At 34.2% G+C, this 72,089-nt stretch overlaps 3 protein-coding genes and 1 long non-coding RNA gene across 12 annotated transcripts; 3 read left to right on the forward strand and 1 right to left on the reverse strand.

Annotated features, from left to right (window-relative positions):
• Window positions 1–22,644: 22,644 nt before the first annotated feature.
• On the forward strand, window positions 22,645–28,673 carry LOC107925440 (shaggy-related protein kinase kappa). 2 transcript variants are annotated; one of them, XR_005927107.1, is made up of 14 exons: window positions 22,695–22,967; window positions 23,881–24,120; window positions 24,357–24,449; window positions 24,566–24,625; window positions 24,718–24,990; window positions 25,320–25,394; window positions 25,720–25,776; window positions 25,856–25,996; window positions 26,089–26,139; window positions 26,621–26,716; window positions 26,807–26,890; window positions 26,992–27,094; window positions 27,290–27,390; window positions 27,689–28,673. XR_005927107.1 is itself a non-coding variant. In XM_016856116.2 (13 exons), the coding sequence occupies exons 2-13, from the start codon at window positions 23,974–23,976 to the stop codon at window positions 27,316–27,318; spliced, it is 1,209 nt and encodes a 402-aa protein (XP_016711605.2). In that variant the 5' UTR covers window positions 22,645–22,967; window positions 23,881–23,973; the 3' UTR covers window positions 27,319–27,636. The 2 variants fall into 2 exon arrangements, 1 of the variants encoding a protein (XP_016711605.2); XM_016856116.2 differs by lacking the exon at window positions 27,689–28,673 and having other exon boundaries at window positions 22,645–22,967; window positions 27,290–27,636.
• A 697-nt stretch (window positions 28,674–29,370) lies between these two features.
• Window positions 29,371–32,027, forward strand: LOC107925438 (phosphoribosylamine--glycine ligase). Of its 6 annotated transcripts, none has more exons than XM_016856109.2 (5): window positions 29,371–29,558; window positions 29,854–30,154; window positions 30,407–30,759; window positions 30,839–31,369; window positions 31,452–32,027. In XM_016856109.2, the coding sequence occupies exons 2-5, from the start codon at window positions 29,902–29,904 to the stop codon at window positions 31,866–31,868; spliced, it is 1,554 nt and encodes a 517-aa protein (XP_016711598.2). In that variant the 5' UTR covers window positions 29,371–29,558; window positions 29,854–29,901; the 3' UTR covers window positions 31,869–32,027. The 6 variants fall into 6 exon arrangements, with proteins under 6 accessions (XP_016711598.2, XP_016711603.2, XP_016711594.2 ...); XM_016856114.2 differs by having other exon boundaries at window positions 29,394–29,558; window positions 29,878–30,154; XM_016856105.2 differs by having other exon boundaries at window positions 29,394–29,553; window positions 29,848–30,154.
• Window positions 32,028–32,240: 213 nt separating this feature from the next.
• LOC107925441 (uncharacterized) lies at window positions 32,241–34,852 on the reverse strand. 2 transcript variants are annotated; one of them, XM_016856119.2, is made up of 4 exons: window positions 34,681–34,852; window positions 34,448–34,510; window positions 33,831–34,082; window positions 32,241–33,429 (listed from the first exon to the last, which is right to left on the reverse strand). In XM_016856119.2, the coding sequence occupies exons 3-4, from the start codon at window positions 34,006–34,008 to the stop codon at window positions 32,576–32,578; spliced, it is 1,032 nt and encodes a 343-aa protein (XP_016711608.2). In that variant the 5' UTR covers window positions 34,009–34,082; window positions 34,448–34,510; window positions 34,681–34,852; the 3' UTR covers window positions 32,241–32,575. The 2 variants fall into 2 exon arrangements, with proteins under 2 accessions (XP_016711608.2, XP_040969467.1); XM_041113533.1 differs by lacking the exon at window positions 34,448–34,510.
• A 21,669-nt stretch (window positions 34,853–56,521) lies between these two features.
• Window positions 56,522–60,852, forward strand: LOC107925344 (uncharacterized). Of its 2 annotated transcripts, none has more exons than XR_001691947.2 (8): window positions 56,522–56,706; window positions 57,061–57,087; window positions 57,170–57,231; window positions 58,862–59,160; window positions 59,612–59,645; window positions 59,753–59,769; window positions 60,188–60,266; window positions 60,593–60,852. It is a non-coding gene; the product is annotated as an uncharacterized lncRNA (long non-coding RNA). The 2 variants fall into 2 exon arrangements; XR_001691946.2 differs by having other exon boundaries at window positions 56,524–56,706; window positions 57,176–57,231.
• Window positions 60,853–72,089: the final 11,237 nt, after the last annotated feature.

Below are 72,089 nucleotides of genomic sequence, written 5' to 3' on the forward strand. Positions count from 1 at the left end.
ACGGATATATTTTTTGCCACGTAAGCTTGATTCAACACCTTTAACAAGGCGTTCCGGTGCGGTTTTGAATTTAACAGCAGGAATAATACCGAAATTCGTGCTGGCTGCTTACTCAATTGTTCCACCACGTTGTACTCACTGTGCTTAATAAATTTTAAGAATTCCCGTGCTTCCTCCTCGTCCAAAGGCTTTTTATCTTCTTGCTCAGGCACAGTTTCATGCTCATCTTCGGTCACACACATTGGTGCTTTTCCTTTCTGTTTCAAGTCACTGTTCTTCTTTACTGGTTCAACCTCTTTCGAATAACATCTTCCACTACGAGTGAAATGACCTACTTCCCCAACGCTTCCAGTCATGACTTTGGTTTTTTCATCTTCAGGTGTGACGATATTGACATCATATTTCCATGGTACTACTTTATCGTCCTTGTAGGGAAAATGAGATGGTACCTCGATTATCACTTTTGGTTTCACCGGCTCTTTCTTTGCGTCATAATAAATTATTAACGGTCGGTCGGTGCTATACGGGAAACCTGACGATTGATGGTCAGAGGCGCATATTTCTCCTCTATCGGCCTCTTCGTCTTTATAAAAAATCCCAATCTCCTTATTGTTCATCATATTTTACAGTAATCTCCTGAACTCTTCGCAGGATTGAATGTCGTGCCCCTCAATACATGGGATTCGTAAAAACTTTGATCTTTTGTATTCCTTCCATCGAATACTTCGTTAAGATGACAGAGCAACTCCTTTTCAAGTAGCACCTCTCAGATTTTCTGCAGAGGTGTTCTTATTTCAGAAACTCATCTTCTACTTTGTCGTTTGTCCTCCTCTCCCACTGTGCTCACATTCCCTTCGGTGTGGTTTGGGAATGGGCTCCCGGATGTACTGTCAGTGCCATCAAATCACAGAATACCCGCATCAATGAGTCCTTGAACTCTCCTTTTGAAGGCCAGGCAGTTTTTCGTAGAGTGCCCCTGGTTCCAGGCATGGTATGCACAACTAGCATTTGGATCGTACCATTTCGGGTATGGAGGTTTAAGGGGTGCCATGTAATGGGGAGATATTAATTGCTTCTCTGGGAGTTTTGGGTACAGTTCCCCATACGACACAGGAATATGGGTGAATTGCTATTTCTCGGGATTGGGCCTTGTTGGTCTTAGTTCATTTCTGGGTTGGCTTTGAGTGGGTAGAGTGTTTTGTGGGAATGTAGTGACGGGCCTTTAGTTATTCATGGCGTATACAGGGTAGGAAGGAGGTGGTGTTTGGTAGTAAGGGGTCTGAGGAGGATAATAAAAATTCAGAGGTGGATAATTTTGAGGTCGGGATTGATTTGGATATGGATTAGGGGTATAACGGCTTCCCATTCCCACCATATGGGCTTCTGGTTCTTTCTTCTTCATGGGTACTGCCCTTTTTGAACTTTCTGAACCTTCTATCCTCCCACTTTTGATGGCATTCTCTATAAGCTCGTCGGATATTACAATATCCGCAAAGTTCTTCGTGGCACTTCCCACTAATTTATCATAAAACGACGCTTTCAAAGTGTTGATGAAGAGAACGGTTATCTCCGTTTTTGTTAGTGGGGGTTCCACTTTGGCCGAGACGTCCCTCCATCTCTGCGCATACTGTCTAAAAGTTTCTGACGGCTTTTTCTCCATCATTTGCAAAGTCATCCGGTCTGGCACCATATTCGATACACGCTTGTATTGCTCACAAAATGCTGATGCCAAGTCCTTCCAAGATCGGATCTTTTCCCTACTAAGCTGGTTGTACCACCGAAGAGCCGATCCTACTAGACTATCCTGAAAGCAATGTATGAGTAGCTTATCTTCGTTCACATAACCAATCATTTTCCAGTAAAACATGACAAGATGCGCCTTTGGACATCTCGTGCCATCGTATTTTTTGAAATCAGGTACCTTGAACTTCGGAGGTAGAACCAAATTGGGCACCAAAATGAGCTCTTTGGCACTTACTACAGAGAAGGCTTCAGTACCCTCTATTTCTTTGAGTCTTTCCTCTAAGCTCCTATACTTCTCTTAAGCCTCGTGGTCAATGGTTTTCAACTTGGCTATCTTTGCTGGATTGCCCAAATCTGGAATAAGTGGATCAGTAGGACTAGCCCCCGGGTTTGATACGAATACTCCTTGTCGTATGTGAGCAGGTGGCACTGCTCGTTGCTCTAGGTCTGTGGGTTCCCCTTGCGTGTACCCTTTTTGTGTTGCGTGGGTATGCAGCGGAGTGAATCCTGGGGGATAGAGCGGATCTTGACTGTGATTAACTCTTGACCGAGGTTCCTCGATGTCAGGGCTCTACATGGGTCCCTTTCTTTTAACTAAAGCTGACATCATTTCCATCATTTTGGCCATTTGGTCCCTTTGTTCGAGTGATTCTTCTCGATATCTCACCATTAAGTCTCTTGTCTCTTGCTGTGACTTAGCCAGTTGTTCTTGTAATTCCCTCTAAACTCTTTCCATCCTTTCAATTCTTTCATTGAATTCAGCCTCCATTGCCCTAGCTTGTCGACGCGTTCTATACGAATGACGTGGTTCCAGTCTCGTGGTATTACAACTGCGAATTGTATGTTTTAACCTCAGCGAATGATTATAGGATATGCAATGAATGAATGAATGAATGAATGAATGCATAAATGTCGAATGAATATTAGTCATGAAACAAATGCAAGAATTTGTTGTTGATTTCAAGATAGCCCCCTATTTTAGGCATTTCATTCATCAAAAGAGTTCATTACAAAACATTTTGCCATTTTTGATTCAGCTATTACACAAACTTCCTAGCTATATCACTGTATTTCTTTACTCGCGCTAAGAACTCTGATATGTTTGATCTTTAACTTGGAGGGAATTGGAAAATGAGAATTTCAGCTTCTTTCGATAATTGTACCACGTGCATGGCTACCCTACGAACTTCATTGATCAAATAGCTAAGTTGCATTTCTTTTTCTTGGAGGCCCTCTTCGTAAGCACGAACATCTCTATCATACTGACTATCTTTTTCTTCCAAAACCTTCAAGAGAGTATCTAGTTGTTGTTGACGATCTTGCAGCATATCTTCTAACTCTCGTATCCTTTCTTTTAGTTTTTGATGTTTAGATCGACTAGTCATTACCTCGGCAGACATAGCTTAATATTCGGCGTTCTTCTTCCTCAGTTCTATCATAGCTCGCGCAGCCTTTTCCTCTTATTTCTTCGCTTTTCCTTTCCAAAATTCCATCCCGCCTTTAATGTTGCTTATTTCTTCTTTCCATTCTGCCGACGACTTGCCCAGCCCACTATTTTTTATTGTGCCTCTTAACTTTTTATTTTCCAGATGGAGGTCCCTTAAGTCATTTCTCACGACTTCAACTTCTTTTTGCACTTTCTCGGTTCTGGATCTTTCAATCTAAACGTTGATCTTCAATTGGTAGTTTTCTTTTTGAAGAGCGCTAAGGTCCCGAGACATCTTGGCCTTTTCTCGTTCAAATTCTTGTCTTGCCATTTCTAGCTCAGACAGCATTTCCCCCGAGAAAAGATTCTGGACGGTGTAGTTCGTTGACGAGATTTGCTGACTGTTCACTCGTTGCTTTCTCCATATGTCGTAATCTTGGGTGAGGGTATTAGCATATAGAGCCAATTCCATCAGATGAATTTTCTGCCAAGACTTTGCAGTGTCTCGGACCCTCTTCATATACCCTTCTCTCGTAAAAGCGAACTCGGACTGTGCTAGTCCTCCAGTGGCGGGTATGAATTGTCGTGAAGAAAATTATCTTTGGACTAATAGTGGGGCATATACAACTCCTCCCCATAACCCAAGTAATGGTACCCAATCTTGATTTCCAACCTTGTATAATAGAACCGAAGGGCAGATCCACAATGCTCTCCACGTTATATCCTCGGCGCGAAGATTCTGAAAAACTAAGACCCAATGCTGTTCAGTGACTTCCTTTGGCCATTCTTTCTTGAGATAAGCTTCCAACGGGGCAAATGTTTTTGAAAACATATGGAACGGTGTGCGCTCTACTTTTCAGAAGTGACTCAAAATCCAGACATTTAGTAACTGCGCGCATCCGATAAAGCGTCCATTCCCCATTTTCCTACAACTATTTAAGGATCTGAAGGACTCGGCTAGGATAGTCGGGACAGGGTTGATTCCTTGTTTTAATTTTTCGAAAAACTCCACCACCGTAACCTCTATGTGTCCAAGGACTTTCGGGAAGATGATCAAACCGTAAATGGCCAAAGCGAACAGATTCACTCTTTTCAACATGTCAGGATGGTTCAGAACCAATTCTCGTAGGGAAGACCATGGAATGCAAATGGTTTCATTCTTCTTCTTTATCTGTTTTTCGGCCCATGCGTCAGTCATGTCTGTCAATCTCACTAACTTTTTCTTGAAGGTTATCGGTTTAGGCTCTTTCACATATACTTTATAGAATTGTGCATTTTCAACACGAAGCAAAGCAACGTACTCCTCTATAGTCGGAGTCATGTCTTCCTGATTGAAAGTAAAACATTGGTAGGCCGGATCCCAAAATCTGATCATGGCTTGAATCAATCATTCGTCTACGTTGACAGCAATCAAGTTGGCTATGTCCCCATATCTTTCAGTGAAGATACCCTTAGTGTCTGAGTCCCACTGATTCCAAACCCAAACCAAATCTTCAAGGTTATTCTCACGAACATTCACCGTTACGTGCTCGGGCAGATTGGCAATACATCCCTCTACTAGACTATTCCCTTTTTCTTTCTGAGTTTTTAGAGACCAGCCCCGAACCACGACATTCTTCTCGATTGCTTGTATAATTGACACTTCCATTAGAAACCCGTTTTTTTGGCAACCAATCTCTAGTCAACACCTTCCTAATATGATGCCTATAATGCATTATGTAAAATAAGAATAAAAACAAACAAACTTGGTTGGTAACCATAACAATTATAAATTAAGAAACAAATTAAGCTACCCGATTCAGTTCTTTTGCATAAACAATGTAAATGTAAAGAAAATGAGAGACAAGAGGCACTTTCCCCGTGCACTTATTTTGGTAACTATTAACGGACAGAGGTTCGGCATGGCTCTAATTAGGTGGCTCGTACGATTCACTATATGCGGTTTCGGTTCTAGATAGGTACTCGAATTGTCCTTACTATCATCTATTAAGATTAGTACGAAACCTCGGTCGTAGCCCATCACAGGCTCACGAGTTCAATTCGAGGGATTACATTTACTTATGCCTATGCGGAGGGACAAGTTAACTCACGAAAGAATAAGTCATATGTAACCCGAAAGTATTCACTAGCCTGTGCGGAAGGACGAGTTAACTCACAAAGGCATAGCGTTTACTTTCACTTAAACGGATGGAGCCCGGGTATAGAGCTCATGTTATGCAAAAATGCACGTGCACGGTGTGTGGGGAGAAACTCACAAACCTTTACGTTTTATTAAAATTAAATCAAAACTAAAACCTTAAAAATTTAAAGCTTTAAAACAACCGGACAAAACAAGTTAGAAGAATATATACAACATGATGCAAATGCATGATTTTTCAAAAACACAATTTTAGGATCACGACTAAATATTAATTTGAACAAGGAGTTTTGAAAATTTTGACAACACGCGTTTAATTCGACTCGACTCTCAAAAATGTGGGTCCCCAGTGGAGTCGCCAACTGTAGCGACGTAAAAATTTAGCTTGGTCGCTAATTATGGCGATTTATTGAAAGCTTAAAAATCGAGGTTTCATTTTATAAAAAAGGGGAGTCGCCACCGATCCTTTTTTCTAGGTGTGATCGGACACCTAATAAATCATCTCTTTTGAAAAGACATTCATTTTTTGGAAAAATAAAGGCCGAGTTTAGGTCTACGTCAAAATTCAGAGAAAATGGGGGTTCGGGAGTCAGTTACGCATGAGGAAGGTATTAGCACCCTCGTGACGCCCAAAATTGGTATCTTATTAAACAAGTGTTGTCTTAATTTTCAAAATTGCAAGTTCAAAATAACATTGAATCGCGACCCGATCAAAACACGAGAAATTTTAATTTTTTTGGTTTTTGAGAAGGACATACCGTTTTAACACGAGTCGATTGATGTTCACCCAACATAGCGATGAAATCGATGACTTAATATTAAATCGATATGTTGCCTTGCTTATTGAAATTAATTAGAGAACAAAAATAAGATGTTCGAAACAATGTGAAGCAAATTAATAAATAAAAATAAGCAAAAGGACAGATCTTGAAGCATATTGAAGCAAATATAAGTGTGACAATAATATTACAAACAATAAAGATACATGTAATACTAGAATAAAACATGAAATAGAAATAATGAACGTATACACATGATATTAAGAGTATGTATGTAAACTATATATAATGTTTGAAGTATATACCTAAAATAGTAAAAATATAACTAGTAACGATAAAATATTTACATAATATATACATATATATGTATAAAAAATACAATATTAAAAAAAGTATATATATATACGTATGATAAAATAAATGTATTAATATTAATAATAAATATAATAGGGGTAAAAATAAATATATACATGATATATACGTAATATGGTACTAAGAATATATATATATACAATATAGTATTTAAAAATATATACATAAGATGGTATAAAAATATGTACATGGAAATGTATAAGAAATATATATAACTAGTAATATTAAAAATATATACATAACATATATAGAACATATACAATATATACATACCTTAGAAATGATAATAATAATAATAAAACTATTTTGTACACTACACAAATACATACACACACACATATATATATAAAATAGTATTAGAAATATACAATATAATATTAGAAATATACATATAATAGTATAAAAAATATATAACTAATAATATTAAAATATATATAATAATATATATAAAATATAATATTAAAAACTTATATACATAACATATATGAAAAATATATATAATATAATATTAAAACATTTACATAATATATACATATTAGAAATAAATAACGACTAATAATAATATTAGAAATAATAATGAAATATATAAAAAAGCAAATATAATATAATAGTAATATTAAAATAAAGTAATTAAAATAGTACTATATATAAATATATATACATACATATATAATATACATACACTAATATTAATAATAATAATAAAACTAGAAATAATAATCATTAGTAATAATAATACGTTAAAAATAATTAATATGTTAATAAAAATAATAGTAATAAAAATAATACTAATAGTAATAATAAAGATAATAATAGAAATAAAATAATAGTAATAATATTAATAATATGTAAAAAAAGAAATGAAAATAAACGAAGAAGGACTAAATCGAACTAAGAACAGAATTTTGGGGCAAATTTAAAAGGAAATAAAAGGGGAAAACGGCCAAAATAAACACGCGGGCAACTCTGGGGGACCAAAAGCGCAATATTCCCTCCTCCTAAAACGCAGCGCATGGAAGAGGACTAGATCACAAAGCGCGACAAATTTCGAGGCCTAATTAGGAAATTGTAACGTCCCCTAACCCTATACCGTCACCGGAACAGGCTTACGAGACATTACCAGTCAGTACAGTCCAATTTCGGTCATTAATTAAAATAAATATTCACACACATCCTAGTTTTAAGATGTCGTCCCTTTAATGGGCCCTCTCTGTTCAATATGAACAGTAAATTCAATTCGGGACTAATTTAGAATCACTACGAATTTTTAGTAAATTTCAAAATTCATACTACATACCGTTGCCAACCATAATTTACTCATTTCATCAATACTTTTACAACCTAAATGACTCTCATTAAACATCCTGGGTACATGCTATTATCAATACTCAACATACTTTACCTTAATGAATTCGGGATCGTCTTGGGATGCTGATTAAACGTACTATCTTTACTTAACCTGCGCACGGAAACCGTACGCTGAATATGGTAAACTCAGTGGTATTTCTATAATCCGAACATTTAATAATATAACAAATACTTAAGATCATAATAACAATTACAATTATGCAATTATTTATTCATAGATAAATTTCAACTACTTACCATATAAATTTTATACAGTTCATATAATAAACACAATAACATAATTGTTCAATTCTTAAATAAATCCATTACTATTTACTCCATTCTTTCACTTACTATTCGGTATAGCTTTCCTTAATTTATTCACAATTCAATATCATTAAACTATATTCAACTATACACTTATCAATCATATTCCATTTTAATTCATTTCAATAATAGTCAATTTCATTTATATCATATCAACTTACTATCCCTGATAGCTTTCAGTATATACATACGGTTCATATATCTCAAATCACATTTCAATTCATCAAGTGGCATCATATATTATCAATTCGAACTCCAATCATTTCATGAACCTTTGGTTCATATTTTCAATTTCATATCTAAATTTTCAATTCTCAATTCAATTTCTCGTTTCATTTCAATAGCTTGATCAATCAAATTTATTCGATTTATCTTTCACTTATTTACCCCTATTAACAAACCCAGACTTTGACAGATACACGGATTCCAACCCAAACACACCAGTACAGCACATTGTGCCTAAAACGGTACATAGTACCTGATCAGTATACGACACATAAAGTGCCTAAAACGACACACGAGGTGCCTGATACGACACACGAGGTGCCTGATACGACACACGAGGTGCCTGATACGACACACGAGGTGTCTGAAATACGACACATAAAGTGCCTGATCGATAAAGCAGGCAAATCCCGTACACTTCCAGATCCTATGGCATGCCAATTATATCCGACTCAGCCCGACTAGTTAATAGGGTATTTCATTCACTTTCTCAATTTAATAATTCTTTCATCAATATCTCATTCCGATAATTACACATATTTACCCATTTTCACAATTCATACAATTTCATTCAATTCAACAAATATATTTCAATTATGCACATTAATTCATAATTCAATACAATTCAATTTACTTTTCAATACCAAATATTCAAATATCAAAATCTCATATATTCATATCAATTTCCTCATATTTCCAATCAATATATTTTTAATATAACATTCATTCAATATTCAAATTTCTACATAAGTCATATATATTATATAATTCAATCAATATAAATTCAATCAAAATAATTTCAATCAATATAAATTCAATAAATTCATCGCATACCAAAATCAATCCATTCCAATTGTAAAACATCATAATTCTAACACTAACAATTGCCATATGTATATAAATATAACAAATAATAACTAAGTTCGGATTATAGAAATACAAACCGTAATTTTCGAGCTAACTCCCGTTGACTTTGTCTTGTCCTTTCTTAGCCAACATTTCCGGTACCACATTGACTACGAAATTAATACAATTCATAATCATTAATACATTACTAATTCATATCTTGAGTTACAGAATTCTAAATTAAGATCCGCTAATTTTTCCTGAAACTAGACTCACAAATCTTCTTACAATAAAATTTTCAAAATTTTTGGTTTAGCCATTAAGTACAGTTTATTCTTTAAATTCACCCCTATTCTGCTGTCTGACAGTTTCGTCCCTTCTTCACTAAAAATTAATTATCTCATAGTACAGAACTCGGATAACATTCCCGTTGATTTCTCCTGAAAATAGACTCATTAGGGATTCTAAACATAAAACTTTAAGCCTCTAATTATTTTTCTTCAATTTTTGGTGATTTTCCAAAGTCAGAACAGGGCAACCCGAATTCATCCTGACCTTGTCTCACAAAATTCATTATATCTCCTAATTTACAATTCAGTTGCTTATATCGTTTCTTCTATAAGAAACAAGACTCAATAATATTTAATTCCATATTTTATTCATCCTCTAATTAAATTTCTACAATTTTTAGTGATTTTTCAAACTTAGACTACTGCTGCTGTCCAAAATAGTCTTAGTACAAAATGTTGATTTACTTTAATTTCAATTTAATTCTAACTAAATTCACTTACTTTTCTATCTTAATTCATACTTTATTTCTACTCAATTTTTAACCAAACTTAGACATAATTATCTATTTTTCATCATAAAACCATAATTTCGAAATTCTTTCAATTTAGTCCTTAAAGCATAAAACTTATGAATCACTTTACAATTCAATCCTTGTATCATTTTTAACTTGAATTTCTATCAATTTAGCCCTTAATTCATCATTTTATTTAACATGGACAATATCTAGAAATCTAATAACTATCAAAATATCAACTTAATTTCATCAAAACTTTGTTCTAAAACTTCTAAAACATCAAAATTAAGTAAAAATGGCTTGATTGACTTACCTATTAAAGCTTAAAGCTTCAAACCTTCAATTTTCCCTTTTCTCCCCTGCTCTCTGTTTCGTTTCATTCTGTTTCTATTTCCTTTCATTTGCTTCTTTAGTTTATATATATAATATAATATAATATAATATAATTAAAACATAAAGTATCTTTGTTATATAATAATATAATAATATAATAATATACTAAACATAAAAAAAATCTTAGATTTTCTTCACGATAAACCGCCTCAATTTATACTTTTTGTATAATTGCCCTTTTAGTCCTTTTTATTTTCTTTTAATCTATAATTCAACTTTCACACTTTATTCAATTTGGTCCTTTTACTTAATTACTCTTAATTAAATTAAATTCACTTAATTAAACTCTAATTAACCACTCATTTTACTTCGTAAATATTTTTAATAAATATTTACGAATCCATTTTTCAGAAACGGAGACCCGAAAATACACTTTTTCGATAACGGTAAAATTCGGGTCATTACAGAAATATTAAAAACTCAATTGTGAAAACATGAAAACGCGGAAGGGCCAATCGCACAATTAGACCATCAAACAAAAAACACGCAGATCCTAGGGTAAGACGGGTCGGGTCGGATCGGGTTAGGCCAAAACGACGTCGTTTTGGGGTTAAAGGGCAGCCTCCAAAATGACGTCGTTTTGGAGGGCTATATAAGGCCAATTTTTGACAAAAAAAATCATTTTGAGGAGAGAAAGAAAAAAAAGAAGGGAGAAAGAAGAGAGGAGGGAGGGGGGAAGGAAATCCAGCCAGGGGGGCCAGTCACCGGCCGATCGTCGGCCGCCGTTCGTCGCCGGCGCCAGCCACCGCACACGGTGGCGAGAAAAGGTAAAAATTTTCCTTTTTTTATATATTTTTTATCCTTTTTTATATGTTTTGATATGTATAGGTGAGAAAATAAACTAAAAAAATGAAATTAAAATAAAAAAGAAATCACCTTAGGGTTTTTTAAGCTTTCAATCCTTCGATTTTGGTGTTTTTGTTTGCCTGAATGCTATTTCTATATTTGAACGCTGATTGAATCACTATGTTGACTCTGAAATTGAATGTTTTATTTCTTGTTTTTGTGTTTTTTCTTACTGCCGAATGAAAAGAAAAAAGAAAAAAAACCCTTTTTACATTTTGTTTCATGGCTTTTATAGCCTGTTTTCACTGTCTGTTTTTTTCTAAATTTGCTGTTTGCGTGCTTCCTTTCATCTTGCAGGGGATGGGCACGATGGAGCAGGTGGCCGGTGCTGGTGTCAGAAGGCAGGTAGGGTAGGTTCGGCTCAAGTGGGAATAGGGGTTAGGGTTGTTGGGTGTTTTTCTGATTTGGGTCTTGGGTTGTTTTGGACTTAGGGTTAGGTATTGGGCTGGTAATATTAGGTTAGTGGGTATTAGTTTGTTTTAGGGATTGGGTTTGATTGTTTAGTGGGCTGGTGGGTTTTGGGTTTAAGTTGGTTTGGGTTCAGGTTGGTTTGGGTTCAACTTATAATAGGTTTAGGGGTATTGGGTTAAGGTTGATGTGTATGGGTTTAATTTGTAAATGAAATTGGGCTGAGGGTATTGTAAATGGCCCAAAATTGGCCTATAACAGATTGCTTCATATTCATGGTTGTTCAACTACTGTTAGGTTTTTAATCTTTCCACGTTCTTTCAGCTTCTCCCATAGCCAAGTCTCCACAATCTGTCACGGAAGAAGGTTGAAACCTTGTTTTCTTTAGTTTTTTTTTTCTTGACAAACTTCTCTTGGAAACCCAAATAGCAATTTCAAGTCATTAAATCCAAATCATTGATAAAGAACCTTAAATCAATTTTGAAAATACTTTTTGGATTATTTAGATTGGGGCTTTATTATCGCTGAGAAGAACAACATAAATCATTTAATCATTTAATTAATAAATTTGGTAAAACATAAAAATATTTTTCCAAATAAAATAATTTCACAATCCATAATCATTCAATCTCTCGTGTTTTCCTGCTTTCCAATAATCTAGCATTGATATCTTAAGGTTTTGGTGAGTAACTCAACATGTGGAGTTCCGTTGCTCAACATGAGGTGGCTGGTTTTTGTCTTTTAAACTTTTAATTTCTTTTCCTATTTTAAAATTTTAGATATTTAATTTTAAAGTTAGTTCAAATGGTATATTTATAAATTCTTTTATATTTATTCTTGAATAATTTTTAAGATATATATTTGATAGATTCCAAAAATATTAAAATATCTTCAAATATATATATTTAAAATTATTTTATATTTATTCTTGAATCTATAAAATTATTCTTTTTATCCAAATAACATCATACAAACGCATTGTGGCAAATGAAGAAGGGCCTAATGCATTGCGTTGAATAAAAGAATCTAAAAAAGAAATAACTTTAAAAGATTTTTTTATTTTTTTTGAATAAATTGAGTATATATATGCTAAAACTAAATTCTAGTGTAAATATGTAAATTGTTTTAAATATATCATCTAAAAATAAAATTATTCTCCTTATATATAAAAGTAAAGTAAATAAAATTTAAAAATAATCAAAATTTCTTTAATAAATAAAAGTATATCTTAAAAATGGATTCCAAAATAAATATAATATTAGTTTTTATCCATACAATGCACATATACAAATAACTCATATTATTCACAATTAAAAACTATTAATTAGAATAAAAATAATTTATAAAATAAAAACAAATACAACATATATTTAATATCAATATATCAATGCAATCGCTTAAATATTATTAGTAAATATATTTAATTCTAATAGAACCAAATCCTTTATGAATTAAAATTAAAATTATTTATTTATTTATTTAGGGTATGTAATAATAAAAAGGTAAATTTAAAGAATTGAATTTTTCTATATTATTTTTAGAGTGAAAGTAAATCTGGCAAAATAAGAGAAATAGGCCGATTTAAATGGAAAGTGCGTCTGCACAAGTCTCAAGAAAACGCGCCTACTTGGACACGCTTTCTAAAAAGTTTGTCCAGTTGTTTAAGGGAAAAAAATAATGATTTTTTTAATGTTGTCGCACCAACGGTAAAAAAAATCAAACAATAAGTTTTTTTACCCTATAAATACCCCCCAAATTTCATTTTTTTTTTCATTCACTTCGTTCTCTCAAACTCTCTCAACTCTCTCGTGTTAATTTTTTTTATATATTTTCATTTAAAAATATTATTTTTTAATTATCATATTTTTATTCGTTCAAATTGATTTCTCATGAATGGTTGCCTCTTTAATCTGCTTCGATGACAGGCATATTGTCGCCGCCCAAGCAGTAATGGTAAGGCAAAAATTTAAATTTTGTAATTTTAATAATGTTAAATTTTTTTTATTTGAAATTATTTTTATTATGTAAATAGGCAGATGATGGTGTTTTGGAGGGCTTCATTCATAATATGAGAAAGCCTGCGATCCTTGAAATTCATGGCCACTTGCAAGCGGCTGGATTCTTAATACGTCTCGCATGTCCGGGGGCTGCAAACTCGATTTGGCACTAATCAACGCATTGGTGGAAAGATGGAGGCTCAAAACACACACTTTCCACCTTTCATGCGGCGAATGTACCATCATACTCGAAGACGTAACGTTACAACTTAGTCTGCCGGTGGATAGGCCAATCATCATGCGGTCGGCGATCGTTTTGAGCAAAGTGGGCCTCTGTCAATCACTGTTGGAGAAGGTCTCAGACAAGTTCAAAAGTGATTAGATATCAATGAACTGGTTGAAAGATAATTTCAACGAGCTCCCTAAAGACCTTGAAGACCGAACAGAGGAGGTCATAGAACAATACGCCTGAGTATACATCATGAGATAAATTGGGGGCATTTTAGTGCCCAACAAATCTCGAAATTTGGTACATGTAAGGTAGCTACTACATCTAGTGGACTTCAATAAGTGTGAAAAACTAAGTTTGGGATTTGCAGTATTTTCACGTTATACCGGGAGATGTGTTGGGCCACGATACCGAGTACGGCGTTGATCAATTGTTGCCTACTCCTGCTATAGTCGTGGGTCTGGTGGCAACTACCGTTTCTATGTCCTAAGGTGACTGACCCATACATATTCTTGTTGCTAACGAGGTAAACATTATTTATTAACAAATATGTAGTATGTACAATAAATTTTTTTATTATACGTTTTGATTAACATATCGCTTGTACAGGTGGAACTATGGGCCAAGCTACGTGGGACTTCATTAGGAGCTAAAAAATATTAGGTTGTTGTTAGACCAATGCTTGGAAACCAATGTTAGTTACTTATTCTTTCGAACCTATATTAATTACGTAATGATTCGTAAAATAAAATTCATACATAACGATATTTCCAATTTTACTGTTCAGTTTGAATGGATATCGTATACTGACACCGATGTTATATCTTGCATCTCGCTAGAAGTGTTGGACAATCGACAGATATAGGATGTCAAGATGCCATTGGTAGTGTAGACGACGATGGAAATACACGAATCAGACTGGGTGTTACAGCAGTTTGGGTGGAGGCAATGAATTTCGTTGCCACTGTGAAACCTAAAAGAGTTGTACAAGGTAGACATGCATGGGAAGAACAACAACGACTAGGCAGTATAGCACGAGGAGCACATTAAGGCGTGGAATTCACAAGCCATTTTTCTCAGCGGACACAGTGGCAGCTGATGATTACTTAGCATAGTTTAGAACTATCGGCAAGTTGTATCTGCTACCATCGAAGGTGAGGAGTAGGCAAATTTGGTCGAAGAGGCAATGTCAACCACCACGGTAGCATAAAAAGGGATGCAGTCACTCGACGGGTTCATCATCTGCTTTGGTAGAAGATGCGTCGCCTATGGCTACACAATATCCGAGTCAGTTAGATCCACTTATTCTTGTTCAATTAAGTAGCCTTATGTTTTTTTCACAAGCACCACGACACTACGGACCATTATCCCACACGGTCGGTTCTTCTGTTCCAGCAAGTACATATTTCGTGACATCGACGTCCTCTGTATGCTACATCCTTATGCAGATGTCGATGTCGAACCTCATGTCAAGATAAACTATAACACCTTTAACCCGAATCCGATCACCGGATTGAGGCTAAGAGGTATTACCAAGCTAAACATTTAATTATTTCATTCACATTGTTAACAAGCATAAACAGAGATCGAGCTGAATACATATTGGTATTTAAGTTATACGCCATTTTCATATGGCCAAAATATTTACAGATACAAAACATAATTATCATCAACCTAGCCTATACATGCCATATCGAGTCCAAAATACCACTGTACTAAAAAGATCGATAGTGTGATGAACTGTTGACGATCCCCGAGTCGGTGGCCAAAATCAGCAATCTATAAAACAGATAAATAAAGAACAGAGTAAGCTTTCAAAGCTTAGTAAGGTTTTTTTTTTAACATTACAACAATTAAAGTCTTATAAAAAATCAAAACATGCATTTACATCAAGTAATCTCATATACAAATATACCATGACCGATCAAATCATTTTCATTTCTACAAATATAACCATCGATCATAATCATATATATATGTATATTCTTCTTTGATACTAAAGCTTCACTTCGAAATCAATTCACCGATGAGTAAGTAATACGTACCTGAACATCTTAAATGTATAATACCTACTTGACGATGGATTTCTGCAAACATTCAATTTGTAGTCTTACTTAACTTACCGGCGTTAAGCCTATCAGGTCTTAGGATTTGAAATCAATACCAGCACAAGCCTGCGAGAATTTAAACCCGGTATAATACCAGCTCAAAGCCTGCGGGACTTTAGCCCGGATGTAATTTCAGCATATACCCTGCGGACCTTAAGTCCGGACATAATTCCAGCATATAGTCTGCGGACCTTAAGTCCGGACATAATTCTAGCATATAGCCTGCGGACCTTAAGTCCAGATATAATTCATCACTGAGTGTCATGCATACTTATTTGCAAGAGAATTCAATTCACAAAACATCTCACAATCATAGTTCATTTATTTCATTCAAATAATAACATAACATAGGCACCATTCATATAATCTTTGGTTCAATAACATACATGAGAATATATGTCCATTTTACTTTCCAAACTCATCTTCTAATGTCTATTCGGCTTTAAGCCTTAAACATAAGATATTTGTCACACAACTATATTCGAATAGCATCAGTAGATCTCAGTACAATTATCATACATATGTCAAGATATTATCAGTTACGTACTAAATATGACTATTCAAAACTTACCTTGGATATACTTGAACGGTTGCGGAAAGGCTACTCAATTACTTTCTCTTTTCCCCTATCCAACTTCGACCCTCTTTGCTCTTGAGCTTGGATTCAAAAATTTAAACTAGTCATTATTTGACTATTCAAGCATTACTTCGGAAATATAATATATATTCGACTATCACACATATTGATCATAATAAGTTTATAAGAAAACATTAAGCAACTCATTAACAAAATTTTTTATCAATGTTTACCACATAATTCACAGATTCACGATAAGCTGTCATCCTGAGCAACTGTCACTAAATTATTTATAACTGGAGCTACGAAACTCCAAATCACTTGCTGTAAAATTTCCCTGAAAATAGACTCATATATCTTTTATCCATAAAATTTTAAAAATTTTTAGTTTAGCCAAACAATACCAAATTTTTCTTAAAGTTTCCCTTGTTTCACTGTTTGACTAATCTGACTACTCTTTACTACGAATCCACTTTCTAATTGTACAGAAGTCAAAATATGTTCTCGTTGATTTCAATTGAAACTGGACTCATTAAGCTTTAATTACATAATTTATTCAGCTTCTAACTCCCCTCCCACAATTTATGGTGATTTTTCCAAATTCACGTTATAGATGCTGTCCCAAGCAGATTTACTACAATTTACTCCTTCACAACTCTTTGCATTCATATTATTTAAACATGTATATCACCAATCAATTTCATCATATATATCTATAATTTCACTTAAGCATAATCTCAATACAACACATTGTGCTCAAATCATTATTCAAGTTCAAATTTGGCTAACACACATATAAACACTAGAAACTAAATATTAACATTTGCATTTCACCATAATAGCCAATTGCCATTAAACAATTAAGCCACAATTATTCAATTTTACCAAGCTTCGACTTAATTTATAATTATCTAAATCATTTAAAACATTCAAAAACAAATTCTTCTTTAATTTAGCACATATTTGGCAATGACAATAGTAATTTAGCAAACATTAATTTAACATATAATTGTTCATAACACATTTAAAGCATCCACTCCATTCCATCAATTCAAAGCACATACATTACTCAATATTATCCAAGTTCATATTTAGCCATAGCACACAACATGTTAGCCGATTTTTCCCACTTAGCATCTAATGCACATATATGCTCATTTGTTAGACTCTACTTCACCTATCTACCATTATCATCCAAAATAACATGAAACAACAACCATTTCCTTGAACATCTTCCTTAGCCGAATACTCATGTTACCAACAAATTCAAAATTTTGACATGGGCTAAATAAGGGACTTAGTAACTAGCTTAATATATGCAACAATTTCAAAAACTATCATGAAATACATACCTTATTTCAAGCTCAAAGTGACCGAATGCTATTTCCTCCTTTTTCTTTCTCTAATATTCGGCTACTAAGGAAGAAGATGATACAAGCCTTTTGTTTTTCTTTTGTTTTTCTAATATCTTTTTAATTTACTAATTTTTTTTATTCCATAAATTAAGCCATTACCATTATATAATATTATTACATAATACATATTGCTTATCATCATTATCATGGCCAGCCACTACTACTGAAGTGGGGAATTTGACATGCAAACCCACTAATATACATCATTAATTAATTGGCCACTACTAAAATAACCTATCATATTTTCACAAATTTTCAAATAAGTCCTTTTTAAATAATTTCCCTCACAAATAACAATATTAAAGCATGAAATTTCCACACATACACCTTCACATATAATAAGCACAGAATATAGCATTTATTTATTTTTTTATGACTCGGTTTTGTGGTCCCGAAACCACTTCCTGACTGGGGTCAAATTAGGGTTGTCACATAAACGCTGACGTATGTATCGCCACCAATGAATATACTGATGCAGATGCCCATGCAGCAGTCGATGACGATGTTGATGCCCGATACCTTTTTGACATACCTTAGATTTGGGGCACCTTATGGTTACACGCCTATAGTGACCTAAACACCCCGTGCATTATTGTTTTAAGGGGTAGCTCATCATCGCAACCACTGGACACAGGAATGGCGGATACACGATGGTAAACGAGGAAGATGAAATAATCGATCATGGAGGAAGATGATGACGTTACCAATCCTGAAGATTTGATTGCCTAGGGGGCTGTGCTAGGTACATATTCAGGCGATGATGATGAGAAGGAGGAAATCTATAGGCCCACACCTCTGGATACACCTTCGGATCCACCTCCGGTTGTACACAAAAATCCTCTACGCGACCATCGTCCATTGCCTTGTGGCACACATTCTCCTCGACAACATGATTGAGTGTATTTTTCGTATAATATTGTGATATAAATATAGATATGTCATAAATAAAAAATTGAGGTTATTCATTCAAGCAAAACATCTGTCTTTAGTACTATCTATCATGAGTTATGCGTAAGTTAAGAATAAATAAAAAATATAGAATTTTGTTATCGACATATTGTTTTGAATATGAAATTTAATTTAAATTTAGCTTGTGATTTGAATAAGAAAGAAAATAAATATAAACATGAAATTTTAGAATAAAAAGAAGAAGGTAGACTGTACATCTCGAAGTCATGACATTTCACAACTAAATAAATTGTATATCATTATCACCAATCACAATACGGAACACCAACCTTCATAGTTTATAAGGAATACAACAAACATTATTAGTATGGCATGTTAATGAATATGAAATTTGGTAGACAGTAAGGTTATCGACACTGAGGCTTTAATGCATCCTTGTATAGAGAGCATGTTGGCTTCGTATGCCCTGGGTTTCTACAATACTCGCATAATTTTTGTTGATAATCTCTCTCTTGAATATCCATATTGTTCATTATTTGGGTAGAATTCAAGCGACCTTTCAAGATGCAACGCAGGTTCTTGTTTAACACCAACTCGAACAACGTGCTAGACATAGACGACCATATACTATTATCTGGAACAAGTGGGAATTCAGGACTTCACACACTATGAATGCTTTGTGGTCGGTAGACGTCGTTGATGTAAGGCATGTACTCAATCCGTATGTTCCTACATACGAAAATTACATGCATGCATGAGAACCGAAGTGTTTGGAATCTCCCATAATTGTAGGTCCCTTCCGTTAGGTTCACAGAATAGGATGCACTTGACATTTCCTGGTCGAGTCTAGCGTACTTTGTAACTAAAAAATCGAGGTTCCAACGCGAGTGACACACTACATACATCATGTTCACTTTCGCTATACTACGTTGAATCTCTTTCATCACGTCATCGCGGAATGTACATTCGCTCGTTATTTGTCCAACATACACTAACTCCCTCTTAGAAAGCAAAACAGGTAGTCGAAAGTATATCTCTTTAACAACCGATGTTACCAAAAAATAACGCGCCCCCTTCAATGCGAAATTGATACACTTGACAAAGCTTGACGTTATGTGCTCGTATCATAGACTCCCGTCGTACGATTGCGTCCATTATTTGAACGGTATATTCAATACATACGCTGCATCGTAGGTGTTAATGGTTCTCAAATTGTTCAACATTTGATGGAATTGATGTTGGACGAGCTTGTAACCTATCGATAAATAGCTATCGGTTAGTGCAATGAAATAACTCTGTATTTGAATATTCGATGTGCAATGAATACATAGTTGCAACTACAAACCCATGTCGATTACTAGATTTCGCTCAGTCGTTGAAGGATATTTTTGGTAGTGGTTGGATCTGACATGTTGTATGTAGTACCGATGATGAGTGCAATCCTAAAGGGATCCATGACAATCAATCGCTGAGAGTATTCTGGGTGTCTTGTTTGATATGACACATATACCGGTCTGAGCGCAAATGAAGCAACAAAATCGATTTAGGAAGAAATATTAGTCATCTGTCGTTTCTCTAAGAGTTATTGCGAACGCTATAGGCAAAATCTTTTGATTATCATACTAAGCAACGACAAGCAAAAAACACTGCTGTACCTTTCGTACAGCCAGGTGTCATCAATTTGGACCATAGGCTTGTAGTTCTGAAATGCCTCTCTACATTGTTCAAAGGTCCAAACGAACTGATTGTCTTTATTACAACTGCTACTATGCCAACCCGAGTTTGACCTCTATTATGCCGGAACATATGTTCTCCACCTAAGAGTCCTCTTGTGTCCACCTCGATGTTAGCCGTCGAACAAGAATGAAGGGTTAAAATACAACTTCTTAGAAATAAAGAAAAATTACGTTGATTACACTTGAAGTTCCTAGAGTTTCTTCATACGACTATGGCATCAATCTTATGTATGGTATATATAGGGCATTGTTTGTGGGTATCCAAAAAGCTTGAACTCCTAACCGCGTAACAACCGTCACTGGGCCCCTAGTTATACTCGAACCTGTGATCGCATCACAGTCGCTGACTGGGACCTCTACCTGGACTATGACCCCTGATCGTATCAAGTACGATCTCCTCCAAAACCTAATTTCCTCAGGATGGGTTTCTTAAGTAATAGTCATATCCCGCCATGACATATGAAATGTATGTGTGCTGAGGCGCATTATCACATCCTTGACCCCTTAAAACTACCTAAGAACTTTTATTGTTTCAGTCGAAAACCCTGAACACTTTCAAAATACCTTAAACCCTAAAAAACCATAAACCATAAACCTTAACCCTAATAAAATAAAAATCCTAACCCTAAAAAAAAAGCCGCAACCCTAGAGAGAGAAATGGAAAGCGCGTCCAACTGGGTGTGCTTTCTTGTTATCTGTGCAGATTACTCTCCCAGCTAGACACGCTTTCCATTTTTCTCTCCTAAAATCAACCTATTTCCTTAATTAATTTTAAAACTAGCCTAAAGGCCTAATTAATTAAAAAAAAAGCCTGTTGGCCTTATTTTGCTAATAAATCCAATAAAATAAATTATATCTTTTCAAAGAATACATGATAAAATTTTCACAACATTTGAAAAAAAAATGTAAATTAATTTTAAAAAGTATGATATATGAAAATAAAATCAAAGCTATTCAAAATGTCAAAATAAATGTAGATTGAGTCTTAGTTCGATTGACATTGATAATGATGCAAGTGCAAGGGGTTGTGAGTTCGAGTGCGCTGAATTGTATTGTCTTCCTCTTTAAGGGTTGGGAAGGGATTATGGGTAGTTCTGAGCATAAATATCAGAATAAATAAATTAAAAAATAATTATATAAAATACTTTGTATAACATAATCTACTTTATCTGTTTTTATAGTCAAAGTTTTGAAATCTTAATTTTAGTTGCTACTAACAAAACATTCTCTGGCTTGACTAAAATTTACAAAATTTTTAAAATTTTTAATAACTGAAATAAATTTTGTTGAATCTTTTATATTTAGGATAAAATTGATGGAATGTGTAAATTTTAGAGGGCTAAATTTTTTTATTAAACCAATAAAAATTCCCACGCTAGCATTTCCGTCAATTTTCAAATGGTGTTAACATTCAGTGACAAAAAAATTGATTTCGAATAGTTTAATGACTAGATTAAAAAAATTAAAAGTTCAATAACCAAAATAGAATGCGAGCAATAGTTTAATGACCATTTCTGTACCTTGGACTTATTTTTTTACCCATGAAGCGCTCAAGTAAAGTTTGGAATTTTTTGGGTTAAAATATATTATAAGTTCTTATACTCTTTAAGAATTTGAAATTTAGTTCCTATATTTTTTAGGGATTTAGTCCATTTGCTTTTCAAATTTCAAAATTTAAGTCTAATTGTCAATATTGTTAAATTTGTGTTAAATTCAAGTTCACTACAACATCATTTTTAATTGCATGGCTACTAAGTGAGTTTTTTTTTCGAAATGTCACACCAACAATTTTGACAAAAGAGATTTAACAGTGTTAACAATTAGACTTGAATTTTGAAATATGTAAAATAAAGGGACTAAATTCTGAGAAGTAAAAATACAAGAACTAAATTCTAAATTTTTGAAAAATACAGGGACTTACAGTGCACTTTAACCTTTTCTTTTTTGGCTTGAAGAGCTTTGAATTTGGAATTTTAGAAAATAAAAAAAATATAATTCCCTAAAAGAATTTAATGATAAGGTGAAAAAAAATATATGTTTATTAAAAAACCAAGACGTAAAGATAGGTAATTTTCATTTCGTATATAATATATTCCAAAAAAATCCATAAACTCCAACACTCTCTTCCTCTCACCGTCTCTCTCTCTCTCTCCAGTCTCCACTCAAAATATATGGAAAAAAAAGTACCAACACATATCGGAATATCTATTTGATCGGATCAGACACAGTTCATAGCTGCCTACCGTTATTTTTTTAAATCCGATTCGAGTTTTGCAATCCAACTCCGAGGATAACATAAAATGCGCTTGATCTGTTTTCGGTTTCGTTCCACACACTTCCCAGTAAGTATTCGAAACACTGAACGACAATCTCTCTCTCTCTCTCTCTCTTTTCCTTTTTGAAGTGCAATAGTTTGAGTTTAATTGTTGACAAAAAGTGCTGCTCTTTTTTTTTTTTTCTAATGTTATGAAAAAGGTTTATCTTTTAGGGTTCTTTTCATTAATTCATCTCTTGAATGGAAAATTATGTGGTTTCTGTTGTTTTGATTGGTTAGATTAGGGTTAGATCTGATCAATGCTCTGTGTAAAAATACATAATTTCACGCTGTGAATTACTGTGCATTTTTTAATAAATAATTTTAGTTCTATTTTGTTCCTTTTTTTAAAAAAATTTAATAGATCGCACTGATAATTTTAGCAATGAAAAACCCGACGTTTTATGGAAACAAGTACGAAGAAATAAGCTTTAATTTAATAGAAAGAAAACTCATTTATAAAGATATAATAACTGACATAAGATTGAACAAACAATGAATTAGGACATTTTTTCGGAGAATCTGACATTGGATAACTGATCTCACTAGTTTGAACTTGAAGTTAAGCCGTGGACTATTTGTCTTATCAGGGTTGTTTCTTAACTGAAAATCTCATTTTTGTTTCCTTATTTCATTGCATATTTTGACACCCATATTCCGGGAAACTATATTTCTGTATGCTACATGAAGAAGTAATGCTTAACATTTGATTCCCATATATGTTCTGTATCCCAGTAAATTCATGTCCTAGAAGCATGAAATTATTTTTATTCGAGGAGTTTATTCTCGTGATGTTGTAATGTAGGCATCTTTTTTGTTTCTGGTCTCTCACCTGGGCAGTAGGTCATATATTTTATATTTGCATGGAAACTATGATATTAATCATTCAACGTTTCTCTTCTTTAATGATTTCTGTCTTCTTAATTTTGGAAATCTATCAGGAAGATAGGTGCTTGGATGGGATGGTCAGCTTCAGCACAGAGTTTTTAGTGGATAACAAATACTAGTTTCTATAAGATTTACCTGGCTGAATTATGGCATCTGCAAGTCTAGGAAATGGAGGAGTGGGTAGTTCCAGGTCTGTTAATGGTTTCAAAAGTTCTTCTAGTTCTGTTGATTGGCTCGGGAGAGAAATGCTTGAAATGAGACTGAGAGACAAGGTGGACCATGATGAAGACAGAGTAAGCAGCTAAACCTAATAGTTCATTTTTTTCTTCTTTTTTTTTTGGTGGGGGGGGGGGGGAGGAGGGTTGGTGGGGATTTAACTTGTCAAAATTTCTTCTCAAATGGCTTTACAATGGCAGTCATGCTTATTGAAAAGATATTGGCCTGACTGCTGAGACCTTAAACATGATTTTACAATCCTAGCAAGATGCTTATCTATTTGTAGATGATCCTTTATGCGTTATCTATGCAGGATAGTGAACCAGAAGTAGTTGATGGAGTGGGTGCTGAAACAGGGCATGTGATAAGAACCACCATTGGTGGTCGAAATGGTCAATCAAAACAGGTTGAAAGAAAATAAATTAGTTTGTAAATTTTCCATGTGGGATTCTATAGTTGATGTTTTTTTTTTACCAACCTGCATTATTCTTAACATATATCTATTATTGTTTTGATTGACAGAATGTTAGTTATATTGCTGAGCATGCAGTTGGAACTGGTTCTTTTGGTGTTGTTTTCCAAGTATGTAGTTCTATAAGATTCTTGATCATTAATATGTTCTTGACTTTGTTATGTAGATTATAATCTTGAAATGAGTTGACTGTATACTTCAGGCAAAATGTCGTGAAACTGGAGAAATTGTTGCCATCAAGAAGGTTCTTCAAGATAAGCGCTACAAGAATAGGGAGTTGCAGATTATGCAAATGCTGGATCATCCTAATATTGTGTCCCTTAAGCATTATTTTTTCTCAAAAACAGACAAGGACGAACTCTACCTCAATCTTGTTCTTGACTATGTACCAGAAACTGTTCATCGTACCGCCAGAAGCTACAGCAGGATGAACACACGAATGCCTTTAATATATGTTAAACTTTATACTTATCAGGTGCTTCTCTGTCTTATCAAAGCATATCTTGTATGTTATGTTGATATTTGGAATATATTTCTTTCCCAATAACCTTTTACTGAGTGATTGAGCAGTCCAGAGTTGTTTTTAGAAATGGTTTATTGTCATGACTTACTTGGTATTGCTGCTATCTGATATGGTAATGTAATGAGAAGGCATCCTTCAATTTTAGGTTTAAACTATTACCTTAGGTCAAATATTTCAGATTCTCTAGAGATAAACCTGCTTTTCTTTTCCCTAAGGTTTAAACACTAAAAGTTTTAGTTTATTGGAAAAAGTTGTAGCTAACTGTCTTCGTTGGATTGCAGATATGCAGAGCGCTTGCCTACATACACAACTGTATTGGTATATGTCACCGTGACATCAAACCTCAGAATTTACTTGTAAGACTTTTCTTCTAGGGAATCACGTTTTGTTACAAAGTACATGTTTTTTTGTAATAGTGTACACCTTGCACATTAGCATATATATATATATTTTCTATCGAATCAAGTCTGTTGGTCATATTGACAAAAACCTGTTACTTACTGTCTACTTTTATCATTGCTAAAGACGTATAGCAGTTATGTTTTTGAGGATTTTATAAGTTTTTTTTACTTTTTGCTTTCTTCATATAAGAAAATGGTTATCTGGTTAAAGAACTTATCTTTGGAGCCACTTTGTCCTTACTCAGTTTGGTGAGACTCAAGTTCTATGGCTTTTTTCCAGGTGAATCCACATACGCATCAGTTGAAACTTTGTGATTTTGGGAGTGCAAAAGTGCTGGTAAGTTTTCACGCAATACTGATTGTTGTTGCCAGATCTTGTTTCATCACCTGAGTTGATATGCATTCCATGCTTTCAGGTGAAGGGAGAACCCAATGTTTCTTACATCTGCTCAAGATATTATCGTGCTCCAGAACTCATTTTTGGTGCTACTGAATACACAACTGCTATAGATATATGGTCTACTGGCTGTGTGATGGCTGAATTGCTTCTTGGACAGGTAAATCTTAGACTAATTTGTTTAGTAAGGGTACTGTTATAAGTTACTGTTGTCTTTATCAATTGTGTTTCTGATTGCTACATACAATGCAGCCACTTTTTCCTGGTGAAAGTGGGGTCGACCAACTTGTTGAAATCATTAAGGTAATTGCATCTATCATTCTTTGTATACTTTTTTGGAGCACTAACTTTTACTGCATGATTAATATATCAGTTACTTTTGACAATTGCTGTGCTGGAAAAATCAGTTGCAGCTTATGATATCTCGACAATAAGCCATAGGTTGATAATTTATTAGGCTTACTTGTGCTTCAACTCGGTTATATTAAGAATGAAATTAAATGTACTCTTGGGATGCTTTGATAAACACGGTAGATAACTTGACGTTTTCTGACTTACAAATGAGTTTATATGTGTCCCTTAATTCTTCCTTATCATGAATAGAAGATAATTTGGGCCCAAAGTTTAGGATTTGAGTATCTCAAGTTCTGCTGAATGAAGTCTGCAATAAAACAATTTCTTTGGTGCCTTATGCTGGCCCTCTCTCCATTGTTTTTGACACAATGTTTGGAAACATGTACATCAAAGTTTCCCTAAGGATGTAATTATAATGTGTGTGTGATAGGTTTTGGGGACTCCAACAAGGGAAGAGATCAAGTGCATGAATCCAAACTACACCGAATTCAAGTTTCCCCAGATAAAGCCTCATCCATGGCACAAGGTATGTGTACACTTCTCTCATTTTCATTATTTATGCCCTCCTTATCATAAGGTTTCCTATTGAAGTCCATGATACATTTTCCTCCAACAGGTCTTCCAAAAGCGTTTACCTCCGGAAGCAGTGGACCTTGTCTGCAGGTTCTTTCAGTACTCTCCCAATTTGCGATGCACTGCTGTAAGTTATGATATTCATGTTTTTGCTGCAATGAGTAGTAATGGTACAAATACCATTAACTTTTTTTTTTTATTTATCTTGTGGTGACAATTCTACTGAAGTTGGAGGCTTGCATTCACCCATTCTTTGATGAATTGAGGGACCCAAACACTCGACTTCCAAATGGCCGTCCACTTCCACCCCTCTTCAACTTTAAGCCTCAAGGTCAGTTTCACATGGTAGTTAAATACTTTTAGCATCATTATGCCATCAACAGACACCGCAGCTCGTTTACGTTACTGGAAATCACATTTCTTGCTACATGTATGCAATATGTTGAAATTAACCACAAATAGTACAAAAGCAAAACTCTTATAAGATACATGTTTTTTGAATGCTTGAAATTAATTAAATTGGCAGAGCTCTCGGGTGTCCCCCTGACGTTGTGAAGAAACTTATTCCGGAACATGCTCGTAAGCAGAATTTATTCATGGCGCTGCATGCTTAGCTACCTTTCCCAGGTTTCTTCTGCCACGCCATTTTCATTTGTATCATCATATATGTTATCATCATATGTAAAAAGCAAAAAAAAAAAAAAAAAGTATCATACCCGTGTCTTCTTTCATCGTTCTAGTACGAATAGTGTGTTTGAAAACCAAGTCATTAGAACACAGGAGATCCAAGGCTTGGAGTGCTGATGAACCTGTTTTGTTTTTTTTTTTTTTCCTTTGAAGACAATCATCTTAATTACTATAACATTTTATGTATACTTATTTGTGAGATGCTTTACTAAGTTCATGTCATCGTCTTTAAATTCAGGATTCAAATTAGGACCATGGACTTTTTCCCCTGTGATTGTTATAATAACATCCAAGTTTGGCTTGTGGCATTAGAAATCAATTTGGAATTGGTTGGATGAGGATTTGGTAGGTTTGGTGGTCCAATCACCTCCATAAAATCTGAAAATAAATGAACCGTTGAGAATCGAATCGGGTTAAAATTTTGGCAAAGAAAAAAGAAGGGAAAAAATGGAGATTGTTATGTAATCAAAAGAATAGGACCTCTGAACAAAAGGACAAGGTGGTTTCAACGATATAAAGTTCTTATTTTATTAGATTTCTTCTCATCCTTCATCATCATAGCTTACGCCACGTGTTTCCTCTACCTGTGCCCTTCCATAGAAATTGATCGTATTACCCTTTCCAGTTGTCTTTTTCATAACATTACCTTCATTCCCTGTTGTTCCTTGTCCCCAAAGATTAAAAGAAGAAATCATTCCATGTAGCTTCGTCTAGACCCAAATTTGACCATTCCACCAACCACTGAGTTACAACTAGATTGTTTCTTTTGATCAAGACAGCTTTAAGATCCACCTTAGGTTGACCATCTTGATCGATTTCGAGAAAGGGGGGGGGGGGTTCCAAGTTTGGTACCACCTGAGCTCTTGCATTTTTCTTTAAAAGGTTAACATGGAATGCTGGACGTAGCTTCAAATTATCTAGCACCAACATGCTAAAATGGTGGATTGCGAGATTGAAGGGGTTACCTGAACGTGAAAAAATGAATAATAAATAATATAGAATGGGTATAAATACCGTTACATGAAAGTTACACCCAATTAAAGCGTTTTAGCAAGAAATGTTTCTAAGTGTTGTTTTGGGTTCTCATTTCATTCCGAAGATGTTCACTTGTAAATTTTTGGATATTGACTAATATGTTTGGTTGTAGCTAACAGAATGGTTGTTTATTTGTGAATGTCATGCTTATACTCTTTAACAAGACTGGAATGGTTCTAAAGCTAAAACCTCATCAACTTATTTGCAATGTGATGCTTGCGATGGATATTTTTAAAACGCAAGATGTAAATATAATATGTAAATACAATTTCATGCAATTTTCATAGTATATTTTTAATTTTTTTTCCCTTACAGGCTATTATATAATTTTTGTGCAATATTAAAGGCATTATTACTTTTAAAGTAATGTATTTTTTGTTTCAATAAAGTAGGTTATATATTATTTTTATATTATTAATTTATATTTTAATAATAATTATATTAAGAACGTTATTAAATTATTTATTATTATTTTATTAAATTATAATTAATAATTATTTTATTAAAATTACTTTGGACATTTAAATATTTTTTCTTATGCTGTTACAACATCTATTCCATTAAACCAAACATGAGAATACAATTACAATTTTATTTAATTCTATTAAATCAAACAATTGAATTACTGATTACAATTTTATTCCATTCATCTCAATTAAACTTGGTGTAAACTCTAAATAATTAAATGAACTACACAGATACACAAACCTTAAATGATTGTGGGGGCATTTTACTTTATCGGGGTGAAAAAGAAAGGGAAAACAAGAGTTGATATTGGTGGAAAAAATCCAAATCCACTTTCAGACACTACCATGTCAAATGCAAAACAGAGAGCAGCACATAGTATAGGAGCAGAATTAGCACACCTTTTTTATTTATCCTTTACTTGTAACTTTCGTCTCCTGCACAGTTATCTATATTCATCTCCACTCCTCACTTTTTTTCACACGCAATATAAACTGCATCATCATCACTCATACCCAAATTTAAAAACTTTTGCTGCCTTTCACTTTCACTTCTAACTTATCTGCTGCTATCTCAAGCTTCTCTGTTGGCTTGGTCTCACTTGTAAGGTCTTCTCTCCCACAAATATCTGTTGTTTTACTTACTATTCTATTCTATTTCACTGTTTCATTTGATTAATAATACCCATTGCTTTATATTAGTATAGAAAACAAAAAGAAAGAGATGTCACTCTTTTGCCCCGTAATGCTTACTAATATCTTACGTATATTGAATACAAAATTACGATTTGAATTGATGTTTATATGTTGTGATTTGTAGTTACTCATTTATTTTTTTATAATTGTATACTTGTGCTTGTATTTTTCTTTCTCAATAAATGACAATAAAACCCGCCAGCACCAGGTGTTGTTTGTTTCCATATTGCAGAGAAGAACTTGAAGAAGAAAAAGTATGGCCTTTACTACCCTTAGACTCCCTCCTTATCCAAAGCTTGTTACCAACAACAGGTTTAGCGGCATCTTTGCTTCTCAATTTCATTCTTCCGCTTTACCATCAAGATTGGTGCTTGGTAGTTCCTCTTCCTGTGTGGGAACTCTTAGCTTAAGCATCAATCATCATAGCTCACGATGGTCCTCTACTACTTTCACATGCTTTTCTCAGACATCAGAGCTCTCCGTTTCAGTTGATACATATGGCAATAACAGTATGACTCTGCAACACCCCCTTTTCGTTTATTTTTCTATTTTTATGATTACCCTTTCCTCCATTTTCTCTATTATTCTTGTTTGTGGTTCATCTTTTTTTTTTCCTTTTTTATTTTCATGGTAAGCCAAAGAAAAAGATGGGACTCTCGTGTGATACTTTTTTCTTGGGGTTGTCTCGACTGATTTGATTTATCTATCCGATTTCAAAAACATTGGATGACACCGTTAATTTGACCGTTATGATGTTCTAGTTATTGGTGGAGGCGGAAGAGAACACGCTCTTTGCTATGCATTGCAGCGGTCGCCGTCTTGCGATGCTGTCTTCTGTGCACCAGGCAACGCGGGGATTTCCACCTCGGGGAATGCAACCTGTATTCCTGACCTTGACATCTTTGATAGCTTAGCTGTGATTTCTTTTTGCAGCAAATGGGGTGTTGGTTTGGTGGTTGTTGGACCCGAAGCTCCCCTTGTTTCAGGTCTTGCCAATGATTTGGTAACGGCTGGAATTCCTACTTTTGGCCCTTCAGCTGAGGCAGCTGCTTTGGAAGGTTCTAAGGACTTCATGAAGACTATATGTCATAGATATGGGATTTCTACTGCTAAGGTTTCTTTCATTTGTTTGCAAAAAAACATTTTACCATTATTGCTTTTGGTTACTTATTTCTTTTAAATGTTTGGTTTAGTATCAAACATTTTCAGATGCATCAGCTGCAAAGCAATATATTAAAGAGCAAGGAGCACCTATTGTTATCAAAGCAGATGGACTCGCTGCTGGAAAAGGAGTTGCTGTTGCTACAACATTGGAGGAGGCCTACAAAGCCGTTGATTCAATGCTTGTAGAGGGCATTTTTGGTTCCGCAGGCTACCGGGTTATTGTCGAGGAATTTGTCGAAGGAGAAGAAGCATCATTCTTTGCCCTGGTTGATGGGGAGAATGCTATACCACTAGAGTCTGCACAAGACTATAAACGGGTTGGAGATGGTGACACAGGTCCAAATACTGGGGGAATGGGGGCATACTCCCCTGCACCAGTCTTAACTAAAGAACTTCAAAATGTGGTCATGGAATCCATTATTCTCCCTACAGTTAAGGGCATGTCAATGGAAGGATGCAAATTCGTTGGGGTTTTATATGCCGGACTAATGATCGACAAGAAGTCTGGCTTACCTAAACTAATTGAGTACAACGTCCGCTTTGGAGACCCGGAGTGTCAGGTCACGGGCTGGTTTATATGCATCTTTTAAGCTTCAATGAGGCATTTGAGGATAACTTACATTGTGATTTGCTGTGATACAGGTTCTGATGGTACGTTTGGAGTCAGATCTTGCAAAAGTTCTGCTAGCAGCGTGTAGAGGAGAACTAAAAGGAGTCTCACTGAAGTGGTCTCCTGGGTCGGCCATGGTGGTAGTAATGGCAAGCAAGGGTTACCCTGGCTCCTATGAGAAAGAGACTGTGATTCGGAACCTTGAAGAAGCAGAGTGTGTTGCTCCTGCTGTCAAGGTGTTCCATGCTGGAACTGCATTTGATTCAGATGGCAACTTCATTGCTACTGGTGGCCGTGTTCTTGGGATTACAGCTAAAGGAAGAGATCTTGAAGAAGCAAGGGATAAAGCTTACCTAGCAGTTGAAGAAATCAACTGGCCTGGAGGGTTCTACCGGCAAGATATTGGATGGAGAGCATTTCCTCAAAAGCAATTTTCTAGAAATGCTTAGGTCAACATCAAAATCCTGCGCACTACTTTTGACTGAACATCTTACAGCAATTGGCTCTTACACCCATTGAGAAATGAAATTACCTCTATGAAAGACTTGAAGAATTTGTAACTCTTAAATTTCCTACATTTCCTGAAAATCCATTGCCCTGTTTCTGTATATCTTTATAGATTCTTGCGTTCAAATTTCTACCTAAATCACCTCAATTAAATGGGAAGAAATTAAATTAACTAATCCATTATGGGACAGTGATATGACAGCAACAAAAATTGCCTCTCTTTATTCCACATGCCGGCATAAAGATTTTCTTGAGACTTTGGAACTGGAACAAAACATTTTCTCCAAAGAACTTAAAAAAATAGAGAGAATATGGAAGTTCATTCTTTCAACTGTCATTTCTGTAGATACATGTACATAATTTCTTCACAAGATATTATCTATAAATCTTGTTCAGTAATTCAACTAGGCAATTTACATAAACCAAGTTTTTCAAAAAGAAAAATGTAAGGTTTAAAGGAAAAAGAAAATGAAACCTCACACCAGCTATGTATTAGAGAAATGAAGTAAATAAAAGAACCTTCTATATCGTCTACACTCTTTTGGATGAGCAAATTACCTATCAACAAATAGAGAATGGAAAAGAAAAAAAAAATGAAAGTTTATGTACCTATCTTTGAGTTCTTCAATCCGATGATCAGTATACTATATTATTCCAGCATAGGGTTCCTGGGACAGGGACTATCATGCTTACCAAGCCTTCCACTTGTTGAAAGGCTGCCTCTCCTACTAGCACCTCCACTTGCATAAACCAAGCACTCATCGCAGCAGCAAGTATACATGGGGTATCCATTCCCCAAATTTTGTCTTCCTACTGAATAGACCCGGTTTACTGGAACATGACTGTGCCCCATAGGTCCCCTCACAAAATCGTATGGCCCTGGGTTCTTCTCGGTCCGATAATCTGGGGATGTTCTCGGAGATTGACCGCTGTAGGGGTGTTGTTGCTGTTGGTTTTGGTGGTAATGATGATGCGGCTGGTAAACTTGGTGATTGCTATGGTTGTTGTTACTTTGGGGATGAAGCGTGCTGAGGCTGTAAAGGCTAGGAGAACTCCGGACTTTAGGCATGGGGGGTTTATTATGTTGGTTTCCATTTGAAATCAAAGGCTCCATAGGCAAAGAGGCATCGGGAGAAGCTGATGTAGGAGAAGTGCAAGCAGAGATGCTGAAGTTGGGGCGGTTTGGATTCACAGGGGTAAGCCTTCCACTGGTGTGATTTGAACTTGGACGAACTATGCCATTGACAGCTTCTATATACCGCTGCTCAATGGCGTAAGGATCAACAAAGTTCATTTGGTTCTCTGCTACAAGTGGACTCAACGGGAACAAGAAAGCACGTAGTTTTGGAGTTCCTTCACTTTCAAGGCGACGATACTCATCAACCATATGTCTGACATCCTCATCGGATTTTACAGTTACCAAAGCATCAAGTTCATCCGGGATAATCAGGAATTTCAGAATCATGTCCCCTTCAACCATATCGTTCACCTTCTTCATTAATTCTGTCACGTATACGGAAAATGTCAAGCTTTATAAAATTTGGTGATTTCTTCAGCTTTAAGATATTTACATATTGCTTTAATTCTTCTCCCTTCCAAAGTCTTCTCTTTCTTTATTTTTTTTTCCTTTTTTAAGTTCAGAAATGCAAATCCAAAATGAGATGTAAAACACTTGAAAATCATTAGCTGACCAATTTTGGAATTTTAAAGTTCATCCAAGTTTTATTATTACTTATTAAATTACAGTATCAAAAAGCAAATACTATACCAGTAGTTACCAAAAAAAAATGTAAACAAGAATGGAAAGGTGAAGAAAATATGTGGCAAAACTATCAAAGAAAATGACCAATTTACCTTTGGGAATAAATCCATTAACACAAATCGAGGATGAAAGGAAGGCAAACCTGAAAAATTGATATCCCCCGGGACCGCCAACATACGAGTCTCTCCTCCAACGTACTTGAGTTTACCGTCCCCAGGTCTGGGCAATATTTTCCCGCCATAGCTGCAGAGAAACTTCATCCTATTCCTTGGCGATGAAGACAGCCCTTCATCGCCCCCACCGGTATCGCCCGCCGTCATTTGACTCGCAACGTGCTTCTCGATCACGTATGCGGACACCAAAGCGACCCGTGTTAGCGTTTTCCTCCCCCAAACTACGATTTATAATGAAAAATTAAATTTAATGCAACAAATTAAAATATCATCCAATATATAATACAAGACAATGACACACACAAAAATAACGTAATAAAACCTTATTAAATATTAATTAATTAAATAAATTACAATCGCATAACCTCGAGCTTTCGGAATAATAGGAAAGTCAGGTTTTTAAAATGAATCTGAAATTGAAATAACTAGATGATTGAAGTTGATATGAGAAAAGAGAAATATTCCATAATTTCGATACAGAGAATAATCACGAACTAAACAAATATTCTTAATTAAATGCATTCTATTCAAAATTACAAAAGCCTCACGACTAATCATTCTAAAAGTTCATTGATTCAAAACTTACCGATTCAACTCCAGGTCTAGAAGTAACGATTTATTTAGTTATTCCAATAGCCTCCTTCGAAATCTATTGGAATAAATTGCATTGAATTAAAAATATATACCAAAGAAAAAGGGAGAAACCAGAGAATCTTCTCTATATTTCCAGAAAAAAAGAAAATATTTATAAAATTGAAATCAAATTAAACTATATTTAGCAAATCTAAATAAAGAAGCTATAGAAGTCAATAAAATTACTAGTTGTTTGGACGGCGAGAAGTGAGTCTGAATTGGAGCAGAGCAAAAATTCTCCTTTTTCTTTTTGAGAAAATCTGGAAATTATTAGAGAAAAAAAATTAAAACAGAATTCTGTTTTAATTTTTAATTTATAATGAGTTCGTCAAAACTTGAACGAACAAAAAAATTGGTTGGAGATAAACTGAAGATAGTAAAAAATAAAAATAAAAAGCATATGTTTACCGCAAATTTCTCTTCCCGATTTATAAAATATAATTAAAATCATATGTTTGAGTTGAATTTTAAATTGCTGTTGGTATTTATCTCTCTCCTGATCTGCTGCTTTGATGCGCTGCTGCTTCTTATATGTTATACTTATACATGCTTCCAATTACCAATATACCCCCCAGAATAACACGCGTAAACATCGATTATAACCATATTCCAAGACCCCTCTGTATATCAAAATTGCTTCACTGCTTTTGTATTTGAATTTTTTTTAATATTATTACTATAAAATATAAATAAACTTAAATTATAATAAAATTAATTAATAAGAAATATATAAACTTCAATTATAATAAAGGTAATAGTCCACTCAAATTTATATCTTATTTTTTGTGTTATTAATAAAATTATATATAATATATACAAATATAATAAATAATTTAGAATATGGTAATATATGAAATATAAAATATAAATAATGAATAAAATTTAATTTTAATATATAATGTGTAAATTAATAAATTGACTTTTGTTGAAAAGTTTGTTTGAGTTGAAAAGAAACAGTTTTGAAACTCAAAAAGCAATTTTCCATGGCTTAAAAAGGTTGTGTAAAAGTCTTGTTAACCCAAAGTTGGTTTGTAGGTTATGATTGTAATGCTTACAACAGTAGTAACAACAAAATATTTGAAAAGTTCCACAACAGCTTTTAAACTAAATCCTGATTTATCATCTTAAGATTCCCAAGCATTTATTTCTATTTCTTCTCCCTTACTAAACTTACAATTGAAAAAATTGTAAAGATAAATATCGAGATTGTTTATGCAATTCAACCTCAGTCTATATTTGTGTAGCTTTACTCAGATCAATAATCCATTATCTTTCTCTTTGTACAGTCAATGATTTAAGTCATACAATTAATCAAACTCTCATCAATTTAGCAGCCTCATTGTACTAGATTACCCTCCCACTAGTCTTTCCCTCCAAAGCTTAGTTTTGCAATACAAGGGATACCTTTGATTGTTTACAAAAATAATGTACACATAAAACGTTCCTAACTTGAATAGATTTGTGTTTTCTCAATCTCTCGGTTACTCTTTTAACTTAAACAAAACTCAAGTAAGCTAAACATCAGCATAAGATAATAATTCCATAAGAGTCTCGATGTAATCTAATATCTTTAATAATACCTAAAGTTGCGGGCACTATTTCAACTACAACAACAACCATACAAATTTTCCTTCCCTTCAAATATGACAACACTTAACATTTCCTAAATATAGAATTGCAGAAACAACTCCAACCATTGCATCTTGAGACAGAAACTCTTAGGAAGAGATTTAAAAGAAAAACAGAACAAAGTTAAATAACTTCAACTAAACTAATGGCGAAGATGCATTACTTGCTCTTCTTGACTGGTTTCAACGATATCCATAGCTCTCCTAGTTGCAAGATACTTTTCAGAATCATTTAGTGCATCCAACTCAATACACAGTTTGATTGTTTAAGTAATGAAAAGTTCTTGATTCTCCTGTTTCTATTTCTCAACATCTTGGTAAATATATATCAGGAGTAAAACCAGAAAAGACTTGGATTCTTCGTAGGTAATAAAAAACAGTAAACATAAGCAAAAGTGATGACTTGATGTTAAAATAATGGAGTTGACACTTTAATCACAAGAGCCCAAACAGTTCCACATACTAGGTGAACCATAGGTAAAAATGATGCCCGACCTGCGTAATAAGTTATTGTCCCTAATTGAGTTTAGATGCTTAAATAAGAAGAGATACATTCATCTTGATGGTGTCAAGTTTATTGTGCTTTCAAGATTTTCATGACTAATGATCAAATATATAGCTTCAATAAATAAATAAATCAACATTTAAGATAAAAATAACGACCCAATTTTAAAACCCGAATTTCTTAAAGTTGAGTTAGCTAAAATTTGGGATTGAATAATTATGTGTTTGAGTATGGGATTGTAGAGTGGAATTATTAAGTATAAATAAACTAAATTAGCTATTAAAAAAATAGTACATGGACTGTATTATAAAAATGTAATCATATAGTTATGTGTTGAGTATGGGATTGTAGAGTCGAATTATTAAGTATAAATAAATTAAATTGGCTATTAAAAATAATACATGGACTGTATTATAAAAATGTAATCATTAGCAAATTTTAATTTAGAAAACGCAAAAGACCTAGTAGAAATTAAACTAGGGACTATAAAATAAATAGACCAAAATAAAGTAAAATAGTGGAATGAAATGATTAAAACCCCTTATCGATGTTAATTTGGTTTAGATGATAAAGTAGTTTATTGATAATAGGTTAATTAAAATTAATTAAGCTTTAATCTAACACTAATCTAAGTCTATAAACAAAGATAGTGGAAAGAGAAAGTAAAAATCAACATCAAAACTTTATTCTATCTCCTTCGTCACTATCCATTAAGAAATAAAGAAAAGAAAACTCCATGTTCTTCTCCTCCCCATTGCCGTGACATTCCATAGCTAATTTAGTAAGTTTTTTCTTCTTCTAAATTTTAGTTGGATTTCTAATGAATAATGTTAAATAATAAAAGCTAATATGATAAATTTAAGAATTAATAAGACTTTTAGTTTGGGTTTCATTGTTGAAAAGCTTTTAAATTTTGTATGTATAGGAAGCTCAAGATTCATGCATGAAATGGGTTAAATAAATTAAGTGAAATTATGTTATAAATGTGATAGATGGTAGTGCATTAATTTAAAAATCATGTTTAGATTATTTGGTTAATTATGTAATTAGGAATTTCTTTGTAAAGAATAAAAAGTTAATAATAAATAATGGTTGTAGGATGTCTCTATAATATATTTATAAAGTCGGGTTTAATTTTAATTGAGTAAATTGTAAGAAACAAGCGCTTAAGACATTAGGGTGTATAGGAACTAAATTGAATAAAATGCTTTATCCATATAATGTGTTGATTTGTGCTTGAATTGTGTAATTAATGAATTTTCCGTATTCAAATTTAATTTTGTGACAAAAGACGACGCAGGACAATCTCGGGACAAAACGAATCCAAAGCCGTCGACGAATAAATTTTCTGGTTTGTGCTCTCATAACTTGAGTTCATTAAATAATTAAATATATATATGTTTGAATCAATATATTCTCGGGAATGATTAACTATCAATAAGAATTTGTTCGACAGGTATGTATATAGTTGATTAGGTAATTTGTGATCAATTAGTTGAATGAATATACATATATATGCTTGAAGATATTATACAATTAATAATAATGATATTTTCCCTATTAACCTTGTCGGGTAGGGTCACGAGTATAGTTGGCATGCCATAAGGTCCGTATTGATAGGTGAGAGATTCAATGCTATACACATACATATTGTAATAGTTCTCTAATACCCTAGGGGTTAAGAATGTATCACCAGCTCAAATACCCTAGGGGTATGAGCGTATTATTGTGTAGTTCGTGAGATTAGTGTATTTATACCTGAGTAGCACTTTGGTTCATATTTGGTGTAATGGTGGATTGATCTGTGTACTCTTGTTTGTATCCAATTTGGTTAATAGGGATTAAAATGTAAAAATAGTATGTTGATCATATATTGAATTGAAATGAAATATTGATATTAATATTTGACATGATTTTGATATGTTAAACTAGATGCAAATACCTTGGGGGTGCATCAGAAATTATACTAAGAAGTTGAACTAAGCATTGGTAGGCATAAGATAAAATGATAAATAATTTATTAGTATATATGTATCCTTAATGTTAATGTGAAATGGTTAGATGGATAATTTGAGTTATTATATTACTTATGTTTATTAGCTTTTGTTGTGTTTATAATTGAATTCGAGTTATGTTTGTAATACCTCATAACCAGCCTAGATGACAAGACTAAGTCTGGAGGGCCACATCAATTATTTCTCAAAACATAATTTTTAAAACTTGGTTTCAAAGTCTTCCAAACCCAAAAGAATTTTAACAAACATAAAATTTTTGGAAATTATCATTTAGAAAGTCGAATATATGAAAACTACTAAACTTAACTAATAATAATAGTTGATAAAAAAGTACGACCGAGCTCCTAATTCGCTGACCCAATTAAGTCTGTGGATTACCTATAATTTAGTCAGTAGACAAAATGAATGAATAACTAAATAAGGAATCAATTATGTGTTAAAAAAGTGTTAAAGTTAAATCGATAAGGTCCCGAATTCATATTTGAAATCAGATACAGAAGATAATCTGTATAATTTAACAGATCATAACAGATCAGTCAGATAACAAGTCAGCTCATTCCCAAACATAGAACAAAGCAAAGTAGACAAAATTTCCTACCCTCATTTGTTACACACCATCTCCGACCAACCTAACACACTATGTAACGTCTCGATTTTGGGCCTAGTCGAAATAGTGGTTTCGGGACCACAAATTCGATGAGGAAAATTTCATTTTTATTATATTTTTATGGTCTACGATTTCACATAATGATTTCGTGAAAATTTTGTTCAAAAATTTCGACGTTTGGGCACTCAATTTGGTCAAAAGGACTAAATTGTAAAAAGTGCAAAAGTTGAGTTCAACATGTTAGAGGTGTCTAATTGTTATGAAATTTTAAATGTGAGGTCCTTAAATGGTAATTAGACCATTGTATAACTTGTTGGACAAAAATGGTCTAGGTTGGGTAAAATTTGAAAGAATAGTAAAAAAGGCATTTTGGTCATTTAGGGTAAAATGAATTAAAAGACAAATTTTAAAACCCAAATGTATCCCTTTCTTCTTGCTTCAGCAGAATATACCAAGAGCAGCCATGGTTAGGGTCTTTCCAAGCTTCCAAGCTCAATAATAAGTGATTCCGAGCTTCGTTTTTAACGTTCTATGCATTTTTGAAGTCCCGATAACATGTTCTAGCTATTTCTACCATTTATTTGAGCTAGGGTTCGTGTTTAAAAATTTACCCATGAATGATACACATATATTTTGATGTTTAATGGTAGAATATGAAGGCTCAGTGTGTAATAAACAACTTTTACTAAGCGATTTTCGATGAAAACGTCTGAAAGGATCGTTTTGTAAAAGTTGTAAAATTGGTCATAAAAGGGTGATTTAGTGAGAATTGGAGGCTTCCATAGTTATGAAAATGATTCATCTAGAAATAAAATGTAATAAAATTGAATAAAAATAATTTTACGAGCATTGGGGAAAAGTGCAAATATGTGAAAGTTTAGGGGTCAAAATGCAAATTTGTAAAAGTATGATTTTTAGACCCATATGAATAACGTGACTAATTATAAGGTTAAATGTGATATTATAGATCAAGGAAATTGAGATTCGGGCTTAAATCGGGAAAATACAAGGTCATGTACTAAAATGGTAAATTGTCGTTTCTGGATCCGAGGTAAGTTCGCGTGATTTAATAAGCCTAATTCATGTTATTATTGCTATACATGAAATATAACTTGTTATAATTGTATTGAATTTGATGTAAATAGAAATTTGGTGGAATATGATATTTTAAATGAAATGATTGGTTACCGTGTAAATAAGGTCCTGCATGTGTTGCAGAAAGGTTGTCCCGAAAGGGCAATCTTTTGATCTCATTATGAAAAGGAAATGTACACCTTGTGTGTACAATGTGAAAAGGGATAGCTTTGGCTATCAAATGTGAAAAGGGATAGCTTTAGCTATCGAATGTGAAAAGGGATAGCTTCGGCTATCGAATGTGAAAAGGGATAGCTTCGGCTATTGAATGTGAAAAAGGATAGCTTCGGCTATCGAATGTGAAAAGGAAAGGTATACTTTGTGTATATCACTAGAAAATGAAAGGTATACTTTGTGTATACCATTTGAAAAGGATATGTACACTTTGTGTGTACACTTGGAAAGGTTAGGTATACTTTGTGTATACCATTTGAAAATGAAAGATATATTTTGTGTGTACCACTCAGAAAGAAACGTACACCTCGAGTGTACAACTGGAAAAGGAAAGGTCTATCAGAAATTCAATAATTCAGCGCTAATGACATACATAGTGATATAAATAAAAACAGCATGATAAACTCATCTATGCTTAGTTGATTTTAGTATGATGCATATGATTGTCCTGTTTGGATGAGTAGTTGTGCTAAGAGATAGCACAGGTACGTACTCGCAACTCATGAGTATGTGTTTGACATGTGAAATGAAGTGGTCTTGTGATAAGAGTGCAAATGAATGAGTGATATTTATGAGAATAATTTCTATGACAAACTTGTGATGGTTATCATTATGTTCCACTAAGACAGAATAGGAAAATAACAGTTATCCGACTTTGAAAATCCACTAAAAATAGTGGAAATTGAGTTAGAGGCTGAATAAAATATGAAATTAAATATTAATCAGTCTAGTTTCACATAAAGGAAATGGTGTAAGCAAAAGAATTTTTTATTAAGAGATATTTGAATTCTTGTGAGACAGAGTCAAAATGAGTTTGAAATCCCCTATTTTGACTTGGGAAAATCACTAGAAATTTCAAAAAAATAATTATGAGTTATGAATCATATGAATGAAATCCTTAATGAGTCCAATTTTAGGAGAAAGATATGGGAACATTATCCGAGTCTCGTATTATGAGATAAATAAATTTTAGTGAAGAAAGGTCGAAGCTGTCAAATAGCAAAATAGGGGAGACTTTGAATAATAAACTGTATTTATTGGCTAGGCCAAAAATTTTGAAAATTTTATGGTAATAAGAGATATGAGTCTAGTTTTTGGGAAAATTAATGGATCTTGATTTGGAGTCTCTTAACTCTAGATATAAATAATTTAATGATTGTGACTCAAGAAAACAACTTAGCTGGAATTTGAATAAATAGAAAGAATTTGAAAATAACATGTTTATCATATAGCTTATTATTTTCATGTGAGCTTAATAAGCGTAAAACTTCCTAACTCCTTTCCATTTCTTTTAGTTTTTTCAGGTTAACACGGGGTTGGAGATCGTCGGAGGCAGCATCACACTATCGAGCCATTACCCTTGGGGCATTGACATGCGTAAGTTAAATGTTTTCAAGTGAGTGGCATGTATAGGGACGTAATTTTTTTATGATGAATATTGTTGTGATTAGCCAAAGGTATTGGCTTATATTGATTTGTTGTTTATAGCCATGAGATGTGGCTTATAATGATTTTAGCTTGTAAGCCTATTTATCCATGATATGTGTTAATGTCTTGTGATTGTGCTCATTCACTATGTATGAGGAGTATATGACATATGTACACGATGAAGGCCTTAGGACCGTTCGAGGCGGTCATGGTCATAGAATGATTGTGTGATATGGTAATAAGTTATTAGTGCCCTGAACATGGATGTCGATGTATAAGTTAATAACCATAATATAATGGTTTAAGTGATTAATAAGATAAAAAGGTCAAAAGTATGTGTGTGCATGTGAAAATGACAAAAAGGCTTGGAAATTAACCTAAGTTTTGACCTTATGGGTAGAGACACTGTAACAGCCCGTTTTTAGGGTTAATCGGAACAGTGGTTTCGGGGCCACCAAATCCGACGAGTAGGTTTGTAAATATTATATTTAATATTTACGAGCTAATTATGATTTAAAAAAAATATTTTTGATATTGTGATTTTTGTTTTATAAGCGATTTATTAAGTTCAAGTGGTATGACCCTAAGGTCAAGTGGGTTTACAAAATGAGATATCGGGACCTTGTTTCTATAAACCGAGTCATAAATATTTTTATAAATATTTACGTAGTGGCAATAAGATGGTATTAAAGTTTCGTTGAAAAATTTTATCGTTTCGATAGTTAATTAAGCAAAAAGGACTAAATTACGTAAAGTGCAAAAGTTCTGTTCTATAAGCTAAAGGTATTAAATAGATATAGAACTTAAAAGTGAAAGTCCTTGTTTGGTAATTAGCCCATTAAAGAGATAGTGGGATATGATGGCTTGGCATTTGGTGTAATAAATAAAGTGTATAAAGGTTAATATTGTAAATTGGTTAAAAATAATAATAAAATGAATAAAAGAAAAGAATCAAGGTGTCATCTTTTTCATTCTCTTTTTACCAGCTGAATATGAAGCTTGAGAAGCCATGGAAGAAGCTTCCAACTTTCGGCTAATGCATGATCAAGATCGGGTGGAAAATCGAGGAAAATGAGAAAATTACCAAAATACCCCTGAACTTTGGTATCTCTACAATTTAGCCAGGTAAGTTCGTATGCAATAAGCATTGTTAAATTTATGTTTCTAATGCTTTGATGTCATATAAATTGTATATACGTGAATATTTTAATGGCTGACGACATATCGACAAAATGTGACACTTAGTGTGTGGGGCAATCAAATATGGTACTTAGTGTACGAAATATTGAGAATGACACTTAATGTGCGAGATATTGAGAATGACACTTAGTGTGCAAAATATTGAATGATTAAATAGAGCAAAGTGAACAGGTATACATGCTATATTATATGAATTGTTTATGAGACGACTTTATAATGGTGTTATATCCGGGCTAAGTCCGGAAGGCATTCGTGTTGGTGTTATATCCGGGCTAAGTCCGGAAGGCATTCGTGCTGGTGTTATATCCGGGCTAAGTCCTGAAGGCATTCGTGCTGGTGTTATATCCGGGCTAAGCCCCGAAGGCATTCGTGCTGGTGTTATATCCGGGCTAAGCCCCGAAGGCATTCGTGCTGGTGTTATATCCGGGCTAAAGTCCCGCAGGCTTTGTGCTGGTATTATATCCGGGCTTAAAGTCCCGCATGCTTTGTGGTGGTGATTGGATTTGGGTTTTAAACCTAGCAGACTTAATGCCGATGATTCGAGTAAGATTATGATTTCGAATGTTCGTAGTAAACTACCATTGAATATGTTCAATGCATTAAGTTGGTCAGGTATGTATTATATACTTTTATATGTTAGATTGATCGGAATTGAATCATGAAAGCGAAATGAGAAGTATATGTGAAAATCTCATATGTGTATGTGTGTATTCGGTTATGGTGAAAGGTTACATGAGATTGATTTGGTGATATACATGTTAAATAATATGAATGCAAAGAATGTGTAATAAATCTGCTTGGGACAGCAGCAGTAACGTGATTTCGGAAAATCACCATAAATTGTGGGAGTTGAGTTAGAGGCTGAATAAATTATTTCATGAAATCTTAATGAGTCTAGTTTCTTATAAAAGAAACCGTGTAAGCAAAACAATTGCCAATAATGAGATATTTGAAGTGGCATGGAACAGAGTCAAAATGACTTCAAGGTCCCCTGTTCTGTTTTCAGAAAATCATTATAAATGGTACAAAAATAGTTATAAGATAAAATTTATATTCTTAGACTCCTTAATGAGTCTAGTTTCAAATGAAATAAACGATAACATATTTTGAATTCTGTATAATGAGAAATTTGATTCGTAGTGAAGAGTGGTCAGAATAGTCAAACAGTGAAACAGGGGAAAACTTCAAGAAAAATCTGGTATTGATTGGTCAAACCAAAAATTTTGAAAATTTGATGGATAGAAGATATATGAGTCTATTTTCAGGGAAAATTAACGGCACTTGATTTTGAGTTTCTTAGATCCAGTTATAAATAATTTAGTGACTGCTGCTCAGGAAGACAGCTTATAGTGAATTTGTGATTTTATTGCAAACATGGTTAAAACTTGTTAATGAGATGCTTTTCGAGTTCTTATGATCTTATTTTTGATTTTAATATTTGGTTTTAATTCAGTTCAGATTCAAGTGAGGTGAATTTGCTACATATGCATTATGTTCATGGATACTTGGCCAAAATGGAAATTATCTAGGAATGATTTCTTGAAAATTTGAATAATCGATCTATAAGTAAATTAATTGTTTGCATTGCTTAAAACTTACTAAACATTGAAGCGTACTCCGTGTTCTCTTTTCCATTTCTTATAGGTTTATACTTTAGCTCGAGTTGGAAGGGCCGGAGATATCATCACACTATCGAGTCATTATGTGAGTTGAGAAGATTGTATATCATCATGGTTTAAGGCATGTATAGGATAGACTATAGGTAGAATGATATTTCGACTTGTATACATTATAGCCATGCGAAGATGGCTTGCTCATTTTGTTTAGAGAAGCCTTATAATTGAACTAATGTGGTGAAATGTTTTAGTTATAACTTGATAGTATTTAAATTGTTATTAGATATTCGGTTATGTTTTGATAGTGAGTCATTTTGGAAATTTATAAAAGCTCCTATGGAAAATCATTGAGACATGTTTGCATTGTTGATAATTTATGCCTGGTAAGTATCTTTGACCTTATAGAAGTTTTGTTCAGTCAAGTAATACCTCATAACCTTATTCCGGCGACGGATACGAGTTAGGAGTGTTACATTTAGTGGTATCACAGCTATGGTTTAGTCAATTCTCGGACTAACCTAGCGTATGTGAGTCTAGCTATACATGCCATATTACTACTCGTGATAATGTGACATCTCCCAGCTCTAACGAAATTGTTTTGTAAGACAGATATGCTTTCCAACCGAGTTAATTCTGATAGTACAGAATGTTATACTCAAACGTTTGATTGAAAATGTGTTGGTGATGAGTTGAAACTCATAAAAGGTATGGATTAGAATGCATGATATTCTGCTATTGATAAATGTTATAATTATATGAGTATATGAGTTGTGATGTTGGGTATATAATTGTTGTGTGAATATTTTGATTTGGAATTTATGATTTGATTTAGCGTATGAGCTATGTATTAAATACCAAGTGATCATAAGTAAATGATTGCTAGATGTTTGAGAATGCAGAATTAGTAATGAACTGTTCGTTCATAATAGTATGTGTGATGTGCATGCTTACGTAAGAGTTAAAATTGTTGGCTTTACAACCCGCACCCCCTCATTGGTAAAGCATTGTAATGAGATCCGTACTATATGGCTTAAATAAGCTTACAAGTGTGGAATGACAAAGTCTCGTAATTGAAGGATTAGTACTGTGATCAGATAAGAGAATGAGTCCGCAAGTGAAGATAGTAAAAGAAAAGATATTGGATCGTGTTGAAGGCTATTTGTAATATGCAAAGTCACTGTTAAAAGAAAAGTTGAATTAGATGAAACCAAATATTCAGGTATGATATCTAAAGAATATATTAACTGGAAGTTCTTCCGAATTGGCCTCTGCTAGTGTTGGGATAATGACAAATTAGTGATGTCAGAGATAGACAGTAGAATCATATTTGAATTATAAAGATATTTGAGCACAACGATTATAGTCGAATGGTTTATGAGAACTCTTCTGGGTACTCTATGTGTTCAATTATCCTCAGAGGTATGTGAAGCTGTATATTTTCAGATGAAATTCTTATCATATGAGAACGTTATCTATATATATTGATATATGAAAACATTGTTGGGCTGTTCGGGTTACAATCAACATTATTATATCTTTCTCTGGTATTCTATTTCATTTTATTGAAAGAAAAGATCGATGATTAAATCTGTGTGATGCTAGTATTCTGCTCCTGCTGGTTGTTGATCTGCTTAGTATACATGAAGATTATATTGTTTCTGTTACTGTTGATTCCGGTGCATATGAGTGACGCTTTACTTCTGGATTTCCTCTGAGACATCATTGAGATATCTGTCATCTGATATGGGTGCTTTCTTAAAAAGATCAGTATAGTGATATATTTGAGAATTACAGTATCTCTGCTTTCTTATGATTCTATATGGTTATCTGTGAAAAATATCTATTGAATGATTGTAATTATATTTCAATTTCTCTTAGGTTCAAAATGCATTATTGATAATTAGGACATTATATATCTATACGATTGAGATGTCAGCCTTATTATGGCACTATGATTTTAATTTATCTGATGGTTGTGGCTTCAGTATGGTTCAAAGCTTCGTTGATTAATAATGGAAAAGTTATTACTTGACAGTTGAGATCAATTCAATTGTTTAGTTTGATTAGATTAATTGCTTGAAGGATTAATTGAGTTACTTGTATCGAATCTATCCATAGGGTGAAAATAAAGTTTGAATGTTCACGGATAAATAGATGAATATTCTGAATGCAGGATTCATATTCTAGAAGATATGATACAGAATTATATCCATCAAAATGATTTTATTGAGAAATGTTTTTATAGATCACGACTGGAAAGTCTGAATGATGTGATATTTATCAATAAAGTGGTAAACAGTTGAAGAAATTGTTAATTGAAGCGTCAGTTCTCAAGTAAAGAGTTATTCGACACAAGAATTAAAGATGGTTTGAACTGTTGAAAGATTATGAGTCTGTAATTGATTATCAAACTGGGCAAATGATTATAGTCTTTGGGGTTCTGAGCGAGAATCTTTATGTGTTTTACGGTAGATAATCATGTGATTAATCTTATCAAATGATGAGTAGTTATTGGCTGAGCTAGAAACTAAATTGATGTTTAATTAGCAAATTTGTGAGGCTAAGAGGTGTGTCAATGAATTACAAGTTAAAAAGGGTACAACGTAAATTGATTTCTGATTTAGAATTTCAAATTGGAACCGACAATTGTTCATTGTGTCGAGATAGAGTTCGTGTATTGAGAAATCCAGAGATTTTACAACAATTGTGACATCTAGCACAGTGGTAATTATCTGTCCGTACAGGGAGTACTAAAAAGAGTGCCAGTTTTCATTGTTCAAATGGAGACACGAGGATTATATCGTGTTACTAAAATAAACTACTGTGAGCTTTGGGTATGGAATTACTTTGTAACACTGTGTTCTAGAACTTGAAAGCAACCGAGAAAGACATTTATTGTTGGTTAAGTTTGCGTATAATAATAATAGTTATGAGATGAATGTTAAGATAGCATTGTATGAGGGTGGTATGGTTGCAATCACTGAACTTCGTTGTATTGAATTGAATTTTTATAAAAAGAATTTCGGGGTCGATGTGCTTGGAAAGACTGAGGGGAAATGAAAGTAATTCATGACCGTCAAGAAACAGTTTCAGATTTGCAAAAAATATATATGGGCTTGATGCGTAAAAGCTTTGAATTTTCAATTAGAAAATTGAGTATTTGTAAAGGTATTATAGTGGGAATAGAAATTCTAGATTTAGCTATAAAGAGAAGTTGAGTTCGCAATTCATCAGATTGAATGAGATTATTATCAAAACTTGAGAAGACCCGTAATGTGTTTCTTATATATATAATGTGATGATACAAATAAGATCCTTTATCTAGGGTATCTCTTACAGAAGTAGAAACTCAGCTTGTTATGATATATAGCAAAGAGCAGATCATAATCTTAGCTCATGAGATTGAAAAGTTGAGAAATCTGAGGCTCGGTGAGAAATTGTTGTGGTTGGTGAAAGAAAATCACTAATTTATTCTCTGGTAAGATTTTCGGGGACGAAAATCCCTAAGCGGGAGAGTTGTAACAACCCGTTTTTAGGGTTAATCGGAACAGTAGTTTCGGGGCCACCAAATCGACGAGTAGGTTTGTAAATATTATATTTAATATTTACGAGCTAATTGTGATTTAAAAAAAATATTTTTGATATTGTGATTTTTGTTTTATAAGCGATTTATTAAGTTCAAGTGGTATGACCCTAAGGTCAAGTGGGTTTACAAAATGAGGTATTGGGACCTTGTTTCTATAAACCGAGTCGTAAATATTTTTATAAATATTTACGTAGTGGCAATAAGATGGTATTAAAGTTTCGTTGAAAAATTTTATCGTTTCGATAGTTAATTAAGCAAAAAGGACTAAATTGCGTAAAGTGCAAAAGTTCTGTTCTATAAGCTAAAGGTATTAAATAGATATAGAACTTAAAAGTGAAAGTCCTTGTTTGGTAATTAGCCCATTAAAGAGATAGTGGGATATGATGGCTTGGCATTTGGTGTAATAAATAAAGTGTATAAAGGTTAATATTGTAAATTGGTTAAAAATAATAATAAAATGAATAAAAGAAAAGAATCAAGGTGTCATCTTTTTCATTCTCTTTTTACCAGCTGAATATGAAGCTTGAGAAGCCATGGAAGAAGCTTCCAACTTTCGGCTAATGCATGATCAAGATCGGGTGGAAAATCGAGGAAAATGAGAAAATTACCAAAATACCCCTGAACTTTGGTATCTCTACAATTTAGCCAGGTAAGTTCGTATGCAATAAGCATTGTTAAATTTATGTTTCTAATGCTTTGATGTCATATAAATTGTATATACGTGAATATTTTAATGGCTGACGACATATCGACAAAATGTGGCACTTAGTGTGTGGGGCAATCAAATATGGTACTTAGTGTACGAAATATTGAGAATGACACTTAATGTGCGAGATATTGAGAATGACACTTAGTGTGCAAAATATTGAATGATTAAATAGAGCAAAGTGAACAGGTATACATGCTATATTATATGAATTGTTTATGAGACGACTTTATAATGGTGTTATATCCGGGCTAAGTCCGGAAGGCATTCGTGTTGGTGTTATATCCGGGCTAAGTCCGGAAGGCATTCGTGCTGGTGTTATATCCGGGCTAAGTCCTGAAGGCATTCGTGCTGGTGTTATATCCGGGCTAAGCCCCGAAGGCATTCGTGCTGGTGTTATATCCGGGCTAAGCCCCGAAGGCATTCGTGCTGGTGTTATATCCGGGCTAAAGTCCCGCAGGCTTTGTGCTGGTATTATATCCGGGCTTAAAGTCCCGCATGCTTTGTGGTGGTGATTGGATTTGGGTTTTAAACCTAGCAGACTTAATGCCGATGATTCGAGTAAGATTATGATTTCGAATGTTCGTAGTAAACTACCATTGAATATGTTCAATGCATTAAGTTGGTCAGGTATGTATTATATACTTTTATATGTTAGATTGATCGGAATTGAATCATGAAAGCGAAATGAGAAGTATATGTGAAAATCTCATATGTGTATGTGTGTATTCGGTTATGGTGAAAGGTTACATGAGATTGATTTGGTGATATACATGTTAAATAATATGAATGCAAAGAATGTGTAATAAATCTGCTTGGGACAGCAGCAATAACGTGATTTCGGAAAATCACCATAAATTGTGGGAGTTGAGTTAGAGGCTGAATAAATTATTTCATGAAATCTTAATGAGTCTAGTTTCTTATAAAAGAAACCGTGTAAGCAAAACAATTGCCAATAATGAGATATTTGAAGTGGCATGGAACAGAGTCAAAATGACTTCAAGGTCCCCTGTTCTGTTTTCAGAAAATCATTATAAATGGTACAAAAATAGTTATAAGATAAAATTTATATTCTTAGACTCCTTAATGAGTCTAGTTTCAAATGAAATAAACGATAACATATTTTGAATTCTGTATAATGAGAAATTTGATTCGTAGTGAAGAGTGGTCAGAATAGTCAAACAGTGAAACAGGGGAAAACTTCAAGAAAAATCTGGTATTGATTGGTCAAACCAAAAATTTTGAAAATTTGATGGATAGAAGATATATGAGTCTATTTTCAGGGAAAATTAACGGCACTTGATTTGGAGTTTCTTAGATCCAGTTATAAATAATTTAGTGACTGCTGCTCAGGAAGACAGCTTGTAGTGAATTTGTGATTTTATTGCAAACATGGTTAAAACTTGTTAATGAGATGCTTTTCGAGTTCTTATGATCTTATTTTTGATTTCAATATTTGGTTTTAATTCAGTTCAGATTCAAGTGAGGTGAATTTGCTACATATGCATTATGTTCATGGATAATTGGCCAAATGGAAATTATCTAGGAATGATTTCTTGAAAATTTGAATAATCGATCTATAAGTAAATTAATTGTTTGCATTGCTTAAAACTTACTAAGCATTGAAGCTTACTCCGTGTTCTCTTTTCCATTTCTTATAGGTTTATACTTTAGCTCGAGTTGGAAGGGCCGGAGATATCATCACACTATCGAGTCATTATGTGAGTTGAGAAGATTGTATATCATCATGGTTTAAGGCATGTATAGGATAGACTATAGGTAGAATGATATTTCGACTTGTATACATTATAGCCATGCGAAGATGGCTTGCTCATTTTGTTTAGAGAAGCCTTATAATTGAACTAATGTGGTGAAATGTTTTAGTTATAACTTGATTGTATTTAAATTGTTATTAGATATTCGGTTATGTTTTGATAGTGAGTCATTTTGGAAATTTATAAAAGCTCCTATGGAAAATCAATGAGACATGTTTACATTGTTGATAATTTATGTCTAGTAAGTATCTTTGACCTTATAGAAGTTTTGTTCAGTCAAGTAATACCTCATAACCTTATTCCGGCGACGGATACGAGTTAGGAGTGTTACAGACACGGCCTTATGTCTCATCCGTGTGGAGGACACGGCCTCTTGCCAAAGGCGTGTACCTTGGTCGTGTGCCTTTAAACGGTTGTTGATGTTACAAACAGAGAGTTACATGGGTTGAGGACACGAGCGTGTCCCAAGCCACACGGACGTGTGTGACCACACGGCCCAACCCATACGGGTGTGTGACTCTCCAAAGTAAGAAAATTTGGTTAAGTTGCCCAAAGATTTTCAAAGTTCTCGATTTAGTCCCGAATCACCCTGATGTATGTTATAGGCTTCGAAGGCCTGTATAAGGGACGATATGCATGTGTTTGAGATGTTATAATTTTTGGGCGAAAAATTTTGTGGCCCTGTTTTGCCTGTTGTGAATATTTAAGTCTAGTAACGTCTCGAACCTTGTCCCGGCATTGGATACGGGTGAGGGGTGTTACACACCAAATTGAGTATTTAATACTCATCCAGGCCTACACACCACATAGTGTTGGTATGACACGTTTAAATAACTGCAGACTAGCTGCAAGATCAGGTTACAAATACCGGTGGCTTCGCCACTGATTAAGAACAAAACATTTCCTCATTTACACAATTCTCACCCAGTACAGATGCAAATTTCAGACGACAATTGATAAGGATGCTTATTTAGTTATTTAGACACAATTTATACTCATATATAACATATCAAAGTTATTAATGATGGTCCTATTCAACACACATACAGATATCCAGTCCTCAGTCTCATATCATAGAATAATAGTTTATACAGTCTGTTTTAGTTCATACAGACCCTACGGAAGATTGGCATTTGTTTCAAACGATGCATGTAGCCTGAGGATGAAGTCCAGTTCCCGATCTACAAGTCCATGTGGTTCCACATGACCTAGAAAGCTGGCCCGTGTGGCTTCACACGGCCTGCCACACACCCGTGTGCCTGCCCATGTGTCACACTCTGCCTAGCACACGTCCGTGTCACTTGCTCGTGTTGTCCTATTATGCAAACAGTGAGTCACATGATCTGGACACCTACCCGTATCCCTGGCCCGTGTGAACCCTGTGCTAAATATTCCCATACACGGCTTGAGCACGCGCCTATGTCCCTAGCCTGTGTGTCTTTGATTCATGAACAGTGGGTTACACAATTTGCCACATGGCCATGTGGTGTTGACAACCATGTTTTTCGGCATCTGAAATTCACAGAAGTCGGGTTTTCAGTACGCACCTGTTAGCGATTTGAAGTAGGGACAATGCAGTAAACTTCCAAAGCCTAAAATGACCATTGAATAACGTCATTAACAACTTAATTGAACTAAAATGCTAATTCACATTCAAAATTAATATAACACGCCCTAACCCTTATTCGTCGTCGAAATCGGGTTATGAAGCATTACTAGACTTTTCAGATCAAATACGAACATTTACATAATCATTTAGCATACACATCATAATTTAACAATATTTTCCCTCTATTGAGCCTTTGAGGCCCAAAATATATGTTAGAAATAAATCGGTACTAGGGGTACACTAGGAATTTTTCGTGAAATTTTAAAATTTTTTTCCTAGGTGCAAGGGACACAAGCCCGTGTGGCCAAGGGACATACCCGTGTGACCATGAACATGCCCGTGCTTCAGGGCGTGTCCATCCCCGTGTAACTCTCTGACTTAGGTCACACGAATGAGACACACGCTCATGTCTCTGCCCATGTGAAAATACTTGGGCATTCTGTTTTGAAAATTTAAAGTTGCAGGGGACACACGGCCAAACCACACTCCCATGTGTTAGCGGTGTGTCTCACACGGTCTAGTCACATGCCCGTATGTCTGGCCGTGTAGACTCAAAATGAACCTTAAAGATCAAGTTTTCCATACCCTGCAAACTTAATCACCAAGCAACTCAAAAACTATTTATTCAACCAATCCAATACAAAATCAAATACATCTAAATCATGTCAAAACAATCAACTTAATGACCTAACCAATGTACCCACATAAGTACTTCACATATATTATCCAAAACAATCCTATAAAACTTCATTCAAGCCAATTCTATAATCTTGCCAATTTTCAACCTAAATTTTCCTATAACATACTCAATTATGCATCAAATTAAACATTTCATATTAAACCTTAACATAACACATATATTCTTGTATATAAGCAACCAATATCATCTTACAATATCATTTACATTCATTTCCCAAAATGACAAATTATAAGACATCCTAGGTACATGCCGGCACAAAAAGAAATATACGTCACCTTGAATTCGGGATCGTTGTGGGTGCTGATTCGGTAATTTGACTTTACCTAACCTGCGCACGAAAAATAAACCGTTCGCTGAATATGAATTCAATGGTATTTCTATAATCTGAATGTTTAAATAAAATAATATAACATACACATTTAATCATATATTAACAATAGTCATTCAACTTAAACAATTATTCATAACATATTCAAATTTCATTAATTGTTATCTCGAATAGCATTTCTCATTGTCACACATTTCATATGTCTCATTTCTAATTTCACATTTGGAATTTCAATACCTTTCATGCTATCACTTCATTTATTTGCCCCTATTAACATAATATCAATTCAGCACATTTATGCAACAATTTCACAACAAATCCTTGTATTTTTACGATTTTAACAATTTAGTCCCTAATCGACAAATTCATCAAGATTACTTAACAAAATACTTATAAATAACAACTAATACTTCAAATTCATCAATTAACATCTAAAATCACAAAGATTCATCAATGGCAACATTCAAAATCTTTAACAGTTTCAAAAATGAATGTACGGGCTAGTTAGACCTAGGTGCAACGATATCAAAAATATAAAAAATTACAAGAAAATGAGTCGGTATTACCTACCATGCAAAGAAAACACCCAAAACCGAAGCTTCACCTCCTTGGCTATGGCTTTCGGTTGTTGAATAAGAAAAATGAAATTAATTTTGTTTTTCATTCTTTAATTTTGTTTAAACTTTCATTAATTTACAAAACTGCCATCCAAAACACATTATTTTATCATTTCCTATTAAATTGCCATCCCGCTATACTAATTAGGTAATAATTGTTACTTAAGTCCTTCCTCCTTTATTAATTAATCTATTTCATCACTTAAATGATATATTTAGCATATTTTACATTTTAGTCCTTTTTAATTAATTAACTATCTAAACATTAAAATTTCTTAACGGAACTTTAATACAATCTTAATAAAACTTCGTAAATAATTATAAAAAAATATTTACGGGTCGTTTTATAGAAAACGAGGTCCTGATACCTCATTTTCTAAAACCACTTGACTTTAAGGTCTTAACACTTGAACTTAATCAATCATTTATATAACATAAATTATCATATCAAATACCTTTTCATAACCATAATTGACTCGTAAATATTCGTAAATAATATTTACGAATATAATCATTGGATTTGTGGCCTCAAAACCACTATTTCCAACACCACTAAAAAACGGGATGTTACATGAACTCACTAAGTTTAATTGAACTTACTCCATTACTTTTCTTTCTCAAGTGTTTAAGTAGTAAATGAAGATCAGTAGAAGGGAACTAGGCCAGAGCTGTGTTTGCAAGTGAGTCACTTGTTAATTTTTGTATCATTCATGGCTATGTTGGTGGGTGGCACATAAATCCATTTTGTAATCAACTTTTGTAATTCACTTTGTTATCAATATTGTTCCATTTTCAAAAGTGAATTTACCCTTATTATAGAAGTGTAAGCCAAGCTTTCTTAATTTGCAACACTACAGGAAAATAGGGCTTTAGCGGCGTTTTTAGCAGCATTTTATCAAAAAACGCCGCAAAAATTATAAAACACAGAGCAATAGCGGCGCTTTTGGTAAAACGCCGCTAAAAACAGAGCAATAGCGGCGCTTTCGATAAAACGCCGCTAAAAACCAGAGCAGTAGCGCGCTTTCGATAAAACGCCTATAAAAACCAGAGCATTAGCAGCGCTTTCGATAAAACACCGCTAAAAACCAAAGAATTAGCGACGCTTTCGATAAAACGCCACTAAAAACCAGAGCATTAGCGGCGCTTTCGGTAAAACGCCACTAAAAGTCATATAATCCCTAAAACCCTAAACCCTAAAAAATAATAAACACTAATCTATAACCCTTAAAACACTAAACCCCTAAATCCTAAAAACCTCTAAACATTAAACTATAACCCCTAAAACCCTAAACTCCAAAAAACATCATATGGATGTTGATGTGTAAATACATAGATATTAATGTAAAAGCTTATGTTCATAATAAATTATGGAATTAAAACTGAATGGGGTTTGAAACGATATCACATACAAATAAAGAATTTCAATTTGAAAGAGTGTTAATCTCATACCTAGTCCCGGCTCATAAACACCTTTACCTCTAATTTGATATTGACCCTTTAGTATATTTTTTTCTTGTTTCACCTCTCTCAATTATAGAGGCTAAATTATAAATAGGGTAAATTATACATGTAGTCACTCAACTATTTGTTTGTCTTGTTTTTGCTCACCAACTATGAAAAGTTGCAAAATGATCACCCAACTATTTTATTTTTTTTATTTTTTGGTCAACAACTTTTAAATGGTCAATGAAGATGATATGATATCTTTTAAATTTGACATAATATCAACTTTAACCATCAACATTTAAATGTTGTGTTAATTTAATATTGATTCTAAAAAAATTAACCCCCAACATTGACACATTGTGTAATTTTGTCTTTTTCTTCAATTTTACTTTTCTTTGTGACATTTTCACCTAAAAAAATCCATCAATTAAATTTGATTGGAAATATAACAAAGATGGAAATACCTGAAAATCCATAGTAATTTTCATCTTTTATCATTTTTTTGAAAAATTAACCCTTAATGTTACGAATAAAAGTAAATATGAAAAAAAAACAAAAGGATTAAATTTCACAATGTGTAAATGTTGAGAATTAAAGTTATTATTATACAAGTTTTAAAGTTTCCAAGTTATCTTTCCAATAGTAATTTAACGACTAATGACCAAAAAATAAAAATTTGAATAGTTGGTGACGAAAAAAGAAATTTTTGATAATTAAGTGATCATTTTGTAACTTTTTATAATTAGATGATAAAAAAAAATTATTAATAGTTGAGTGATTAACAATGTAATTTACTCTAAAAATACTAGCTTCAGCCCAAATGTGATATGTTGAAGCTTCTAAGATGGGCTCAAAGAGCACCCATCAATCCGTAAAATCGGGCCTTTAATTTTAAAATCAACGGCTGAAATTAAATCAAACGGCCACGATGTAAAAAACAAAGACCCTAGCTAGCAACACACATTTTCATCCTTTCACTGCAAACCCTAGCCTTCTTCTTTTTCCTCCGCGGCTACATTTCCACTCTCGTTCCCGCGATATCAAAGTAAAAATGAAGGTGGTCGCCGTCTACTTGTTTGCCGTACTCAGAGGAAACGCTTCTCCTTCGCCGATAACTTGAAGGTTATTCTCAGATCAGGTCATTTTTCTCACTCTTTTCTCTTTTACTCGATTTGCTCTCTCTGTTTTTGAAATCTGACGGTGCTTGTTTTCGATGATTTTATGGTCAATTTAGCTACGAAATTTAGGGAAATTTTCCATGTTGTAATTTTTGTTTACTCAATCTTTTTAGTTTATGTTCATTTTTCGTTGTACTTGTTTACATTAATTTGGAATGGTCAAAATATGTCGTCGGTCATTGTGTTTTAGCATTATTTAAGAATCAGTTCCTGTACTAAGTCTTTTATTTTCAATTTAAAAATTCTAGTCTAGTCGATGACTTTAAAAGTATTTTCATTTTCATTTTTTTTAAATATATATATTATCTCTGCAGGTGTGGAACCAAAGAAAAGAGGAAAAGGTGATTTCGCCCCCCTGCATTTCATTTTATATTACAGAATTTATCATTTTCAGATCTTTATTTACTGTTCTTATCTTTAAAGGAGCAGGGGAACTAAATTTTATAATAATGGAAGCAGCCTCGTGCAGTCTCGAGCTTTGTGAGGTTAGTCCTGACTCTTAAGCTATTTTTTACTTGCTTCTTCAACTGATTCTTTGCTCTTTACATTTTTCTATGCATTATTTTATTTTATTGATAGCGTGAAATAATATTTCTCTGGCTAGATGGTTTTCAATTAAGCTCCTCCTTTTACCTTGCTTTCTCATCAATGGACTAAGTCCATTTCCTAATTACGTTTGCTTAGAAAGATAGATATGTGAACCTAACGGTCATTTGTGGCTGTGTTGGTCAGTGTTAAGATAAAGCGTTGAAATTTTAAAACTTCTATTGACGGTAATTAAAGTTTAAAGGGATATGATTTTGATAGTAATATTTCTTGCTTTAAAAGAATACAAGATAAGATATTCTAATTGCAGATTAATTTGGGTTCATTTCTTGTAGTACAAATTTAATATTTGGTTAATATTGGCTTCTGAATGAAGTTTTCTCATTTCTGTGTATCTAGTAGTTAGGGATTTTCTATATATTTATCCTGACTTTGATTTATTTCCAAATGCCCGTATGAATGTGGCCTAGTGTCGGTTTTCTTACCTTTTTCTTTTATTGTTATTAGTATTTATACAACCATTTGACAAAGAACATCTAATAAGCTGAGGACTGATCTTGCACATGGCTTTCTAGAGATATTCTAAAGTTTTAGAAGGATCACTTGTCATCCTGTTGAAGCCTTATTGAGGATGAGCCTTAGATTGTTATAGCATTCACCATTTTACATGAAATCATCACTTTTTAGGAGCTTGAAATTCCTAGATATAAACATAAATAAAACGTTACAAATTTAATGTCGAAATTTGAGTCTCATCAATATTTTTGTTTCACTTATTAAAAAAAAGTTATAGATTAAGTCTTTCGATTTGAGATTAGCCAAGATTTAGTGGAGCTACCAGCTTTAGATATGTGGGAACTTGTTTCACGTTGTACTCATCATATGATATTTCGTACTGGCCCAAGTTTGAGGTATACAACCGTTGTTTAAATAGATGCCATTTGAGATCAACACCTTAAAAATGTCCGGTAAGGTAAGACAACAAACAGCGGAAGATATCTCAAATTTTAATTATACAAGCATGAGTATGAGATTTGTACTATTTTAATCGGGATGATCTTTAAGTAAAATCTTCATAATAATGATAATTTTAAGATATAAACTTAGTTTAATTCCATTTCTTCCAATTACTTATAAGTATTTATAGGTTTAATTTTAACACTTTAACTTTCATTGGCACATTTTTTATTGTTTTATTTAATTTGTAAAATTGATGAAATATCTTGATGTATGGATTTACGACATTAGGAATGGATAAAATTCCATATCAGTCTGCTACAGAAGAAGCAACATGTTATTTTCATCTTTAAAAATATATATAATTGTTATTGCTATACCATTTATATTTGAAAATGTGAATTCAAATTTTTAGAAAGAGATAAGAATTGAAAAACCTATAAATTCCATAATAGAACGAGCTAGATTGAATTGTGACAATATATATATATCAACGAAATATACCCTTTTTTTTTACTTACAAATTTGCTTAAAAACTGACACCAATCAACCAAAAGTTAAATAAAATCTTCATCTTTCTTAACATTCTTAGACTAATGTTTTTCTGTGCAGCGGCAAATGAAAGAATATAACAGTGACGTGAGACAAAGCAGTCGCCGCTTCTATGCGGTTACAAGCGACAACATGTTTTAAGGAGGAAAAAGTTGGAATCCTAGTGCTGCACTTGCCCAAAATAAGTTTTCAATCATATTTTCTATCCAACATCCATTCTTTGGTCACAAAATGATTAAAATATATATGATTAAAATCATAGACTTCTTTTAATGTTTTTTTCTTATCAAATCTAGGATCTAAAAGCAAGATAGAAGGAACTTAAAGCAAAAGAGGCTAAATTGAATAAGCGTGAACGGGTAATTTGTTGTTGGCTGTTTACACTCGAGTGAGGCTGGCCCTTGAATAATAAATGTGGTGCTTCTGATTTATTTTTGCGGTATTCGATATCAATTGTGATAAGTTGTTCCTTTCGCATAGTTGTTCCTTTCGCATTGTAGTTACAAATTATACAGATTTCTGAAGTAATTTAAATATTGCTATCTTGGCACAAAAAAATCAAAACCATAGTTTTTGAATCTGAATTTCCTATTCATATTTCAGTTTAGTTTTCTGTCTGAATTCTTGTAAAATATCTTTATGTTCTGTAGTCTTTCTATTATGAAAATACTAAAATTATACAATGACTTGATTTTTATATGTTCGGATGCAATATGTAATTGTGTTGTATGTAAGGTGGTTTTGCTATTCATTTTGCTCTTAGATTAATTTGTCCTTGTAGTAACTGAATGTTAACTTTATATTTTGCAGGAATTGAGAAGGAAAGAGGATGCAACAACACGAGGTAGGTTCTTTTTTATTTTTTATCTTGATGAGTCCCGAGTTTATCCATTACCAGTTTGATTCTGACATGAGTTCTTGCCTTGTTCTTGGCATCTGGAATTGTAATAGAGGACAAAAATTGTTAGGTGAGTTCAAGTTCAGGTTTTTCTGTTTCTTTTGAAAAATCTTTCACCAGTATAAAATGGAATGCTTGGATGTTGGTTTTGGTTTGGTTTTGTTCTTTTTCCATTTTTTTCTTACTCTTCTTACATATAAGTCTTCAGTGAGTCTTTCAGTTAAAAATGTGTTTTGTATTGGCTTTAATGTTCATTTTTTCCTTATTTGGTTTACAGCTAACTAAAAACTTTATCTGTCTAATTATTGCTTAGATTGTAGTACTTTGTGCAATTATTTCTACTGTCTTGATTCCAATGATTATAAATGTAAGTCGTATGATTCTTTGGTCACCCATCAACACCATATGTGGTACTGCAAGGGATATTGACTTACTTTACAACTTGTTTCTCAGTTGTTTATTTTAAAATTTTCTTCTACACATTCTAGGGATGCATGGGACATGGTTGCTGAAATTTGCCTTTCTCAGCGTCCATCGTTGGTTGAGGATCGTGATGCAGAGTTCCAGGTGTGTTTTTCTTCCAGAGTTAGAACTTACTTGAATGTAAATTAAAGGTTAAGGATTTAATAGGAGTAATATAGGGATCTATGGATTTATTTAAGGGTAAATTTTAAGATTTTTCGGTTGCATAAGCCCTTGAATTTATGCTAAAAGTGGAATTTATTATAATTTTATTAATTATTTTGAAAAATCTATAGCCAGGAAAAAAAAAGAGAAATAAATATGTATAAATTATGTAAGTTCTTTGTGTAGCATTTTAAGAACTTCAAAGCTCACAGATGATTTGTTATACTCTATATGAGTTCATTGATTCTATGTTTTTGCAATTTTAGGTATGATCATGGGTGCAGCAGCTTCAACTGAAAAGTACTTGTGCAAGTCTGGAGTAGGTCAATCAAGAAGCTCTGCTGGAATTAAACTGACAATTGTAGTATGCTTGTAGTTAAAGTTTCTTATAGTGAACATCATGTTGTTTATTCGGTAGAAGTTTCAAAGATTTTGCTTTTTAGAAGAAAGTGTATTGTAGTCATTAGATTGGGTTTTCAAATATTGATTATGAACATTTTGATCAAATGAAAAGTTCTCTTGTTAATGTTTTTGAACTCAAAAACAATTTAAAATGTGTCAATTGTTAGGTTATTTAAATTTTGTATGATGATTTAAGGTAAGAAAGAATATGAAATGATTAAAAAGGAAGTTGAAATATATATAGTCTTTAGTGGCGTTTTTGGGGAAGCGTCGCTAAAGGCCATGTCTTTAGCGGCGTTTTGGGGAAAAGTGCCGCTAAAGGTCATGACTTTTAGCGGCATTTTTGGGAAAGCCCCGCTAAAGGTCATGATCTTTAGCGGCGTTTTTGAGGAAAGCGCCGCTAAAAGTCATAACCTTTAGCGGCATTTTTCTACGCTGCAAAATTTAGCGGCATCATCTATAGCGGCAATTTTTGCGGCGCTTATAAAAGCACTGTAAATTGTTTTAGTGGCGCTTATAAGCGCCGTTATAAGCCTAAAAAAATGCCGCTAAAAACTTATTTTGCTGTAGTCACAATTGATGGTAGGGAATGATTAATAGGCTGACTTTTATAACCCCAATTGTCTTCTTCTTTAAGGATGTGTTACCGATTTAGAGAAAGAATAATGGTTTGTAACTAAAAGGGGAACCTTCATAACTATTTTCTCAAATATTTAAGAAAAACCAAAGAATTTTTTAATCTGTCAATAACACCCTAGTCTGTTGGGCGATAAGTTTGGTTGAATGATGTACGCGAAGTCTTCCTGACGGGTTAAGGGATGTTATATGCAGGTTGTAAGAAGTAAATCATCTGTTCTTGTATAACCTACATTAAAACCAAAATCACTTACGAATTGTTCACTGGTGTAATATGATGGCATACTCATCTAAGTGTTTTTGGCATAAAACATCAATGTTTGGAGGTTGAAATTGGAAGCATTCACGGAATGTCATGTTGAGTTTCGAAGTTCAGGTTACCGATTAACCCCAACTGTTGGATAGATTGTGCGTCAAAGTTTAAACTAGGGCTAAAATCGATGAATGTCTTCCAATTGATGATTATGACATTTCACAATATGAGATTTGTAATAATGCTGTGAACTCACTGCACAATTATATGGTTAGACTTTCTACTTCTTGTTCCATTTCGACATTAACTGGAATTATTGTCGAACTCGGAACCCTATCATCGACATAAAAAAGTGGGCATATAACTCTAGTGTAGTTGATCCACTAGAACAATGTGAATCGAGCATTGCCTCGACCTCCATGTCGCCTTTCAGGTTAAATATATCATATTTATTAGTGTTCAGTGACATTATATATCTATATTTCAAGCTCGAAGTTCTTTTCCGGATTGAACAAACCACTTCCATCCTAATTCTTGACCGAAGCTCCTGTAATTTTATGCTCCTGTTGAAAGCCAATTCTGTTGATTGGGCTGATGCAAAAACGACCCTAATATCAGTGTGAAAATTTTCACCATCGTAATAAATAACGGCTTTAACACGTCAACTCATCTTCAACCAAATAACTTATTTCACATATTTAAAACAAAAACATTATGTAAAAAAAAAGAGTGCTAATTATCCAATAACAGCAATACCAAAACTTACATGATCTAATTTAGTGTGTTGAGACAATTTTTGAAATTCAAGTCTTTCACATAAACAATATTATGGTGTTGCAAATCTCCTTATGAAAAAAATCTACTCGAAATTTAAGTATGGAAGTTTTCCAAAAGAGTGAAGGCTCATTTTATAGCAAATATTACCCCTGGATATCAAACATAACTTCAATATGTTAGAAAATATTGGACATGAAAAGTCTAAGTGGTTTTTTTTAAAATGTTCTTGTTAGAAGTTTTTTTTTTAAATTGGGCTTCCCGTTCTGAAAATTATCCTGAGTTTCCTGAGGTGTTTGACAACTATCCCATATTCTAGACATTTTTCACAAGTTAGGGATGAAAATAGGAGGGGGAAAACGAGCATTGCATGCAATGTTTTCAAATGAGGTGGCAAAATGTTCATTGAAAGCATGCCCTGTAAGACGCGTATTCAGCTGACTTGGTTGCCATGCAGGCTGAAAACGCGTCCCACAGGGTACGCTTTCAGCGAACATTCTACCACCTCAACTGAATACGCGTTATGCAAAGTGTGTTTTTCCCCTCCCATTTTCAACCCTCACCCTAACTCGTGAAAAGTTTTTGGAATCTTGAGATAATTTTCAGACATCCTGATTGGTACATTTTTTGTTTTTCTTCCCAATTTTTCCTCTTCGGTTTCCTATATAAAGGGGATTTTGCTCCCCCTAATACATTGCCTCTCTTGGCCACTATCTTTAAACTCTAAACAATTCTCTCCAAAATTGTTTTCTTTTTGTTGAGTGTTGAAATTTTTGGACGGAAATATTTATTTGTATTTGATGGAGATAATGTGATAGTTGTGTTTGAGTTCACGATGATGCAGTGGAACTCGAAGACCACCACATTTCATCTACGGTGTGGGGATCGAACCATCACCTTAGAAAACTAGGCCTCTAATAGCAGAATTATATAATCACGAGTTGAAGTATAACTAAGGCTCCTGGTTGTCAATGGTTATGCGATCACGGGTTGGAGTATAATTTGGGAGCCCAGTTGACGGAAACCATAATTATAGAGAAAAACTAAAGGGCTTTCCAATATAATCAGTTTATTCATTTTCTACATATCCACCAAAGTAGTATCCTTAGCCTCTTTGTTCGAAGCCTATGACAGAGTTGGGAGTAAGAGGACTTTCAATGAAGGAGTGACTGTGGCACCGGAGAAAAGTTGAAGATCCTTTCGAGGTGGCAGTAACTACTGCCGCCCCAACTTGAGTTTTAGCTTCTCTCTATTACCATAGTCACTCATCTCTAAGAGTCCTTTTACATCTAAACCTCTCACAAGTTCCCGACAATTAGGTTTAGGATATTTCTTTTCATGGAGATGGAGAAAAATACAAAGTTGATTATACTGGAAACTTCCTTTGTTTTTCCCTATGATTATTCTCTCGAAATTATGTATCGTGTTTATCAAGAATCCTCTTCTAGCATCATCAAACTTGAACTTATGATCGTATAACAACTGCCAACTGAGCTCTTAAGTTATACTCCAACCCGTGACTGTATAACCACCATCAACTAAGTCCTCTAGTTATACTTGAACCCGTGACCGTATTAGTACCGTGAACTTGGAGCTTGAGTTGCAATATGATGGCTTCTAAGGTAATGCTTCTATCTCGACATGACAGATGAAATGTGTGGGTCTTCAAGATTTATCGCATCACCGTCAACTAAAATATACCTTTAAGCTAATCACAATGTACCTCAAACAAAACACAAATAAATCTTTCTCCCTAAATTTCCAACCTTAAACCCTAAAAAATTAAAACATTAAACATTAAACAAAAAAATAAATCCTAAATCCTAAAAAACCCTAATCCCCTAAAAAAGAGCCGAGGAGAGAGAAACTAAAAGTATGTCCTACTGAATGTGTTTTTAGCTGAGCTGGCAGGAAAGCGCATCTTACAGGGCGCGCTTTCAGCACGTTTTCTTTTCTCTCTCTCCAAAATTGGCCTCTTTCCCTAGATATCCCAAAATTCGACCCAAAACCCTAATTTTTCTTTAAATTTGGCATTTTCTTCAATTTTAGAGAAGGTGACTCTCTTTTCTGAAGACGGGATGTCAGAAAAGTTACTTATGTGTAATTTGGGGACCATAACCCTAATATATAACTTTTGCACATTATCTTTAATTTCTAATTAGTCCATCATCAATTAGAAATTTGTTACTACAATATCTACACATATTTGACTCATACTTTATTTAATAAATGAAATCTAATAGACCTTAATCAAATTAGATCACTTTTAATTTGGACTGTTAAAATAAAATAAAATAAAGAATATACAGATTTTACGTGGAAACCCTTTTAGGAAAAAAACCACGGGCAGAGGAGAAGAAAATTTACTATGTCAAATTCGAATTTAATTACAAGAGGATTAGACTATGTCTATTTATAGGCTTGTAAAGCCATATTCTAGTAAGATTGAAATACCTTATTCTAATCAATATAAAATAGATAGAGTTTAATAAGGTTTAAAAAACCTTATTCTAAAATAAAATAAAAGAAATGTAGTTCTATATGGATTTTAATTCTATTTTATTTTACCACTGTATTTTATTTAAATAAGGATTCAGGTCATTTAATTCTAACAATCTTCACATTGACACGAATTCTCAATGAACAAGTTCTCCACTTCTTCCATAAAACCCCTTAAGGGTTTAACTTCAATAATGAACACCAACCAAGTCTAACCAATGCTTAAACTTGGTTATAGGAAGTGACTTAGTCATCATATCTGCAGGATTTTCATTAGTACTAATTTTGCCCACAACAATATCACCACGAGCAATAATATCACGAACAAAATGATACCGAACATCAATGTGTTTTGTTCTCTCATGAAACATTTGATCTTTTGTAAAGAATATTGCACTCTGACTGTCACAAAATACTGTACTGATTTGAAGGTCTTCATTGAGTTCATTAAAGAGTCATTTCAACCAAATAGCTTCTTTACAAGCCTCAGTAATCGTCATGTACTCAGCTTCAGTGGTAGACAAAGTGACTGTAGTTTGCAAAGTTACTTTCCAACTGATTGCACAATCTCCGATTGTAAAGACATAACCTATGAGAGATCTTCTTCTATCAAGGTCTCCAGCAAAATCAGCATCAACATATCCAATGGCTCCATCTTTAGTTCTTCCAAGCTGTAAGCAGACATCAGTAGTACCTTGTGAGTATCTTAAAATCCACTGAACTGCTTTCCAGTATTCTTTACCGGGATTCTTCATGTATCTGCTAACTGCACTGACTGCATATGATAAATCTGGACGTGAACAAACCATAGCATACATGAGAGATCCCACTACACTAGAGTATGGAACATGTGACATGTACTCAATCTCATCATCTGATTGTGGAGACAAAGCCAATGAAAGTCTGAAATGGGCTGCTAAAAGAGTATTAACAGGCTTAACACTCTGCATATTGAACTTGCAAAGAACTTTCTCAATGTACCCCTTCTAACTTAGGTACAATTTATTTGCTTTTCTATATTTGAGAATCTTCATACCATGTATCTTCTTTGCTGGTCTCAAATCTTTCATCTCAAATTCTTCACTTAGTTGGGCTTTGACCTTTCTTATCTCTCATTTATCTTTTACTGCTATCAACATGTCATCAATATAAAGAAGTAGATACACAAAAGAACCATCATTGTTTTTCTTAAAGTAAACACAACGGTCAAAACTACTTCCTTTGAAATCATGAGAAGTCATAAAGGAATCAAACCTCTTGTACCACTGTCTTGGTGATTGTTTCAAACCGTAAAGGGACTTTTTCAGCAAGCAAACATAGTCCTCTTTTTTAAGACTGTTAAACACTTTGGTTGTTGCATGTAAATATCCTCTTCAAGTTCTCCATGCAAAAATGCAGTTTTTTTACAGCTAACTGCTCAAGCTCCAAATCATGCATGGCCACAATACCAAGTAAAGCTTGAATCGAACTATGCTTAACAATTGGGGAGAACACATCTGTGAAGTCTACTCTTGGAATTTGACTGTAACCCTTTACAACAAGCCTTGCTTTATATCTGGGTTCTTCAACTCCTAGAGTCCCTTCTTTCTTTTTAAACACTCATTTACAATGAACAGCCTTTTAACCTTTAGAAAGTTTCACAAAATTCCATGTTCTGTTTTTTTGGAGTGATTTCATCTCCTCTTGCATAGCAAACATCCACTTTTCTGAGTCTTCACAGCTAACCGCCTCAGGATAATTAGATGGCTTTTGATTTGCATCTATGTCTTTAGCCACATTTAAAGCATAAGCAACTAGATTAGCCTTGGCATACTTCTTTAGAGGTTTAATTTCTTTTCTAGTTCTTTTTTTGGCAATAGAGTATTGCGGTGAAGAAGCAACTCTATTCTCAATTTTTGTACTGGCTTGAGGAGTCGACTCTGTATTAATCTAACGCTCCATCTGCTTTTGATTTTCTTTATTGGAAGAGTCTTTAAAAGATAAGTTAGATAGCATAGCAGTTTCATCAAAAACATCTCTACTAATCACAACTTTTCTATTTTCAGGACACCATAACTTATACCCTTTTACACCAGCTTTATAACTAAGAAAAACACATGTAATGGATCTCGGTTCTAATTTTCCATTATCAACATGAGCATACACAGGACACCCAAAGATCTTTAAGTCAGAATAATTAGCAGGATTACCAGACTATACCTCTTGTGGAGTCTTTTTCTCAATGGCAACAGATGGAGATCGGTTGATCAAAAAACATGCAGTAGAAGCTGCTTCTACCCAAAACGACTTCGGTAAGTTGGCATTTGACAACATACATTAAACCTTCTCCATGATCATTCTATTCATTCATTCTACAACACCATTTTGCTGTGGAATATGACGAACTGTCAAGTGTCCCACGATCCCTTCTGAATTGCACAATCTATTAAACTTATCAGAACAGAACTCTAAGCCATTGTCTGTGCAGATGTATTTTATTTGTTTTCCCGTCTGTTTTTCAATCATAATTTTCCAAGACTTAAATTAGGAAAACACATCGCTTTTTTGTTTCAGGAAGAACGCCCAAACTTTTCTGGAAAAATCATCAATAAAAGTTAGCGTATAATTAGCTCTACCTTTCGAAGGCACTCTAGATGGCCCTCACAGATCAGAATGAATATACTCCAATGTTCCCTTCGTGTTATGGATTCCTCTAGTCAATCGAACTCTCTTTTTCTTCCCACAAATACAGTAATCACAGAACTTCAGTTTGCAAATTCCTTGTCTATCAAGAAGTCCTCTTTTGCTCAATTCTGTCATGCCATTCTCACTCATATGCCCTAGGCGCATATGCCAAAGTTTAGTAATATCATCATCTGACAAAGAAGAGGAAGCGACAGCTGCATCACCAGTAACAATAGAACCCTGCAAAACATATAACTTGGTAGTCTTTTTTTGCCCTTTCATCACAATAAGGGAACCTTTGGAAATCTTTAAAACTCCACTTTCAGCTATGTATATGTACCCTTTTCAATCAAGAGTACTTAATGAAATTAAATTTCTTTTCAATTCTGGAACATGTCGTACGTCACTAAGTGTTTTGATAACTCCATCAAACATATTAACTTTAATTGTTCCAACACCTGCGATTTTACATGAAGCATTATTTCCCATCAAAACAACACCTTCAGACACTGTTTCGTAAGTTGTAAACCAATCTCGATTAGGACTCACGTGGAAGGTACAGCCTGAATCAAGTATCCACTCTTTGCTTACTTTAGAATCATTAACAAAAGAGACTAGAAGTTCACCATCGCTGTAGTCTTCTACAACATCAGCTTTACCGAAATTTTCTGGTTATTTTCCTTTTTGATTCGCAGCCTCCCTTTTAATCTTGTTTTGTAGCTTATAGCACTCAGATTTAATGTGCCCTTTCTTCTTGCAGAAGTTGCAAGTTTTACCTCTGTTTGAAGACTTCAATCTACCTTTAGATTTACCACGAGGATTCCGTTCCTGTGTCCTTCCACGATCATCATCAACATTCCGATCTTATCTCCCATGAACAATGAGACCCTCTCCCTGAGAGTCCGATTTGACCACAAGATGCTTCATCTTATCATAGGAGGTTAAAAAATCATAAACCTCATCAACTGTGAGAGACTCGCGGCTATATAAAATCATGTCTCTAAAGGTTAAATAAGACGGGGGCAACGAACAAAGTAGAATCAACCCTAGATCTTCCTTATCATACTGAACCTCCATGGCCTCCAAGTTTGAGAGAATTTCTTTAAACACTAATAAGTGTTCGTCACAGACACACCTTCCTCAAAATGATGAGCATAAAGACACTGCTTCATATGCAACTTGCTTGTTAGAATTTTCGACATACATATTTGTTCCAGCCTCTTCCATAATGCAGCGACGGTCTTTTTCTTCGTCACATCCTGCAAAATTTCGTTGGACAAATGCAGATGTAATTGTGTTAACGTCTTTCGATCCTTACGCTTCTTCTCTTCATCTGTTAATGTTGAAGGCATCTTATTTATCCCTAGCAGGGCATCCTCCAGATCCATTTGCGCAAGAGCTGCTTGCATCTTAATCTGTCACAACGCAAATCTGGTGTTACGATCCAACAGTAGAATTTCATACTTCAAAGACGCTATTACCGTGATCGAGATAAACTACCCGGAAGCTTTGATACCAATTTGTGAAAATAAAATAAAATAAAATAAAGAACACACAGATTTTACGTGGAAACCCTTTTGGGAAAAAAATCACGGGCAGAGGAAAAGAAAATTCACTATGTCAAATTCGAATTTAATTACAAGAGGATTAGACTATGTCTATTTATAGGCTTGTAAAGCCATATTCTAGTAAGATTGAAACACCTTATTCTAATCAATATTAAATATATGGGGTGTAATAAGGTTTTTTATGGATTTTACTTCTATTTTATTTTACCATTGTATTTTATTTAAATAAGGATTCGGGTCATTTGATTCTAACATGGACTAAATTTTTATGATATAAATAATAACATGTAATTCTTCTTATTATATATGTAATGTCCATATTTTTCCAACATGATACCTTAGTATAATATTTTAGACTAAGAAAAATGGAAACTAATTGTAGTTCGAACATGTTAAGCTAAGGAAAATAAAGACTAGCTTAACGGAATCAATCGACCTCGCTCAGCATCGATCAGTCAAGAGACCTACTAGTGTCACGGGGCTAGACATTTCGTCTTGCAATCCGTGTGGCCTTAGGCGATTTGCTCGTCCAAACTCGCCTAATTCAGCCTTTTCTCGAATGAGGATTCCTTAAGAACTCCTACAAGGCACCAACTCATACAGCGGAAGCAAACTTATGCCAAAAGAAGCTTAAAAAGAACAACAGAAAGGGACGCTCGTAAAGTGTTTGAGTAAATGCTCTCTATTCTCTTATTCACAATGAATAATGAAACAATGAATGGAGTGAGTACAAATGAGGGGGAGGCTCTCTATTTATACTTGAGCTCCCCCAAAATTGATGGTCAAGATATAATTACATCGACGGACGAGATTAACCAATCCCATAATTTAAGGGATTTTATAAGATATTGCCATATCAAATCCTATCTAATCTTTACAAGATATGATTCCCTCTATCTTTAAAGATTAGTTACCATAGTTGCCTAAGTTGCCATATCTTCGCTATCGGGCCAACCATGCTTCAATTTGACAGACTTCTCCAACTGTTCCTTGAATTGGGCCAGCTCACGTGGGCTAAATAATCCCCATCTAAGTAATAAACCTCCATCGGATGTATTTGGTTCGATGGTCACAGGCTTTGAACTCTGGCCCGTGACATTCTCCCCCACCCATTCTCGCAATGTCCTTGTTGCGACTCCCGAATGACACTGACTTGATTCATCTCGGATCCCACTCGTTGCCTTGTCTCTTCCCTTCCTTCGAGACTTTTGCCTCGGCTTCCGTAGCTTCTTAACTCGAGCCGTCCTACTCGTTTGTACATCTCGACGACAAGGAGTTATGTCACTCCCTTGCCCACATTCTAACTTCCCTCGAACAGAATCCTCGTGATTCACAACACTTGGCTTCGCTTTGCCCACAGTCTCTCGGCCTCCTTGCTCAAGAACTTTGAAAGGGCCCCTACTTTCTCACCAAATCAACAAGTTAGAATGCAAAACACTATCAGAGTGCTCGGAATGTACCTTTACATTTACCCGGGTCAACTGTCCCACATGCATCACTTCTTTTTCCTTGAAGTCCGATGCACCACTCACCTCTCCCATAGGTGAAAGCCTTGTCGATGACTTGGCCAACTCCGGCGCTTCACTCGATTCGAGTCTCATTGGTCCCATCTTCACTGTTTTCATCGCAACTTCTTCCTTTAAGTTCGATGACAAACTCACCTCTTCCTTGGGTGGAAGCCCCTCTGACGATTCACTATGCTCAGACGTTGCCTTTCCTTTTACTACGGCTTGCTTTGGACAGTTCCGCAACTCATGCGGACCACGACACAAGAAGCACTTTACTCACTTATTTTTACTCCTCTTAGCCCTCTTGGCTTCGGCTTTACCCTTGCTCGAACCAAGCTTCTTGGACTCCTTGTCCGCTCTATCGTTCCTTTCGATGAAAGACTTGCTCATCTTTGCCCTCTTGGCTTTGGCTTTTCCCTTGCTCGAACCAAGCTTCTTGGGCTCCGTATCTGCTCGATCATTCCCATCGATAACAGACTTCCTCAGACACTTCCGCAACCTATGCGGACCATGACATAAGAAGCACTCGATTGGCTTCTTCTCGCTTTCGGCCTCCTTGGCTTCGACACCCCTTTCTCTCGAACCAAGTCCCAAGGCCTTACCCACCGGCTTCTTCCTAAGCGCGGATTTCATCGGACATTTCTTCAATATATGTGGACAGTCACAGAGAAAGCATTTCAGCTTGTCCCTTTTCCTCTTGGGTTTCTTCTTCCCAACTCGTGGTTTCCCATTACCACCATTGTTGCCGTTGCCGTTGCCATACTCATCCGTATCTTCCTTGTGATTCCCTTCACATACGCCCCTTTCTTCGGACTTGGAAGATCCAAGCTTGTCTTTCCCTAGACCAAGCTTAACCACGGATACCGCTACCGTCATAGCTTCCGACAACTTTTGAACACCTCTTTGTTCCACCTCTTGTCTGACCCACGGCTTCAATCCCTCTTGAAAAGCAAGCATTGCTTCTCTCTCGGTCACATCTGAAACTTGGAGCATGAGTTTCTTGAACTCATGAACATACTCCCCCACTGTGCCCCGTTGCGTTATCCCTTGCAACTTTTCCCGAGTTTCTTCCTCGAAAAAATCCGGGTAAAACTGTCCTTTCAACTCGCGTTGGAACTTTTCCATGTTCCAATCTCACATTGCCTTTTATCTGTGGTTCTACCTCACCACCAAAAAAGCGCAATATCAGTAAGAAATAATGAAGCAGTTTGTACCTTACCCACATCATCCATGATGCCTTTTGCACGGAAGTAGTTTTCCATCCTCCACAAGAAATTTTCCACATCACATGCAGACCTTGTCCCCACAAACTCTTTCGGCTTCGGGACATACTCGTTACTGAGTGCTGCACTTGACACTCCTTTCCCCACCGCAGCTCGGCACAAGGCCGGCTCTCCCTCGCTCCTCTATTCTTGTGCTTAAAGCCAGTGTCGTGGCTATTGTTTCCTCCTTCAAAGCA

Source organism: Gossypium hirsutum, chromosome A01 (assembly GCF_007990345.1).
Source record: "Gossypium hirsutum isolate 1008001.06 chromosome A01, Gossypium_hirsutum_v2.1, whole genome shotgun sequence".
Lineage (NCBI taxonomy): Eukaryota > Viridiplantae > Streptophyta > Magnoliopsida > Malvales > Malvaceae > Gossypium > Gossypium hirsutum.

What these genes read in the sequence shown, in the direction of transcription:
- LOC107925440 (XM_016856116.2), top strand. Translation starts at nt 23,974, where the DNA reads ATGGCATCTGCAAGTCTAGGAAATGGAGGAGTGGGTAGTTCCAGGTCT. An exon ending in GAAATGGTCAATCAAAACAG is followed by an intron (nt 24,450 to 24,565) that starts GTTGAAAGAAAA and finishes TTTGATTGACAG; the next exon opens with AATGTTAGTTATATTGCTGA. An exon ending in TTAAACTTTATACTTATCAG is followed by an intron (nt 24,991 to 25,319) that starts GTGCTTCTCTGT and finishes GTTGGATTGCAG; the next exon opens with ATATGCAGAGCGCTTGCCTA.
- LOC107925438 (XM_016856109.2), top strand. Translation starts at nt 29,902, where the DNA reads ATGGCCTTTACTACCCTTAGACTCCCTCCTTATCCAAAGCTTGTTACC. An exon ending in TGATACATATGGCAATAACA is followed by an intron (nt 30,155 to 30,406) that starts GTATGACTCTGC and finishes ATGATGTTCTAG; the next exon opens with TTATTGGTGGAGGCGGAAGA. An exon ending in ATGGGATTTCTACTGCTAAG is followed by an intron (nt 30,760 to 30,838) that starts GTTTCTTTCATT and finishes TGTTTGGTTTAG; the next exon opens with TATCAAACATTTTCAGATGC.
- LOC107925441 (XM_041113533.1), bottom strand. Translation starts at nt 34,008, where the DNA reads ATGACGGCGGGCGATACCGGTGGGGGCGATGAAGGGCTGTCTTCATCG. An exon ending in GGGGGATATCAATTTTTCAG is followed by an intron (nt 33,430 to 33,830) that starts GTTTGCCTTCCT and finishes TATACGTGACAG; the next exon opens with AATTAATGAAGAAGGTGAAC.